A 60,105-nucleotide genomic window follows, 5' to 3' on the forward strand; every position below is an offset into this window, starting at 1 on the left:
GAACCTCTTAATTTAATTACTGTCTCTCAATATGCAGAAAGAGTTGTTTTGCATATTGAAACTACTGAACTTATTCCAGATGACTCAGAATTAACTTATTTACTAAATTAAAACAAATAATCAGAAATAGAAATTATCCTCTCTATAACACATATCAGATCTCATACAGGTCTACCAAGCCCTTTAGCACAAGGTAATGATGAAATTGATCAGCTATTGGTAGGAAATGTGCTAGAAGCCTAAGTATTTCATAAGAAGTACCATGTTAATAGTAAGGGTTTGAAGAAAGATTTTACTATCACTTGGCTTGAGGAAAGCATAAGAAAATATTCTATTTTATTTTCGTATAGCTAAATGCCATTATCTATAGGAAGTAACCCAAAGGATACTAAAAGAAATGAAATTTGGCAAATAGATGTGTTTCATTTTGTAGAGTTCAGAAAATTAAAGTATGTACACCATACCATAGATACATATTCAGAATTTTAATGGGCAACTGCTTTAAGTTCTGAAAGGCTGATCCTATGATTACATATATATTTGAAGTTATGGCCATCATGGGGATACCTGTACAAATTATAAATGACAATGCTCTAGCATATGTCTCTAATAAAATGAAACAGTTTTTTGCATATCACAACATAAAAACATCTTACAGATCCTACAGGACAAGTAGTTATAGAAAGATCTAAAAGATATGCTTTAAAAGATATGCTTAATAAACAGAAAAGGGTAATAAAGACTCCCAGAGATAGATTACACAGTGCTTTATAAACTTTAAATTTTTAAATGCTAATAAAAAAAATAACAACAGCTGTGGAGAGACATTGGATAGTAAAAACAAAACTGCTGAGTGAAATCACCATACAGATATTATATATAACATATAATACACACACACACACACACACACACACACACTTCTTTTTTACTTAAGCAATCTTTACTGAAAGCTGTGTAAACTTAGTCATAGCATTGAGCCCAGAGGCAAAACACAGAGAGACGGAGAGATTTTGGGGAGCACTTAAGAACCATCTTTCTAGACACAGCAGAGAGTTGTACATAAAAATTCACAAAAGCTATGACTACATGCACAAGACCTGTGCAAGTTCATGCCAGATAGAAATCCAGCATAGAAGGAGAAGGTATCCAGGAAGTCCCACCCTTGGCTGAGGAGTTATTGGCATTTGATAGCGGCAGGGAGAGACAGCCAGTTTTTTTCAAGGGTGCAGCTTCTGGTGAGTTGACTACTCTCCAGTGAAGGCAACATATCTGAGAGTACATGGGCAGCACAAACTGTACTTTATGCTTAAAATATCAAAAAAGAAAAAAATAGATACAAAGTTGAGTGAGTAGAAAAGGAGGGTTAAATCTAGAAGTGTGGAGAGGCGATAAGAATGATCAAAATACATTGTATGAAATTCTCAAAAAATTAAAAATTAATAAAGAAAAGCAAGCCTCTTCCTGATTATACTTTATTCTCTCATTATGTTTCTGTATAATTTATTGACTTATCTGTTCTTTATATACCTTTTAACAGATTTCATCCCTCTTGAAGTTAGTGAACCTAAGGCTGAGAAAAGTTACATTTAATAAATTCTCGCTTGTAAGTCAGCCATGGCACTCCACAGACATGGTAGCTACCTCCTTTGCATGGCATAGCTGTAAAGCAAAGCATTGCATCATTGATTTTTTTTTTTTGTTGTTGTTTTTTTTTTTTCAAGACAAGCTTTCTCTGTGTAGTTTTGGCTGTCCCGGAACTCAGTCTGTGGACCAAGGTGGCCTAGAACAGAGATATGCCTGCCTTTGCCTCCCAAGTGCTGGGATTAAAGGTATGCCCCACCACCACTCAGTACAGTATTGTTTATTATGGAAGGTATTAAAGAGGTTTGCTCAGATTTAAGGGAAGGAAACAGTGACCTCAGTGATAGAAGCACGTGGATGGGATAGGTTATGGATCAGCTTGACTGTGTTTGGAAAATACTCTTTTCTACATGTTTCAATGAAATATCAACACCCAACATTTGTCTTTGACCTCTGTGGGTGGGAATTTATGCTAAGGAAACATAGTGTCTCCATGCTCCAAATCATGCTGCTTGTTTTAATTCCATAGGTGGGGAACTTAATACTTGTTCAAGGCCATGTAGGTTTTAAGGAGCTGAAATGGGATGGACGGAAGGAAGGAAGGAAGGAAAGAAGGAAGGAAGGAAGGAAGGAAGGAAGGAAGGAAGGAAGGAAGGAAGGAAGGAAGGGTTTTATTTAAGGCCCTGTCTTCTCACCCTTAAGGTTGTCATTGTCTTTTCCATATGTAAATATTACTTGAGGTCCTTGTTATTGTATAGATTTCTAGATACTACCCTGTTGGAGGCCACTAAGTTTCCTAGTGGCTGTACCCAGCAGGACTACATAAGAGGTTGATTGGACCACTGGTCTGGGTACCAGGTAATTGTTACTAGCAAGGGGGAGGTCTTTTGCTCCACTCCTTGGCATTGTTATAAACAGACCTTTGGAATAAGGTTCTGGGCCAGTGGATAAGGATCGAGGCCCACCCTGTGTTTCTTTCTGTTTCTCTCTCTCCTTATCTCTAAGTCTCTTATCCCTCAATCCTCAAGAGTTCCTGGGGTAAATTAGTGTGGGGTCTGGTCTCCCACACTATCCCCCAGAGTTTCCAGTGAACTAAGTTTGAGAATGTACATGTCTAACAAGGGCTGCAGTGCTGCTGTTGTTGTAGAAGTGGGGACTCACTGTGAAAGTCACTGCTCTAGAATGTACCTCTAAAGCAACTATTCAAGAATCAAAATTAGATTTATCAATACAATCATATGAGTTATAACAGAATCTTCAACCTCATATGCCTGAAATCCAAGCCTACCCATAAACTTGTTTGTCTTAGTTCTTAGTTATGTGTCTTTTCTTAGGTTGTGTGTTTGGGCTGTGCTGGTGCTTGAAGAGCCTCTGCAGTTACTCTTGCTGCCACTAGATGAAGCTCCTGCTGCTTTTGCTTTCAAGAGAATTTGCCATTTGACTACTAGGTGACATTAGTGAGCTTGCTACACTAGGATTAATCAAAGTTGTTTTGGTCTGGTGTTAACTAGACTTATCTTGTTAACCTAGAAATCTAGGTTAAAGTATACAGTTGACTTTAAGGCAATGATCCATGACTTTTTTCTATTTGATAATTATTCACCAAAAAGTATACACCCCTGTGTCAGTGAGATAGATCAGCGGAAAAAGGTACTTATCACCAAGTCCAGGATCCACATGATGCAAGGAGTGAACCAACGTCCACAAGTTGTCTTCTGACTTCCATACATTAGCTGTGATACATACACCTCTCTCATATACACACACATAATAAATTAATAAATGTATTAAAATATTAAAAGTCCATGTGTATACATCCATCTCCCTTTGCCTTGCACTCACTCATATCATACTCAGTTTTGGCTTTTTCTAGGAGTTACAAACAATGGGGATTGGTGGAAAAAATAAAACCACTATCTCCTAGATAAAATTGGGAAGTAGTTTACTTAATATATTTCAGAAGCATAACCCTGAGCCTGATATATTTTATTTAACTAGCATATCTGTTAGAAGCTAACAAATGGACCCCCAATTTTCTTTTTTTGTGTGTGTGTACTGGAGATTGAACCCAGTACCTTATACATGCTAAGCAAATGCCCTAACCACTAAGCTATGTCCCCAGCTCTTTGGCCAATATTTCTAAGGGAAAGGTGGCAGGAGCAACAATATGGAAGAAATATCTGTCCAAGAAGGGGTGTTTAGTAGCAGCATATAAGTCAAAGCCACTATGAGATTGTTGGGTTAGGGAATTAAAACTATGTGTAGTGAAAGTTCTTAGTAACCCAAAGATCAATTTGGAAAGCTATTGCAAAGTGGTCAGACATCTGGTGCAAAGCGGTAGTTGGGACTGAGTCCCAAGGCAAGAAAAAGAAGACTTTTATTAGAGGTTTAGGGACTTTCAATGATGGTATAGGGGTCAGGTGGAGGAGGTTTTATCACTGTAATGATACCCTATACAATTGAGCCAGCCTTCCCATGAACACAAACTCTGAGCCCTGACAAAACATATTTTTTTCTTTAAGTCTCTGAGGTCTAAAGAGATAAAGAAGTATGGAATCAATTTCTAGACAAGATAGAAATCAAGTAGTAAGCTATGGATTCAGTACCCCTCAGGGATGTGTGAAACTGGAAGAAGAAACTGGGAAGCTGTCTAATCTTTTAGACATCCTAATAGAGAGTGCAAAATCTGAGTGTAAGATCAGCTGAGAGTACTAAAGAAAGCAATTCATGTTATCTAGGAGCATTCCATAGCTAGGCCTCAGGAGTCATGTAAACAATCTCATAAGCTATCAACATCAGATGAAATTACTCTTGTGACTTCAGTGAACAAACACAAGACAACCCTATAATTATGTCTGAATATGGACATAATAAACATTCTTCAAATCACATAAATGATTCATCGTCTCCCTATCCTGATGAATATGAGGGGCTACTGTTTTATTACTAATAACAACTTAGCATTAGTCTGAATAACCTCTATCCTTGGTAAAATTGTCCATTCTAGAGTCACCCCCACCACTTTCTGAGAATAGCTAAATGCAAATAAACCTTGTTTTATTACCCACTTCTCACTGTTGATCACCCATGTACATCCTATACATCACCACATAAGTTCTATAGGAAGCTCTTACTGAAACTTTCTGAGAGGTCCTATGGTTTCCCATGGTGTGTGTGTGTGTGTGTGTGTGTGTGTGTGTGTGTGTGTGTGTGCAGATTTCCTTGCCTTGAGTAACAAACCCAGTTCATTAAAAAACCACTACTCATTTTTGTAACCTAAGTAGATATGGATTTCTTTTCATCTCTTTAAATGTATTTGAACTTCAAGCAGTGACATAATTACTCATGAATAGTTTGATCTTTTGGGAACTTGATATTGATATTTCTTAGGGAGAACTAGTACAGAGTTTGATTTAGAGATGATTGCTCTCCTGATATACTGAGGCAAGATCCCTTGGAATAGCATTGCTTGCCTGGAGGCTTTCCAATCTATCTGGTGGATACAGCTTTAATTCTGTCTCTGTTGAGCACTAGCAAGGGTACTGTTAATCCTTGCCAGTCTCGGTAACTTTTGTACATGTATGTGTTGCTCATTGATCAACTGAACTCTCAAGGGGTCTCTGAAGATGCAAAGCCCATCCCATTCCTCTAACTCTTTTGTAGCTGTCTTTCCCCACCGGTTCTAGTTTGCTTGTTCTCAGCCTCTACTCCATCCCCTTAACTCAATGAATCTGCTGGCCTCTTCAGTTCTTTATCTCTAGAAACAACCTTGGGTCTTAAGGAAGAAAACTTGAAAAATGGAGGGTTTCTTTCTATCAGCAGTTACTGTATTTGATTACCTAGTATTTAATATTTTGCAAAAATGTGGGCTGTCTTCCTTTCATTTTATGTTTCTATTTATTTTGGATATTTCAAATATATGGATAAATCTGAGTTTTTGTCTTTGCTATATGGGGACTTCTTAAAGATTTTTTTTTTTTTTTTGGTTGAATGTCTAAGTAGTATGATGGCAACACAGGACTAACAAGATAGCTCTATCATGAAGTGGTCTCCTTGAAAGCATGAAGATATGAGTTTGATCCCCAGAACCAAAGCAAAAAAGCCTGGGATGATGAAATATACCTGTTTCACTGCTGAGGAGGCAGAGACAGGTGGATCTCTGGGACTCACTGGCTAGCCAGCTTGGCTTAATTGGTGAGTTTCAGATCAGTGAGAGACTGATATAAAAGGTGAAGGAGACTGGAGAGATGTATCAAGCAACATTCATACTAAATTGTGATGAACTAGCTGTCACTGTAATAAGGAAGTATGCCAGCCGTGGATAGTAAGAGAATAGAAAGTAAAAACAAAAATAGCGGTCCACCCCGGAACTCCCATCTGGACCAGAGGTGAATGCCTGGGTTATAGCCAGAGAGGCAACTGCGCCTGGGTCCCAACGCTGGACACAGGCCATCCCGGGAGGACCTGACCAACTTGGCCCCAGTTTCCTGCCAATCAGCGGGTCCTGCAGGAAGGCTCCCCTTTTCCAAGACTGCAGGCAGACCCTGCAGTCTCCACACCCTGCCCCCACACCCATCTGCCCCAGACCCCAGCCACTTCCTGAGAATCAGAGACCAGCCCAAGCTTCCATCCTGCCCTGGAACTCCCATCAGGACCAGAGACCAGAGGAACTCCCATCTGGACAAGAGGAGCTCCCATCTGGACGAAATAAGGAGACCCCAGGGACTTCCCAAGACTCAGAGTCCAGTCCCCCAGCTCCTATCCAGCCAGCACTCTCATCTGGACCAGCGCTCCCATCTGGCCCAGAGCTTCCATCTAGACCAGAGAGAGGCTCCCTAAATCTGTCAGCTCTCTCTGGACCAAGTACACTGATAAGACCAAGAACGAACCCAAGAGGAGACTGGCAGACATCAAGGCAGAAGTACATACAACAAAATAAAGAGCAATACAGCATCACCAGAACCTAGCCCTTCTCCAACAGCTAGACCTGAACATCACGGAATGGAAGAAGAAGAAGAAAACAACCTTATAAGTAACATCATGAAGAGGCTAGATCATCATATAGAAGAAATCAAAAATAGAGGAACAGACAAACAAAAAATGGGAAGAACGCTATTAAAAACTAGAGGAAAGGACAATTAAAGCAGAAGAAAACAATAAATCCTTGAAAGAAAACCATGAAAAAGCAAAGGAGACAATCCAAGACCTGAAGAGGGAAATAGAAAAAATGAAGACACTAGCAGAAGGAAGGTTCGAAATAGAAAATCTGAGTAAACAAACAGGAACTTCAGAGGGAAGTATAGCCAACTGAATGCAAGAGATGTAAGAGAGGATACCTGGTGTTGAAGATACGTTAGAAGAAATAGATTCATCAGTCAAAGAAAACACTAAAACCAACAAAGTCATGACCCAAAATGTCCAAGAAATTTGGGACACCATGAAAAGACCAAACCTATGATTGATAGGGATAGAGGAAGGAGAAGAATACCAACTCAAAGGCACAGAAATTATATTTAACAAGATAATAGAAGAAAACTTTCCCATCTTAAAGAAGGAAATGCCTATGAAGATACAAGAAGCCTATAGAACACCAAACAGACTAGACCCCCCAAAAAAGTCCCCTCGACACATAATAATTAAACAACTAAACGTACAGAATAAAGAAAGAATATTAAGGGCAGCAAAGGAAAAAGGCCAAGTGACTTATAAAGGCAAACCCATCAGAATAACACCCAATTTCTCAGTGGAGACTTTGAAAGCCAGAAAGTCCTGGACAGATATAATACAGACACTAAGAGACCATGGATGCCAGCCTAGACTAATATACCCAGCAAAACTTTCAATCATCAGTGATGGTGTGACCAAGACCTTCCAAGACAAAACCAGATTTAAACAATACTCATCCACAAACCCAGCCCTACAGAAAGCACTAGAAGGAAAATTCCAACCTAAAGAAGGCAGGTACACCCATGAAAACACAGGTAATAGATAACACCACAGCAGTAAACCCCAAAGAAGAGAAGTACACACACACTACCACCAAAAACTACAAATAATAACAGGAATGAACAATCACTGGTCATTAATGCCCCTTAATATCAATGGACTTAATTCACCTATAAAAAGACACAGACTAACAGAATGGATACAAAAACAGGACTCATCTTTCTGCAGCATACAAGAAACAAACCTCAAATTCAAAGACAGACACCTCCTAAGAATAAAAGGCTGGGAAAAGACTTTCCAATCAAATGGTCTTAAAAGAAGCAAGCTGGTGTAGCCATCCTAATATCCAGCAAAATAGACTTCAAACTAAAATCAATCAAAAGAGATGATGAAGGACATTACATACTCATCCCAGGAAAGACCCACCAAGATGAAGTCTCAACTCTGAACATTTATGCCCCAAACACAAGGGCACCCACATATGTAAAAGAAACATTACTAAAGCTTTAATCACATATAAAACCCCACACATTAATAGTGGGAGACTTCAACACCCTACTTTCACCTCTGGACAGATTGGCCAAATTGAAACTTAACAGAGCCATGATGGACTTAAGTGATGTTATGGCTCAAATGGACTTAATTGATATCTACAGAACATTCCACCCAAACAAAAAAGAATATACCTTCTTCTCAGCACCCCATGGAACCTTCTCTAAAATCGACCACATACTTGGCCACAAAGCAAATCTCAACAGGTACAAAACAATTGGAATAACCTCCTGTGTTCTATCAGACCACTATGGTTTAAAGTTAGATTTCAACAACAGAAAAAACTACAGAAATCCTACAATCTCATGGAAACTGAATAATGCTCAACTGAATCACCAATGGGTTAAGGAAGAAATAAAGAAAGAAATTAAAGACTTCCTAGAGATCAATGAAAATGAATACACCACATACCCAAACTTATGGGACACTATGAAAGCAGTGCTAAGAGGGAAATTCATAGCACTGAATGCCCACATAAAGAAGCTGGAGAAATCTCACGCTAGTGACTTGACAGCACACCTAAAAGCCCTTGAACAGGAAGAAGCAAAGTCTCCCAGGAGGAACAGACACCAGGAAATTATCAAATTGAGAGCTGAAATCAATAAAATAGAAATGAAGAGAACAATACAAAGGATTAATGAAACAAAGAGTTGGTTCTTTGAGAAGATCAACAAGATAGACAAGCCCTTATCCAAACTAACCAAAAGACAGAGAGAGAGCATCCAAATTAACAAAATCAGAAATGAAACAGGGGACATAACAACAGACAATGAGGAAATCCAGAGAATCATCAGGTCATACTTCAAAAACCTCTACTCCACAAAACTGGAAAATCTAAAAGAAATGGATAATTTTCTGGATAGGTACCACATACCTAAATAAAATCAAGACCAGATAAACAATTTAAATAGTCCAAGAACCCCTAAGGAAATAGAATCAGTCATTAAAAGTCTCCCAACTAAAAAAAGCCAAGGCCCAGATGGTTTCACTGCAGAATTCTACCAGATCTTTAAAGAAGACTTAATACCAATATTCTTTAAAGTGTTCCACACAATAGAAGCAGAAGGTATATTACCAAACTCCTTCTATGAGGCTACAATTACCCTGATTCCTAAACCAAACAAAGATGCAACGAAGAAAGAGAACTACAGACTGATCTCCCTCATGAACATTGATGCAAAAATACTCAATAAATTCAGGCAAACAGACTCCAAGAACACATCAAAATAATTATCCACCATGATCAAGTAGGCTTCATCCCAGGGATGCAAGGGTGGTTCAACATACGAAAGTCCGTCAGTGTAATACACCATATAAACAAACTCAAAGGGGAAAAAAACCACATGACCATCTCACTAGATGCAGAAAAGGCATTTGACGAAATCCAACACCCCTTCATGATAAAGGTCTTGGAGCGATCAGGAATACAGGGAACATACCTAAACATAATAAAGGCAATCTACAGCAAGCCAACAGCCAACATCAAATTAAATAGAGAGAAATTCAAAGCAATACCACTAAAATCAGGAACAAGGCAAGGCTGTCCCCTATCCCCCTACTTATTCAATATAGTACTTGAAGTTCTAGCCAGAGTTATAAGACAACACAAAGAGATTAAGGGGATACAAGTTGGAAAGGAAGAAGTCAAGTTCTCCCTATTTGCAGATGACATGATAGTATACATGAGTGACCCCAAAAATTCAACCAAGGAACTGATACAGCTAATAAAAACCTTCAGCAACATTGCAGGATACAAGATCAACTCAAAAAAAATCAGTAGCCCTCCTATATACAATAGACAAACAGGCTGAGAAGGAAATCAGAGATACATCACCCTTTACAATAGCCACAAATGATATAAAATACCTTGGGGTTACTCTAACTAAGCATGTGAAGGACCTATATGACAAGACCTTTAAGTCCCTGAAATAAGAAATTGAAGAAGATGTCAGAAAATGGAAAGATCTCCCATGCTCATGGATAGGCAGGATTAACATAGTAATAATGATGATCTGACCAAAAGCAATCTACAGATTCAATGCAATCCCCATCAAATTACCAACACAATTCTTCACAGATCTGGAAAGAATAATACTCAACTTCGTATGGAAAAACAAAAAACCCAGGATAGCCAAAAGAATCCTGTATAATAAAACCACCTCTGGAGGCATCACAATCCCCAACCTCAAGCTCTACTATAGAGCTACTGTAATAAAAACAGCTTGGTACTGGCAAAAAAACCGACATGTGGACCAATGGAATCGAATTGAAGACCCGGACATTAACCCGCACACCTATGAACATATAATTTTTGACAAAGAAGCCGAAAATGTACAATGGAAAAAAGAAAGCATCTACAACAAATGGTGCTGGCATAACTGGATGTCAGTGTGGAGAAGGCTGCAAATAGATCCATATCAGTCACCGTGCATAAAACTTAAGTCCAAGTGGATCAAAGACCTCAACATAAATTCAGCTACTCTGAACATGATAGAAGAGAAAGTAGGAAGTACTCTTGAACGCAGTGGCACCGGAGATCACTTTCTAAATATAACACCAGTAGCACAGACACTGAGAGAAACAATCAATCAATGGGACCTGTTGAAACTGAGAAGCTTTTGTAGAGCAAAGGACAAGATCAACAAGACAAAGCAACAACCTACAGAATGGGCAAAGGTCTTCACCAACCCCACATCTGACAGAGGGCTGATATCCAGAATATATAAAGAACTCAAGAAATTAGACATCAAAATGCTGAGCAGTCCAATTAAGAAATGGGCTATAGAACTAAACAGAGAATTCTCAACAGAGGAAGTTCAAATGGCTGAAAGACTTTTAAGGTATTGCTCAACTCCCCTAATTATCTGGGAAATGCAAATCAAAACGACTCTGAGATACCACCTTACCCCTGTCAGAGTCACTAAGATCAAAAACACAGAAGACAGCTTATGCTGGAGAGGATGTGGAGCAAGGGGAACTCTCCTCCACTGCTGGTGGGAATGCAAGCTTGTACAGCCACTTTGGAAATTAATATGGCGCTTCCTCAGAAAATTGGGAATCAATCTTCCCCAAGACCCAGATATAGCACTCTTGGGCATATACCCAAGGAATGCTCAATCATACCATAAGGGCATTTGCTCAGCTATGTTCATGTCAGCATTGTTTGTAATAGCCAGAACCTGGAAACAACCTAGATGCCCTTCAACTGAAAAATGGATAAAGAAAATATGGTACATATACACAATGGAGTACTACTCAGCAGAGAAAAACAATGACATTATGAGGTTTGCAGGCAAATGATTGGATCTAGAAAAAATCATCCTGAGTGAGGTAACCCAGACTCAGAATGACAAACATGGTATGTACTCACTCATAGGAGGATACTAGATGTAATACAAAGATGACTAGACTGCTACACAAATCCAGGGAGGCTACCTATAAAACGGGACCCTAGGAAAGACACAGGGATCACCCAATGACAGAGAAATGGATGAGATCTACATGAACAACCTGGACGACAGTGGGAGTAATGAAGGGCAAGATTTGAGGGAAAGAAAGCTTAGGGAAGCAGGAGATCCCAGCTGGATTAAGAACAGAAAGGGAGAACAAGGAATAACAGACCATGATAAATGAAGACCACATGAGAACAGGAATAGGCAGAGTGCTTGAGAGGTCCCCAGAAATCCACAATGATATATCCTCTGTAGACTGCTGGCAATGGTCGAGAGAAAGCCTGATCTGACCTAGTCTGCTGATCAGATGACTAAACACCCTAACAGTCGTCTTGGAACTCTCATCCAATAACTGATGGAAGTGGATGCAGAGATCCTCAGCCAGGCCCCAGGTGGAGCTCCAGGTGTCCAACTGTCAAGAAAGAGGAGGGACTGCAAGAGGGTGAATTGTTGAATCCAAGATTGCAAAAAAGCACAGGGACAAATAGCCAATCGAATGGAAGCCCATGAATTATGAACCAACGGCTGAGGAGCCCCTAGCTAGATCAGGCTCTCTGGATAAGTGAGACAATTGAATAGCTTGAACTGTTAGGGAGATTTCCAGGCTGTTTGACCTGGACCTGTCCTTAGTGCATGAGCTGTCTGTTTGGAACCTTGGGCTTACACAGGGACACTTTGCTCAGTCTGGAAGGAGGGGACAGGACCTGCCTGTACTGAATCCACCAGGTTTAAATGAATCCCCAGGGGTGTCTTGGTCCTGGAGGAGATGGGAATGGAGGGGAGGGGCTGAGGGGATGTTGGGGGTGGGGCTGGGAGCGGGGAGAACAGGGGAACCCATGGCTGATGTATAAAATTAAAACACATAATAATAAAACAACAACAAACAAAAAAAAAACAAAACAAAAACAAAAATAGCTTCCATTCAGCTCTTCAATGGCATGGAATATGGTAACAACATTTTCCTTGGGTTTATCTTTATTTCAGAACTTTATACTGAGAATAGTGACTAAAACCAAAGGTACAGTTGCTTTATGTTGAAGAAATTCAGTCTTCTCAGCTGAAAGAGAATGAGTCTGTAGGGCCTGGTCTCAGACTCTCTGATCAACTGACTCTCAATGTTTCCCATGTTTGTTATAATCTCTGCATCTCCATCCCCAAGGTGTTTGGTTGCTGTGGTGCTATTTAAGCTACAGGACAGCATACTGGGCAGTACCCTGCAACATGGTCTGGAGAGCTGTGATTCACTACAGAATCAGCTTTAAGTTTCTTGTGATATTTTTTGGGGGAGAGTCACTCACCTTGTTTCTTTATTGAACATTCATGACTTATACTAGCTAGCCTGTAAACACCTAACCAAACATAAAAAAGACAGTTTATGTTATTGGGGAGGACTTTCTCAGGACTCTTATCATTAAAACCCTGTGTGCTCTGGAATGTAGTAATGTATGTGTCCCCCAATAAAATTTATCTGAGGATCAGAGGAAAAATCCAGTCACTACAGTAAACATAGAAGTTAGGCAATGGTAGCACATACCTTTAATCCTACCATTTGGAAGACAGGGATTTGTCTGGATCTCTGTGAGTTCAAAGCCACACTGGGAACAGAGCCAGGCATGCTGACACATGCCTTTAATACCAGCACTAACCATAGAGGTCTGGAGGTGTCTGTACAGACAGACAGAAAGTGACAGAGCTGGGCAGAAAGAGGAAATAATGTAGCTGCACAGTGAGAGTAAATGATACAGCAGAACAGAAAGGCATATAGGTCTGGGTATACAGGAAGTAGGTGTTTTTGGAGACTGAGGTGTCAGTGAGGTGAGGTTAGCTTGTGGCTTTTCTTATTCCTCTGATTTCTCAGGTTTTCACCCCTATATCTGGATCCAGGCTTTTATTTAGTGAGTTCATTTAGCAATTCATCTACAATTGGTACTCCAACAATTGTGTCAAGAATTCACTAAAAAGCTATTTGTGGTCTTTCAGGTTCCCCAGCTCAGGCCTGAGGTGCATATGACCAAAGTCTCTTTGGCTTTTCTCTCCTGGTAAGTGGTGGGCTCTCTGTGGATTCCCGTCTTGGACTACTACCACACTAGGTAGCTTCTTTGAAATTCCCTTGGACTTCTACTGTTCTATACAGTCAACAGACTTGGTAAGTCAATTAAGATATCTTAAAGGGAGAAATTTTGGAAGATGTTTATTTGTAAGATTGAACACTATTTCTTATTCTTCTTTACTTCTGATTGTGTGTGTGTGTGTGTGTGTGTGTGTGTGTGTGTGTGTGTGTGAGAGAGAGAGAGAGAGAGAGAGAGAGAGAGAGAGAGAGAGAGAGAGACTTGTCTATGTTCCCTTTGTCTTTTGTCTATTGAGTAAAAATGTTGCTTTGAAATTTTGACATTGTCAATCTATGTAACAGCCAGATATAAATAAATATCACCACACGGACAAATGTTTTTTGGAGGAAGACTAGTTGAGAAGAAGGGAGCCAGCAATATGGAAGAGGAGGAATAGGAGGGAGTAAGGGGGCTGAACATATCAAATATTAAATTTTTAAAAATACTTTGGAGGCTAAAACAACACAGACTGGAAGTGAGGACAGGGAGAAGACAATGGTGTCTGCTGAATTTTTGATTTTCCTTCCTCACTGGAGTGTTCAGTGTTCACTGAAGCCTCCAGGACCATCCTTCCTCTTCTACTTGGTGGCACTTGTCATCACTTTAATTCAATTCAGAGCCTGGCTCTTGGGCCTAGCACAAGAGCTGAGAAAGATACTTATTATCTCCTTCACCAAAGTATTGTACAAACCAGTAGGTGATTTTTACTGGCTTCATTTTCTCAAGTGAAAAATGCTTAGCTAAAGGGCATACACCTTTAGAATATCATTTTTGGCTATATATTTGGGATAATAGCTGGCGGAAGTCAAGACTCTTTCTGCTTACAATGCCTAGTCAACCCTATCTCTACTTGCTCATCAGGTGTATTGTGCAGTTTAATATACTACAAAATGTCAAATGAAGGTAATAGGCATATCTCTGTGTGTTTCTGTCTCTTTCTCTTTCATAAATCAGGAAATAGTTTTATTAGTTTTTTGAGAGGCAGAAAGTCACACTTTGCAGGTAGTGGAGTTAACATTGTTTTAGAACAAAGGAAAAAAGTCAGTCTTGCTTTTGTGTATAGCTTAAAAGGACCCAAATTGCACATTAGCAATTATTTTCCCCCAGAAACTTGGAATTCCTCTACATTTACAGTACCTGCTACCAAATGAAATGAAAGCCTGAGGCTCCATGATTTACAAATCTTTACAGCCAATCATTGATAGCTCTAGCCTGATTTCCCTAGTCTCCATCAGAAAAACACAGTAGGCAGGTCTTGACAGCTCCTCTGGCCTCTGCCTTACCGACTCCCACTTACCTGACACTTGACATGTTTTACTATCAGCACTTTCTCCAGCCAATTTGCTCCCTTTTTAAAGATTAAACCCCAAGAATATGTTTGTAATTATCTAAGTACAGAAAGTGTTGGTGTGGTAGGATATAGATTGTTAGTGTATATATCCAAAGACTGCATTCCAAAGCCTGGGTAACTTTGCTGAAAGCAGAAAGAATTAGAAATTCCTGTGGAATAGTTCCAAATGGAGATCCTTAGTCAATAACCGCTCATGAATATGAAGCCTAGCTTCTTACCTTTCATAGACCATCCTAAAGGTCCCATTTCATGGCTCCTAGGGTATAGAACCTAAGTTAGGGTTTTATTTTAATGTCGCTCTTCCCACATGCTGGTAGCATGTTTTTAATATCACTCATATATAGTTACTCAAAGGTCTTGAGATTTAGAGGTCCTTTTGAACTAACAAGTTTCTAGTCAATTTTGAGGTCACATTACTGGTATGGTCACTCAAATTATCTTAGCTGCAATTTGTTTATCACAACAGCATGAACATGAAGGAAACAGTGTAGAGTGTCTGCCCAGTGTGGTACATTACTGTTGATCAATATCTCTGAGTAAGTTTTAGTTTCATTTCTTTTCAAAATCTAGGTCTGAATTGACTAAAATGGTAGCTTGATAAATATACTATCTCTAGACTTGATATGCTTGTGGAAGCTACAAGTTCATTTACTGGTTTTAGTTTTATTCTTACTGAAACTGTAGGTTTTCACAAAATAATTGTAGTAACAGATTTCAAAACAACACATATAAGAATAGCTTTCCCCTGCTGTGATGAACCAGTATTTCAAAGGCAACTTTTCAATCGGTATAAGAAAGAGAAGACACATTGTACTATCTAACATACAAGAACTCTGTGTATTGTTCTCAAGTTATGCATCTGTTCCATATTTTCTTTCCAGACTTAAGTTATTCGTATTTTTAAAATTTTCCATACATTTTGATCATATTCTTTTCCCTTCTCCAAATCTTCCAGATCCTCCTCCTCCCTAACTAACCAACTTCATGTTCTTTCTGTCTCTTAAGAAACTAAAACAAAACCATAATAACAGCAAAAGATCACACACACACACACAAACACACACACACACACACACACACACACACACACACACACACACCAAAACAAAACGAAAACTCATGTAGTCCGTTTGTATTGGCCAACTACTTCTGATCACGAGGCTTACCCTAGAGGAGTGTGGTTGTTAATACTCAGTGATATTCCATAGAAGAAAACTGATTTTCCCTCTCCTAGCAGCTATCTATTAAAAATAGCTTCTTGGTTAGGGGTGGGATTTGTGCTGGCTTCTCTTTCTCCATGCTAAGATTTGTTTGGCTTGAACTTATGCAGGATGCATACATGAATGGCATTAGCAAAACTCAATTAACTTCTTTTCCACTGACATATTATGCACATAACTATTCCAGTTCTTCTATGCTTAACATCACCAATGGTCTTAAGCGACCCCTGTGAAAAGGTTGTTCTACCTGCAAAAGAATCAAGTCCCAAAGGTAGAGAACTGCTGCTTTAAGAGTATACTGCTTAGAATGGAATGTACACTTGCTGCTGAATATTCCTAAGCAAGTAGAGTTCTGCTGGCATTGGGAAACATCTAAATCTTCACTGAGTAGTAAGTGTTTTATACTTGGTGTTTATGTATATGTTTATGAAGAACTCACACTAATACCCTACACATAGAGAGGTAAGGAAATGCTAATCTTCATGGATAAATTAATGCTGTGACCAAATACCAAGAAATCTGGTCATTTGGATAAGATTTTTAATACCTGTAGACTCAGATATTCTAATTCTAATCCCCAGTTGGTGGCCCTGTTTGGAGAGATTTAGGAAGCAGAAGCTTGCTGGAGGAAGGATGTTACTAGGTGCAGCCTGTGAGAATAGAAAAACCTCATGCCACTTCAAATTCTCTGTCTGTCTGTCTGTCTCTGTCTCTGTCTGTCTGTCTGTCTGTCTCTCTCTCTCTCTCTCTCTCTCTCGTGTGTGTGTGTGTGTGTGTGTGTGTGTGTGTGTGTGTGTGTGTGTATGTGTGTGCACATGTATTCTAACTTCTACCCTAAACCACAAGGGCATGTGTCATTAGGGCTGAAGTGCCTGGGAAAGAGGCTGTATACTTAGAAGAATGAGATATCTCCTTGTATTATGGAATGTCAACAGTCAGCAAAGCTGGTGATGGACAGCCTTTGTAAGTAGGCACAGCTGATCATAGGAAGGTACCAATTGTTTGTCTTAAGATAATGCTTCGGGTGGTGGTGGCACACACCTTTAATCCCAGCATTCAGGAGGCAGAGGCAGGCAGACCTCTGTGAGTTTGAGGCCAGCCTGGGCTACCAAGTGAGTTCCAGGAGAGGCTCCAAAGCTACATTGAGAAACCCTGTCTCAAAAAAAACCCAAAAAACAAACAAACAAAAGATAATGCTGAGCAACAACTATTAAATAAAAGAAAGCTGAATTAAAAACTGCATAAGATAATGTCATAATTGTTTTTTGTTTGTTTGTTTGTTTGTTTGTTTTTTGAGACAGGGTTTCTGTGTAGCTTTGCGTCTTTCCTGGAACTCACTTGGTAGCCCAGGCTGGCCTCATAATTTAATATTTCCTAGCTACAATCTGTTAAATTAAACCTTAGAGAAAACACGAGATGGTCTTCATATAATAAATACATGGCTTCATTACTCTAACCATGATTTTGGATTTTAATGTGAATATGTAGTCAATACCAAGAAACAGCAAATATGGAACAAAACATCATGAAATTGATGTCTACAGGATCCAGTACAACACAGCTAAGAAATCTCTCTTAAAACTATGATTCCCAGCATACTGTAGTGAAATCTTTACACAGAGGGTCTCTCTATCCTCTCCATGGATGAGCATCCCATTAGCTGTTTTTACTACAGGAATGTGGTAAATAACAGTAAACATAAAAGGTGAATAAACATTTACATCCTAATCTCTAATAGACTTGATTAATATACTACTTATCTTTGGGGAATTTAGAGGCAGCCCTCCCTTAGCTGAATTCTACTTTGTGTGAATTACTATCTCGTAAGCATTGGTAAGTCCTTTATAGCACCAAATCTACTCTTCTACATCACAGCTTATAGTGGAGTACTACCCAGCACATGAGATACCATTTATAACCTCCACAAATTAACTCCAAATGGATCTTACACATAATTGTCAAATGCAAACTGCAGAACTTCTAGAAGATACTTCAAACTAGGCTTCTCTGAGTTTGGCAACCTGCCTAAGCTTTGGGAGGTTTCTCAAACGCCCCCACAAACCCCAGCAAAAACAGAGCTCCATCTCTAATACCCAGAATATGCTTTGGAGAGTTGTCATGGTCTGGGGCTGGGGCCTTTGGGAAGATGTTGCTTCAGATCTTGAGAACCCAAACAGTTTCCACACAAGGGGTTGTGGTTATCAGTCCCAATGCCACTGTGGGTTTTGTTTATAATATTCTTGAGTTACCCCATGTTCCTCTTATGCAACATTGGCTGATTAGCCTCCTTCTGAATTTGTATTCTTCCTTTAAAACTGAACCCATTGATTTACATGAATAAGAGACTTGCAGTTGAATTTGGCACAAATCTCCAGCCAGTGTGGGGCACAGGTTTGTCCTTAGATTGGAAGCCGGGATTGGGAACCACTGTGCTGCGTTCCTTCTGCTCACCTGGTCCTGTCACTCAGGCCTCAGTAGCCAATCAGAGCCTCCAGAGAACCCGCCAGTCAGATGGGAGGGTTCTTCCGGGAGCCAGGTTTCTGGTTTAGCTCTTCTGAGGAAGTCGGAAATCGTTGCGTGTGCTGTGCCTTGGGTTCTGGGGAGGAGCACGGGTCAGCTCAGCAGCTGCACCATGGTGAGTGAGGCGTTGTTTTCCACAGACAGGGAGGAGCGTTGGGCCAAGGTGAGTGAGGGCCGCCGTCCCCAGGCGGGGAGGAGTGGCCGGCTTTGGTGAGAGAGAGTCCGCTGTCAGAAGACTAGGTGGAGCAGCCGGCTGAGGCTTGAAAGCCCTCGTGGTGCGTCCTCCCCTGGATGGTAGCCAGTGGCCAGAGTTCCTGTGTTCCGGCCTGGTCCTGCCTGGCCCAGCTTGGTCCTGTGTGGTCCCTGCATCTCCCTGGGCCAAGCTGGCAGCCTCTGAACAACTTCACTCCTTGGACTGTGTTTGCGCAGAGCTTTGTGAGCAGAACTGCTTAGAAATATCTTTGTTGAGATCACTGAAATGCTGGTGCTTGTAGTGCTTGTATTGTCACATGTGGAGAGACATCACCAAATTTGCCAAACTTGGAGAGTACTGGTCTCTCTAGTATCTTCCAGAAGTTCTGCACTTTCAACAGTTAACATTTAGGTTTAAGATCCATCTGGGGTTAATTTTGTGGAGTTGTAAATGGTATCTCCAGTGTAGAACAGTGTCCCACTGCTAAACTGTAATGTAGAAGGGTAGAATTGATGGTATAAGGATTTACCAATTCTTAGGAGACTTTAAGTCACACAAAGTAGAATTTAGGTAAGAGAGGGCTGCATCCCAAATACCCCAAAGATAAGATAAGTAGTAAGTTAACCACGGCTGTTAGAGATTAGTATAAGATACAAATGTTTGTTCACCAGGATTAATCAGCCATTAAGCTATATTCCCATAACAAATGAGATAACCCTGATTTACAACCAGCCAAAAGGCCTACCTTCCCATCAAAGGCCTCTAACATGCTGCTCATGGGGCCATTACAGCATCATAACCAACATTAAGTCTTGGTCTGCCATGAAGGTATAGTAATTCTAGAACAGCTGCATCTCCAGCCTTTTTGAAAAGTAGTTTAGAGTCAAGATCTTGGATGTTGATTGAAGTGGATTTGAACACTGTCTGGAGCCCCACAGGGCATTGCCCTTGCTGTCCTTCTGACTAGCCATCCTAAGTTCTTGGATTGCAGGTCTGTAGCACTACAGAGTTTTAAAATTACAGTGGGCAGTATTTTGAGGTAACAGGAAAATGATTTGTGTGTGGAGCATGGCTTCTCCTTTCAGACCAGAAGAGGAGGAACGGTTTACTGGGTATACTGCAGGGGGAAACAGACTAGATAATAGCTAGATCATAGACTGAAGTTTAAGGCAGAGAGTTACAGGGGTCTCCATTACAAAGAAGGACTTGGTGGAGCATTGTGAGTGACTTTCTGTGTAATTTCCTATCATGCATTAATTCCTGTGATGATATGTTGTGTACCCTAATAAACTTGCCTGAGGATCAGAGGACAGAGCCAGCCACTAGATTAGACATAGAGGTCAGGCAATGGTAGCACACACACACCCTTAATCCTATCACTCAGGAGGCAGAGATCTGTCTGGATCTCTGTGAGTTCAAGGCCACATAGGCTACATGAGATTAATCCAGTATAGGAGAGAAACAGAAACAGGCAGTGGTGGCACATGCCTTTAATATCAGCACTTGAGATTGCATGCCTTTGCTTGGGAAGCACACATGCATTTAACCCCAGGAAGTAAAATGGCAGGGTGGAGAAAGGTATATAAGGCAGTTCAGCTAAGACTCTTTTGGGTGAAGACTCAGGGTGAAATCTCAGGATTTCAGTCAGAGGTTTTGTGGAGTTGGTGAGGTAATAGGTGGTGGCTGTGGCTTGCTCTGCTTCTTAGATCTTTCAGCTCTCGGCCCAATATCTGGTTTTTTATTGTAAGACCTTTTAAGATTTGAACAACAAATTCTTTCCATGTGAATGAAAACAGACAGAATTGGTGAGTATACAGTATAGGGAGGATAGCTTGAACTACTACTAAGTAGACTCTTCTATGCAGATATGTGCAATCTGAGTTGACAAAGTTAAGTCAGCTGAGAGGTTTGAGATGAAGGCTTACAGCACTCAGTGGCTAACATTTTACATGGGACAAAGTCATACAGTCTCTTATTAATAGCATTCTCTCTACTAGGGAAGTGACTACTCTGTTTCAAAGTCAGTATAGCTAAGCGTTCTTCCAATTATTTTTATCATTTTAAAAAGTCAATTTTTGGTATCATTGTTTAAATTTCATTTTCTTTAAATGTGTTACTGTCCTAGTCTCTATTTGTTTCTATTTATCAATGTTTCCCAGTTTAAGATTTTTATTCCATTTTTTCTTAAGTGCTATTTGTTTGTTTGTTTATTTATTTATTTGTATCAGTTTAGTGCAGTGGTTCTCAACTTGGGGGTCACAGCTCCCTTTGGGGATCAAATGACCCTATCACAGAACTAGCTTAAGACCATGGGAAAACACAGATATTTCTATTACAATTCATAACAGCAAAATTATAGTTGTGAAGTAGCAGTGAAAAATAATTTTATGGATTGATGGAGTAACCACATCATGAGGAACTGTATTAAAGAGTCACAGCATTAGGAAGGGTGAGAACCACTGGGTTAGATCAGTGTTTCCTGTAGCTCATGCTTGCCTCACACTATGTAATTGAGAATTGCTTTGAACACTTAATCCTCCCTCTGCTGTCCAATACTGGAAAGACAGTCCTGCAACTCCTTCCAGGCTGGGCCTTGACTGGTCTATGGGAAGGAAAAATAGAACAGTGAGTGAGTATCCTCCAACTTCTCTAGATTTTATTGAGAATTTATAAATGAAGTGGGACCTGTGTAACTGACCAACTGTAAAACAGGTATAGTCATAGCACAGAAAGGGATAGGCAAAAAGGAGGGTGGAAGCTTTCATGCTTTGATAGTAGTAGACATTATCAATGAGTAGTGAGGGAATCAATTTTAGATGTTCCATAAATATCCTAACTGGCCATTGCTTTGGTCCACAGACCAGGCAATCAAGAATCTGGATAAAAAACTGAACTTACCATGAAACCAAATTACTGTAGTTACACCAGTTCAACCTAAATAGAAGAACTGGATAAAATGTCACCCTGCCTAATATAACTGTGTTTTCCAGGTTTAGGATGTACAGCCTGAGAAAATGGCATGGGCAGTGCTTGGTGTGCTCTAAGACAAATCCCTAGTCTCAGGAGGACATGGCCATAAAGCCTGTTTCAACTTTTTAACATAATTTTTGGGAGTTATAATTTTATCATTTCCATTTTCTCTCCTGCCTCCAAGCCCTCCTATAAACCCTTCATTGTGTTCTAATCCATGGCCTCTTTTTGTTTAACAACAACAGTTACTGTTTGAATGGGACCTGTGTTTGGTTGTAGAACCTCCCAGCTATGAGACAAAGGATTGGCTTCACTATACATTGAGTGTGTAATGGAATGTGCATACATAGGATCCTGTGCCTTGTAAGAGGAACAGGAAGTGCTCTGGGAGATTGGAGGATTTTACTAAACTACAAATTTCTTAGATTAGGGCCCTGTCTGACCATAGTGTGGAAGGGCAGAGCTGGAAGGGCTTGTGTGGTTTGAATCATTTTATCTCTGCTTACCCAGTAGGGAAACTGCTAATGCCTGAAGCCCAGCTGGATGGTCCAAGATAACTGAGGAACTTTGGGGAAGGTTTAGCAATCAGGAGCACCAGGGAGGTAGCTTACAGGTTCTTTCCAGGAGTTTCTACTTGTTCTGCTGTAGGGAGCTGAAAAGGAAAACCACAAGCCATGCCATGGTGAGTGTGGGGGCTACTGTCCCCAGACCAAGAAGAGCAAGTTGGCTGAGTTGTCAGAGCTGCTTAAACTGGGATGGACCATGAGCCAGACTGAGGTTCTCTTGGTCCCTGTGCTGACCTGGTCAGTAGCCCTTGACCTCTGAGCTTTGTTGAATGTAGATTACCTGGGGATGAAGAGGCTCTGCCACCCTAACATGGGAGAATATGAACTTGTAATATCACTATCTAGTGTGCACACATACTCATTGCTTTTGTTGTGCAGTGGGAAGAAAGATTGGAAAACTGAAGGTCTGGTTTCTAGAAGTTCTAAATGTTACATTCCATTTTTTGGATTGCCTTTCAAATGTTACAGATAGTTTAGAAACTGGTAGAGAGGGGGTGATGGGCATCATCCTTCAGCAATACATGGTTAGAATGGTTTCTACTTTCTGCTACTGCCAGCCACCATGGTGTAATTCAGTGAAATTGAATTCCAGGGCACAAAAGGAGTTTCTGAGCTGTAGAGGTATCTCAGGTTTGTGTGGTATTGAGCAGGTGAATAGGACAGATACATGTCTTATGACATAATCCATGTGACAAAAAGCAGACATTAAATTATTCTTCAGCATTGTTTTGTGATTGGGCATCATTGGTGCTGGGTTTGCTTGAAACCATAAGGCGACATGAGGGACTGTTGAGCCACAGTAGGCTCTGAAAGAGATCACCTCCATTTGCAGAAAGGGCTCTAGAGCATGTGGCCTTTCTGGAAGAAATATCAATAGCTGGAGGGTCATCAAGTTATCAGTTTAAGGGTCACTTTGAGTTAATTTTGTTGCAGTTGTGAGATCTGTGTTTATTTAATTTCTGTACACATTGAATCCTAGGTAATACTGGTCAAGATCACACTTTTCCTGACTGATTTTCCTTTTGTATTTTGATTAAAAGTTGACTCTATATTCCTGCTTTTGTTCTTGGCTTTTTCTCTCCATCCTCTTTACTCTTTCAACAAATATTGTACACATTCTTGATTATTGTTGCTTTTGCAGTAAATATAGAAGTCCCATTGTATCAATGTGTGTAATGATTTTCATAATCCCATTGAGTATTCTGAGTGTTTGTACTTTGCATATAGCTTTAGAATCAGCTTTCTTCTTATAAACTGTCTGGCATTGTCTTTGGATTCAATTGATGGTGCAAATTGACCATAAACAACATCTTAATATTAATGCATCATGTTCCCAAGTATGGTTTATATACTTTATTTAGGTTTTGTTGTTAATCCATTAAAGACTTTTAGATTATTGGTTAAAAAGTATTATGGGGCTTGGTAGGTCACTCAACATAAATTATTCTTGGGAATGACATGATTTCAGATCTCAGCACCCAAATCAGGAGGCTCATAACTATCTGCTACTCCAGGTTCAGGAGTTCTGATGGCCTCTTTTCTGGTGTGTCACCTGTACACATATGGAAAACATTCTCTCAAACATACACATAAAAAAAGGAGATAAATTTGTTTCCAAAAGTTCTTGTGACTTATAAAGAATTAGAGCCAAACAAGTTGCTTTAGGTGTATAATACATATCATACATTGTTTCTTTAAAAATCTGTTATCTTGCATTTGGTTTGGAAAAGTTTTCCTTTCTTCACTCTGATGCAGACTTACATCTAATCATCAATCATAGGAAAGTGATCCTAACTTTTGTGAGCAAGAAGGTAGATATGCATAGTTAATATAACAAAAGTTATATTTTATTATGTAGGTGGTTATTGTACATAGTTCACACTCTAAATTCCCAATTATAGTCCTAAACTTATCTCACCAATGCTGCTCACCTCTATCTTAGCTTAAGTTCAGGTTTCTTCTCTAACAGAAGTCTCTGATTCAAGGGTCAGGATCCTGATTGAGATACTCTAGTCCCAGGGCTGAGAAAGATGATGTCTCTCCACATGTGCAGAGTAGAGCATTGCTCTTGGTCTCTGTTTATGTATTATCCAGTAGGCATCATGTGGTTCTAGGACTGTGTCTGATTATCTGGAGTGAGTGATATCACTGGATTCTGGTTTTCAGGTACAGCCTTGGATGTAGTGGGGTTTGTGATTAAGCTCTTTTTACATGTCTAAAAGGCTTTTTTTTTTAGCATCTAGTGAGAAAACCATGTGTTTTTTTTTTTTTTTTTCCAGTTTATTTCTATGGTGGATTACATTGACAGATTTTCATATGTTGAACCATCCCTGCATCTCTGGGATGAAGCCCACTTGATCATGGTGGTTGATTTTTTTTTTTTTTCCCATGTGTTCTTGGTTTTGGTTTGCCAGTATTTTATTGAGTATTTTTGCATCAGTGTTCATGAAGGAGATTGGTCTGTAATTCTTTTTCTTTGTTGCATCTTGGTGTGGTTTGAGTATCAGGGTAACTGTAGCCTTATAAAGAGTTTGGAAATGTTCCTTCTGTTTCTATTGTGTGGAATAATTTAAGGAGTATTGGTATGAGCTCTTTGAAATTCTGGTAGAATTTTACACTGAAACCATCTGGTCCTGGTTTTTTTTGGGGGGGGGCAGGTAGAAGAGAGTTTTAATGACTTTTTTTATTTCCTTAGGGGTTATAGGTCTTTTTGAATTGTTTATCTATCTTGATTTAATTTTAGTATGTGGTACCTATCCAGGGAATTGTCAATTTCTTTTAGATTTTCCAATTTTATGGAGTACAGGTTTTTGAAGCATGATTCAAAGTGTGTCTGGATTTCCTCAGTGTCTGTTGTTTTTTCCCCCTTTTCATTGCTGATTTTGTTAATTTCCTTCCTTTTGGTTAGTTTGGATAAGGGTTTGTCTGTCTTGTTGATTTTCTCAAAGAAGCAACTCTTTGTTTCATTGATTCTTTGTATTGTTCTATTTGTTTCTATTTTATTGATTTCAGCCCAGAGTTTGATTATTTCCTGTCATCTACTCCTCCTGGGTGAGTTTTCTTTTTGTTCTAGAGCTTTTAGGTATTCTGTTAAGTTACAAGTGTGAGATTTCTCCAAATTCTTTTTGTAGGCAGTGCTCTGAACTTAGCACTGCTTTCAGTGTCCCTTAAGTTTGGATATGTTATGGATTCATTTTCATTGAATTCTAGACATCTTTATTTCTGTCTTTATTTTTTCCTTGACCTAGTGGTAATTCAGTTGAGAGTTGTTCAGTTTCCATGAGTTTGTAGGCTTTCTGTAGTGTGTGTGTTGTTGAACCCTAACTTTTATCCATGGTGATCTGATAACATACAGGGGGTTATTCAAATTTTATATATATATATATCTTTTGAGATTTGCTTTGTGACTGAGTATGTGGTCAATTTTAGAGAAGGTTCCATGAGGTGCTGAGAAGGTATATTCTTTTGTGTTTGGGTGAAATGTTCTGTAGATGTCTATTAAGTCCATTTGAGTCATAATATCTGTTAGTTCTTTGTTTCTCTGTTAAGTTTCTGTTTGGCAGATCTGTCCATTTGTGAGAGTAGGGTGTTGAAGTCTCCTACTATTAATGTGTGATTAAGTTTTAGTAATGTTTGATATGTGATTAAGTTTTAGTAATGTTCCTTTTAGAAATGTTGGGTGCCCTTGTATTTGGGCATAGATGTTGAGAATTTACACTTCATCTTGATGAATTTTTCCTTTGATTAATATGAAATGTCTTTCTCCATCTCTTTTGATTAATTTAGTTTGAAGTCTGTTTTGTTAGAAATTAGGGTAGCTACACTGGCTTGCTTCTTAGGTTCACTTGATTAAAAATCTCCTCAACCCTTTACTCTGAGGTAATGAATGTCGTTGATGTTTTTGATGTTGAGGTGTGTTTCTTGTATGCAGCAGAAGGATGTATCCTGTTTTCGTATCCATTTATGCACCTATGTCTTTTTAGTGGCAAATTGAGCCCACTGTTATTAAGAAATATTAATCCCCAGTGGTTGTTAATTTATGTTATTTTTTGTTTGTTTGTTTTGGTGGTAGTAGGGGTGTGTGTGTGTGTGTGTGTGTGTGTGTGTGTGTGTGTGTGTATTTCCTTTCTTTGGGTTTCCTGGTTTGAGATTATCTATTACCTGTGTTTTCATGGGTACAGCTAACTTCCTTGGGTTGGAATTTTCCTTCTAGTACTTTCTGTAGGGCTGGGTTTGTGGATAGGTATTGTTTAAAACTGGTTTTGTCATGAAATTTTTTGTTAGCTCCATCTCTGGTGACTGAAAGTTTTGCTAGGTATAGTAGAAGAGATCTCCTGCACAAACTGTGGGTATTGGGGAAGTAACAGGGGTGTGGGAAAATGAGGGATCATGTTAGGCAGGTTGGGGGTGAATGAAAGGAGATAGTAATGCAAGAGATATCTTGATGTGGGGGTCATTTGGGGATTAGGGAGGAAACTAGTGCCAGGAAACTTACAGGAATTCACAAGGATGACCCCAGCTAAGACTCCTAGCAATAGTGGAGAGGATGCCTGAACTGGCCTTCTCTTCTCCTGTAATCAGATTTGTGACTACCCTAATTGTCATCAGAGAGCATTCATCCAGTAACTGATGGAAGCAAATGCAGAGACCCACAGCTAAGCACTGGGTAGAGCTCCAGGAATCTGGTTGAAGACAGGAGGAGGAGCCTGGGGGATCAAGGTCCTCACAGGGGAACCCACAGAGACAGCTGACCTTGGCTCATGGGAGCTCACAGACTCTGAACTTATGCTAGGGAGCCTGCATGGGGCATTGCATTCCATCACCTGGTCCTTTGAGGCATACACAGTGCTGATGGGGACCACATATAAGAATTATTAACAATTTCACAGCAATTTTCAAATTCGGGCCACAAAAGGAAAAGGAGAAAGCATGCATTATATATTCAAATAACTCATAGACAAATAAATGTAGGAAAATAAATCTAAGGCACTAAAATATATAATTATTAAATGTAGAAACAGTATAAATCACAGGAAATTGTTATGATCCATCTGGCATATACATATTTTCCCAAATTTATATTTTCAACAGGTTTGATATGCACCAAATTGAAAACACATTTAGAAATAAAAAGAAATGTAATCACTTTCAAACAAAATGTTGTAAATGGGGATTATAGTAGGGTTGGAACTGTAAGACTTGAGCTAAGCCAATCATTGTATAGCATCACTCTAACCTGATCAGTGTCAAGTAGGAGAATGTGGTTCATGGCCATGGAAGAGGTATTTCTTCCTTTATTAATGAAAAAAGCAAGTAAGAGTCCAGTAATCTTCATAATTAGCTTTTAATGTTGTTTTTCAGATTTTGTATGTTAACATTATGAAAAAACAAATGATAAATATAAAGCATCAGGAAGTATGCTAGTCTTTAGAGCCATCCATCCCTTGGGTCTGACCAACGGATATAGACCCCTGTGTTTTGGCAGAGATGGCAATGACATTGTGGGGCTGAACCAAGAATCTGGAATACAATGTTCCTGGCCTGAGGTGTCATCATGGAGATGAAACAATTCCTGAAGAAGTTTCTTCAACACTTGGGCCTAGTGGTGGTTTAGTTGCTTATATTTTTGTAATTAAAATTTTTTTTATTTCCCTTCTTAAGTACTTGTTGGCTTTTGTTTCCTTTTCGTGTGTATCCTTGTTGATTACTTCCATTTGCAAGAAGTTTGTTAGTCATTTTTCAAACTTAGTCACTTTCTAAATTATTCCTCATTTTGTAATTCACTTCCACCATGTATCTGAGTAGCAGAATTGTTAGAAGTTCTTATTAATAAAATCAAACCCGAGGCCAGTTATTGGGGTGAATGCTGGAAGATAAGAGAAGCAGAACAAGCCACAGTTTCCTCACCTTGCCAGTTCCTCAGCTGGTCTTGTTTCCTCAGACTGAAAGCTTCTGAGTCCTCATCCAGAATGAATCTGAGCAGAACTGTGTTGCTCCGAAGCCTAAAAGCTTAACCAGCCAAAATGCTTAACCAGCCAAATGCTTCTAGTTTCTGGTCTTTACACCTTATATGTTTCTACTTTCTGCTGTCACTCCTTGGCATTAAAGGCTGGATTTCTAGGATTAAAGGCATGTGTCACCATGCCTGGCTGTTTCTAATGTGGCCTTGAACTCAGAGATCCAGAGGTATTTCTGTCTCTGGAATGCTAGGATTAAAGGCGTGTGTTACCACTGCCTATCCTCATGTTTAATATTGTGGCCGTCCTGTTCTCTGACCCCAGATAAGTTTATTAGCCTGCACAATATTTTTGGGAACACAATACCACATTTTCTGTCTTCTCCTGGAATATAACAGATACCAAAACTACATTATTTCATAGTTCTTTACAGCAGTAAAGAAACATACCATAAACTAATCTTTTTTTTGTTTGTTTGTTTGGTTTTTCGAGACAGGGTTTCTCTGTAGCTCTGGAGCCTGTCCTGGACTAGCTCTGTAGATCAGGCTGGCCTCGAACTCACAGAGATCCACCTGCCTCTGCCTCCCAAGTGCTGGGATTACAGGCGTGCGCCACCACTGCCCGGCGTCGGCGTCTTCTTCTTCTTCTTCTTCTTCTTCTTCTTCTTCTTCTTCTTCTTCTTCTTCTTCTTCTTCTTCTTCCTTCTTCTTCTTCCTTCTTCTTCTTCCTTCTTCTTCTTCTTCTTCTTCTTCTTCTTCTTCTTCTTCTTCTTCTTCTTCTTCTTCTTCTTCTTCTTCTTCCTTCTTCTTCCTTCTTCTTCTTCTTTTTTCTTCTTCTTCCTTCTTCTTCCTTCTTCTTCCTTCTTCTTCCTTCTTCTTCCTTCTTCTTCTTCTTCTTCTTCTTCTTCTTCTTCTTCTTCTTCTTCTTCTTCTTCTTCTTCTTCCTTCTTCTTCCTTCTTCCTTCTTCTTCTTCTTCTTCTTCTTCTTCTTCTTCTTCTTCTTCTTCTTCTTCTTCTTCTTCTTCTTCAATTCAGAATTTGGTTCTTAGTATAGAATTGGCTGGAATGGATGTTGATACTATAGACCCAAACCCACAGAGACCCATCTAATTCTCATAAAATCATTCTTTATTCTAGAACTCAGTATATCTTTGACGTTCATTATACATGTACATGTAGTGTCTACTTTTTCTTTGTCTTTCTTTGGGACAGGGCCTTACTATGTGATTACTCCACTGCCTCAGTCTCCTGAGTTACAGGATTAGAGGAATGATCCACAGTTTTTGGATCTGTTTTTATTTTCATTTTGTTCAAAAACAAAATAAAAGAAAGTTTTGAGAGGATTCTTACAATTTTAGAAAACTTAAACAAGAAACTTAAGAATGGTACAAATAGCATAGGAAAGAAAGCTGTGGTGTCTTTGTAGGGATTCCATGAATCTATTCATAGAACTTCAGTCTTGGAATAGCAATTCCTATCCTCCAGGATTTAGAGTGAATAAGTATTTTTGGAGTATGTGGTAGATGTCATTTTTATGTTGAGCAATGTTTCTGTTTAATATTTACTAGTTCCTGAATTTCAGTAAATTATATATTCCATTACTTAAAATTGTTTTCAGGAGACAGGAAAACTGCATGCTTTAGAGAGTAAGTATTGTTTCTAAAGATTTTCAAGTTTCTAGCTATATGATGTTTTTTATCTCATCCATTCTGGAAATCTGTTCTCATCTTTTCATATATTCAATATGTTGAGCATGCCTCATGAGAAAATCTGTAAACTTGTCATAATGTTGAAAAGTCTTATGGATGATACAAGCTTAGCTGGTAAAGTCTAAAGAGACACCCCAAACATGAAAAGGTACTGAAAACTTTTGTTTTGGAGAATTACTCATTACTGATCATTGGAAATAATTTAAATTTTCTAGATATAATTTAATAATGTCTAGGTCTTTTTATAATAGATAGTATTCAGTATGGCCTTAGGCTCTTTGAGGTACATTTAAACAGTATTTTGAGCTAACAGTAGAAACCACTTGAGATACACTTGGCTCTCATGTTGACATTGGAAAGTAGCATAAATAGTATCTCTATTATTACAATGATATAAAGAAGGAAATAAAATGGAAAACTATTGATAGAGGAGTCTGGAAATTCTCTCTATGCTGGCAAGTTCTAAACTGAGAAGTGAGACAAATTAACACATGTTTCATAACGTTTACTATGGGATGAATTAGTTTATAACTTGCCTTTGATCCTCTTAATACCTTCATTAAACTTTCCTAAGTGGTTAGTTTTTACCCAACTAATTTGTAATTCAAATTTAGGACTGTGGACATTTTAGTATGGTGTACATGTATTGTTCTAGGCCAAGTTGTTACATGCTGGTGTTTTCTATTTAAAGAGATGTTTCAACCCTCCCTCTTCTTAGGATAAAGCTTCTTTATTATATTTTAACAAAAGGAGTTGAAAATTTGGTACAGAATTTAATATACTAATAATTGTATTTCAATAGTTTGATTGACTAATATGTATTTTTAGTCTAGTGAAAACAGAAATACCTTTCTTTCTTTAAAAAATCATGTGTTAAAACAACACAGTGTTGCATTCATTAAATCTTCTAATTTGAGTTAAAAAAAAACCCACAGGAACTATTTTTTTTGTCAACAGAGTGAGGCTGAAATATATGTCTGATTTTTTTGTTTTTGTTTTGGTTAACACAGGGTTTTATTGTAGTAGCCTTACCTAGTCTTGATCCTCCTGCCTCAGTGTCCTAGTTCTTTACTTTTTTAAAAATTGCTGTTGGATATTTGTGTGTAGGGGGCATGTGTCAAAGTCAGGAGTTATCCCTCGCTCATATCGTGTGGTGCCTGGGAGTCAAGTCAGGGCAGGCTTGACAACAAGCCTCCACCCTCTGAGCTTTCTTACCGGTTGCTCAGTAGTGCTTTTATTTTTTCATCTTTTTGAGACAGTGACCCATGCTGGTCTTGAGTTTTGATCCTCCTGCCTACAGTTTTAAAGTATGGGAACCATATCCACAATCTACATTCTTAGTGTCTTAATGTTTCAACTCTGGTACTTTTTCTCAATTTTAGAAAACACATAGCCACATGCATGGTCAAAATATGTGTGCTTGTCAATTTTAATATTTGAACAATTATAACAAGTCATTTGTCCTATAGATTTTTGTCAAGTCATTATTTTTACAATTCTGCTTTATATTTAGAGAAATTGCTATTAAGTATAATTTTATTGAATTTCCATTCTATAATACTAATGTTTGGATGGTCCACTTTGACTGTTTAAGACAGTCTGAAACTAATTTCTATTTAACTAGACTAAAAAAAATAGTGTAATATACTTAAGGGCTTCTGCTATATAAGTCACAAAAAAGTTATGATTGTTATATTTGCTAAAAATGTAACTCTTCTTGTGTGTGTATGCAGTGTGATTTTTGGGTAGAGTACCATTTGACTGATGCTAGAGTGAGGATGACACTAAGCTAGTACCTTTGAGAACCTATAACAAGTGGTGTGACACTAATTGTCCATCATTCCAGGCCTGGTAGTTCAGGTTTATTTCCATTTATTCATAGTGTACTGAATTCAGCTCAGTTATTAGCCTTTTTACCAATTAGGACACTTTACAGTTCAGAATAGGGTCATAGAAATGGCAGAAACTCACTATAACTTTCCCTTACATTCTTTTTCCCTTTTAAATCTTAAGATAGATCCTAAGATTTACATTGGACCCTTTTTGGTGTAGAGTGTTCACCCAAATGCAACTTCATCCTGAAATTGGCTGGGTCTGAGAAGGGAGGATGACTATAGTGACCCAGGGACTGAGGGCAGGGATCCATTACTACAGGATTGTGGGGTTCTTCTTTCCATCCCCACACCCTTGGCACACACTGTAAAGCAGCCTGGTTTGGCTTTAGTGGCCTTAAAACACAGCTTTCATCTTTATGGCTGGAATTGGTTATTTGTTTCTTTAGGTAACTTTGAGTAACAACTCATGTAATGCAGCTTTTGTATAATTAGGCTATACAAGTGGTGGCAGAGCAGGGTAGATCCATCGCATAGATGTTCTTGTTTTAGTCTAGAGTCCTTGGAAGCAATCTGCTGCATGAACACTCGTGAAAAGGCTTCTCTCATTTATCTTTTTTCTTAATTTTTTTTTCATTTATTTTATATCCTAATTGCAGTTTCCCCTCCCTTCTCTTCTCCCTTTCCTACCTCTGCCTCCCCTCCACATATCTGTTCCTTCTCAGTTTCTGTTCAGAAAGGGGCAGACCTCCAATGGGTGTCAACAAAGCATGGCCTATCAAGTTGAGGTAGGACTATACTCCTCCCTCTGCATTAAGGCTTGGCCAGGCAACCAGTATAGGGAACAAGTTTCCAAAAGCCAGCTCGTATATTAGGGACAGGCTCTGATCCTTCTGTTAGGAATCCCACAAATAGACCATGCTACACAACTGTCACACAGAGTAGAGGGCCTAGGTAGATCCTAAGCAGGCTCCCTAGCTGTAGGTCCAGAGATATGAGCTCCTATGAACCCAGGTTAGTTGTTTCTCTGGATTCTCTTGTGATGACCTTTACACACTCCCATCCCACTCCACCTCCAGCTCATACAATCCTTCCTCCTTCTCTTCAGCAGGATTCCTGGAGCTCAGCCCAGTGCTTGGCTATGGATCTCTGCATCTGCTTCCATCAGTTTCTGGATGAAGGCTTCTCATGACAATTAGGGTAGCCACCAATCTGATTACAGGAGATGGCCAGTTCAGGTACCCTCTCCACTATTGCTAGGAGTCCTAGCTGGGGTCATCCTTGTGGATTCCTGTGAGTTTCTCTGGCACCAGGTTTCTCCCTAATCCCCAAATGCCCTCCTATATCAAGACATCTGTTTCATTACCCTCCCTCACCTTCCCACCCCCCAGTCTTCCAAGCCTGATCCCTAATGTTCCCACCTTCTTCTCTCCCCCAGTTTATCCAAAAGATCTCTTCCATTTCCCCTTCTCAGGTAAATCTATGCATCCCCCTTTGTGCCCTCCTTGCTACCTAGCCTCTCTGGAGCTTTGAATTGAAGCCTGGTTATCCTTTACTTTATAGCTAATATCCATTAATAGGTGAATACATACCGTGTTCATCTTTTTGAGTCTGAGTTATCTCATTCAGGATGATTTTTTTTCTAGTTCTGTCCATTTGTTTAGAAATTTCATGATGTCATTGTTTTTTATAGCTGAGTAATACTCCATTGCATAAATGTACCACATATTCTTTATCAATTCTTTAGTTGAAGGGCATCTATGTTGTTTCTAGGTTCTGGCTATTACAAATAATGCTGCTATGAATGTAGTTTAGCAAGTGTCATTGTGGTATGATTAAGCATCCTTTGGGTATGTTCCCAAAATTGACATAGCTGGATCTTGAGGTAGATTGATTTTCAATTTTCTCAGAAACTGCCATATCAATTTCCAAAGTGGCTGTACAAGTTTGCACTACCACCAGGAATGGAGGAGTGTTTCCCTTACTCCACATTCTCTTCAACATAAGCTATCATTAGTGCTTTTTAAAAATATTTATTTATTTCTTTATTATGTATGTATACAGTATTCTGAAATGTATGCCCTACACACCAGAAGAGGGCACCAAATCTCATTTTAGATAGTTGAGAGCTACCATGTGGTTGCTGGGAATTGAACCCAGGACCTCTGGAAGAGCAGCCAGTGCTCTTAACCTCTGAGCCATCTCTCCAGCCCTCATTAGTGTTTTTATCTTAGCCATTCTGAGTCTCTTATCCCTCATTCCTCAAGAGTCCCTGGCATAAATAAGTGCGGGGACTGGTCTCCCACAGATGGTGCCCAAACAGGGACAAAGAAAATGGATAAAAAGAAAAAAAATAACCCTAGAACTTGGTGAAAGGATTGTGGGGGCATTGTGAGTGTAAGCACTCTGATAAGGAATTAAAAAATGAAGGCAATGGTATTTTATTCTCAGGTGTATAGGTAGGCAGTGAAATACTGCAAGGCTACAGCATTAGATCTCCCTCTCTCTCTCTCTCTCTCTCTCCTATCTATAAACAATAAGGAAGGTAGAGTGTAGCAATATAGTACAGGAAAAACTTAGAAGTGTAAGGTAGTGTAGAAAAATTTACTTAAGATAGGCAACTAGAGTCTTCAATTTTCTAATTTTAGGGGCTATGAATGCAAACTGGGAAAAAAATCTATCTTCTTTGAGCTTTACGGGCAGAGAAAAGCTCTTCTTTGAGCTTATCAGATAGAAAAAAGATTCCTGTGGAAGCTTTTGGCCTGGGCACACCGGAAATGCTAAAACAGCAGCAGAGGAAAGAGATTCCCTCTGCAGTGGGTGCGGATGGAAACAAAAATCCTCTGCTCTGTTAGCAGTGCGGCCCCTTACCTTCAGAATTAGTTCGCTCCTGGCCATGAAGCCAAAGAAGTTTAGAGAACAGAAGTCTTAGGAAAAACTTAATCTTTCTCTTTCAAACTAAAAGCTCTCTTAAAAAACGTAATCTCTCTCTGTAACATGAATCTTAAAAGAAAAGGTCTTATTAATAAAAACAAACCCAGGGCCAGGTATTGCAGTGACTATTGGAAGATCAGAGAGACAGAACAAAAAACACAGCTGACCTCACCTCGCCAACTTCTCAGCTGATCCTTTATCCTCAAACTGGAAGCCTCTGAGTCCTCATCTAAATGGATCTCACCTGAACTGCTGCTCAAAGCCTAAAAGCTTAACCAGGCTGTAGTTCCTGGTCTTCACACCTTATATACCGTTCTGCTTTCTGCCATCACTTCCTGGGATTAAAGGCATGTGTCACCATGCCTGGCTCTTTCCAGTGTGGTCGAGAACTCACAGAGACCCAGACGGATTTCTGCCTTTGGAATGCTAGGATTAAAGGTGTGTTTTTGACCATTTTCTGGCCTCTTTATCTAGTAGCTGTTCTGTTCTCTGACCCCAGATAAGTTTACTAGGGTTCACAATATATTGGGGAACAAAAATATCACCACATTTCCCCTCCTTTTTTGGTCTAAAATTAAAAAAGCTTATAACTAATACAAGAAAAAACTAAGCTGGGCAGTGGTGGTGTACATCTTTAATCCCAGTACTTGGGAGGCAGAGGCAGGCGGATCTCTGTGAGTTCCAGGCCAGCCTGGTCTACCAAGTGAGTTCCAGGAAAGGCACAAAGCTACACAGAGAAACCCTGTCTCGTAAAACAAAAACAAATAAACAAACAAACAAAAAAAAAACCTATATCCAATAAGTATATACACTGTATACAGTCAAGAATTACATTAACAATGTCTAGTCCGTTAACATTTGATAGAATCAGACAAAAAACTCCATAATATATATTAACAATGTCCAATCCATTAACATTTGACAAATTCAGATAAAAAATTTTCATTACTTATCATATTTAAAACAAGTAGTTCCTTTTTAAAGTAGATTCAATAATCTCCCTTTTTAATCTTATCATATCCATATTCTCTTTTTTTGAATAGATCCAAAAATCTACCTTTTATCTTATAATTTCTATAGCTTCCCTTTTTTCACAGTAGATTCAAGCTACCCTTTTCTATGTCTTCTTATTTCTTTTTCTTTTCTTTAAAACAAGAACCCTGTATCTAATCTCCTTTGTTTACTTTTAGCTTTTTGGGGGGTGGGCAGGTATATATTGTATATAGTTATTGTACTTATTGTATATAGTTTTTCTTATATTAGTTATAACTTTTTTCTTTTTATTAGAATAAAAAGGGGAAATGTGGTGATATTTTATTTGTATGTTAATAAATAAAGTTTGCCTGGAGATCAGAGGTCATAGCGAGCCATAAACAGAAGTCAGGTGGTGGTAGCCCATGCCCTTAATCTGATCACATGGCAGGCAGAGTCTCTGTGTGGTCAAGGACACAGCCAAGGGTGGCAACACATGCCTTTAATCCCAGTACCAACCATAGAGACCTGGAGGTCTGTAGGAGGAAGTCTTGTGTCTGGGCTTAGAGCCATTGAGAAGGCAGAACAGGAAGGCAATAAAAACACAGGTTCAACGGGAAGTTCTCTCTGGGGAAGCTACTGCATGGTGGTAAGATAAGGCTAGTCGTGGCTCTTCTCTGATCTCTTTGGCTATTACTTCTGTATTTGGCTCTGTGTTTCTTATTTAATAAGACTGTTTAGAAATTCATCAACAAAACCCTGTAAAGGGAACTGGAAAGTTTGCTATCATACCTGAAAAGTTTCTGGAAATGTAACATCAATGCAGGTTTTAAGCAGTACCTTATATGGTCTAATAGCTGCACAAGAAATTTTTGCTAAGAGCTTTATGGCTGCTCAATACAGGAATTTCACCCTCAGCCTAAGAGGGGGCTTTATGGTAGCTTTTCTGCTGTAACAGAAACATTTGTCTAAATTATGGCATAGGAGAGCTGTTATGAATATAGGTAAAGGGACAGCCTCTGGTTAAAAACCATTTATCACTGAGAGTACATCTCTACCAGTTCCAGAATGGCTGAGAGCGCTTGGCAGGTAAGATGACTTTGGGGAGTAGGGTTTGTTCCAAAAAAGTTACAGTTCCCTGGCATCAAGTGTTACAACTCCGTAGCAACAGAACTCACTAAATCCCAGCATTGAAAGAGCCATTGACAAATCTTACTTCAAACTCTCAAGAACTTTTAGAATAATATCAAAACTTTACTATGAACTCTGAACTTTACTAAATGATTTACATATTTCTGGTCTCCTTAATAGTTTATTTAAAAATTATTTTCTGAGTGTTAAGAAATATCTTATAGATGTTTGTTTTAGTGTTAAGTTAGTTCTGTTATATGTAAAGTGATGATAGTTAAGAGATCTCTTCTAGATGTTAAGGTTTATAAAGTAGACCTATAGAATGTAACTAAGACTTAGGCAAGGTTTAAGTGAGACCTGAGTAAGGTTTATAAATATAGGTTTTGGGTAGCCCTATAGAGAATTTGTTAAGAGATTCTTCCTAGTGTAAGTTAGTTAGGAGTAAGAAGTAATATATCTCTTTTAGGTATTTGCTAAGTTAGATATTTGAAAAAGTGTATGTAGGTTTAGAACATATAGGCTTTAGGTTTAAGGATATGGTGAAAAAAAGTAATTTAGAGTAGGTTTTCCCGACCTGGGATGTGGAGAGCAATGTCCATGACAGACTGTGAACCTGGCATTTCCAAAAACCACCAATAATAGCAAGAAGCAGTTCCAGAGACTGCTAACTTCAGAAAGTAGCAGCAGAAAGTAGTGTCCACTGCTGAGACCATGGACTGTCTGTCATAGCTTCTCAAGCAGCAGATGCCAAGAGCCAGCGGAAGCAGAGCCGGCACTAGTGGCAAGGGTCCACAGGCTTTCGGCCATGGAGAAGACACAGTGAGAAGTAGACACACTACGCCACGAGAAAGGCAAGCAGCAGTGGGCAGCAGCTTGGAAAGCCCAACAGTGATGCCACACTGTGGGAAAAGTGAACAGTGAGCAGAGCAGCAGTGAACAGCTGTAAATGAGGTCCTGGTCCTGCCCAGCTCCTGCAGCCCTGTGGCCGGTTGGACCCAAGTAAACACACAGAAGCTTATAGTAATTATAACTGCTCAGCCATTAGCTCAGGCTAACTATTGACTAGCTCTTATACTTAAATTAACCCATAATTCTTATTTATGTTTAGCCATGTGGCTTGGTACCTTTTCTCAGTTCTGCCTTCACATATTGCTTCTTCTATGTCTGGCTGGCAAATCCTCTGTTCTGCCTTTTTCCTTCTTCCTCTCTAATTAGAATGTTCTGCCTAACCCTATTCTACCTCACCATTGGCCAAATAGCTTTATTTATCAACCTGTTAGAGCAACATATTTTCACAGCATACAAAAAGACACTCCTATCATTTCCCCCTTTTGTTTCTATTCAAAAGGAAGGCTTTAACTTCAACATAGTAAAATTACATATAACAAAACAGTTATCAAGCAAGAATTATAGTTACAATATCTAGTCTATTTATATTTGGCAAAATTAAAGAAGTTATCCTATCCTATATTTGTGAGTCTAAAGTTCCATATCTAATTTATCTTTTATCATAACCAAGGAAAATTGTAACTATCTAGTCTTCAACTACATCAAAGACCTCAGAAGGATATAATATTACCTAAGTAGACAGGAAGTACATTATAAGCAAATTTAAAAAATCTAGAATGACAGCTAGCTGGCTGCCTGGACAGTCATCCAAAGTTCCTCTGTAAAGTTGGGGCATCTGTCTTCAGCCTATAGGCTTAGTGTATCTGACAGACTCATTTGTGAAGTAGGATGTATACAAGGCCTACAGTTCGACCTCCCATTGGGTGAGAGTAGTCCATATACCAGATAAAACTGAATTCCACCAGTGTTCTGTCATGATTCAGGATTTTAAGTTCTAGAAATTGCTGATGTTTTTAGAATTCGGCTGTCCATTCTTCTGGGCTTATGGGTAGCTTCATCTCAACATCCTATTCTTCTCTGCATCCCATTCTTCTCAGCTTGTGAGTGGCTTCATCTCTTTTATTAAATGCCAGTCTACCATTGAGAGGTTAGACTCTGTCAGCCTAGTTACTCTTTCAAGAAAACTGTTTCAGCTACTGCACACCAGAAACCATTGGTCTACTGCCTGTCCAGCTGCCTTCAAAGAAAGGGGCACTGTACCATTTTCTGGATTGCAAAGGTCACTTTAGTGATGGTGCCATATTGTCCTGGCCTCAGAGGATGCCTGTTGCTAAAGCCACAACCACACTTGTCTTGGCAAGGTTTGGTAGTACTTTAAAGACACTCCCATCAAACAGCAGAGGCCGCAGAGTTCAGACTGCTTCTGGAGGCCAAGAGCAGAATGGTGTCAATGCCGGACAAGCAGCTGAGATATGCTGGAAAGCAGGAAGCTGTGGAGGTGAGACTGTACTACAGGCTAAGTAGCCAGCCTGAGGTTCTATGGGAACTGCTAAGACTGACTACAGCCCAAGCTCCCAGCAGTGGGATGTGACTGCAATCATTGTGTTGCCCTGAGGCTACATTTGTTGATACAACAGGACAGCATACAACAGAACAGCATATGGAGGATTCTGGGACCTAGTTTTCTGGGCACTTGGACTGTTAGTGATGCAGGTAATTGGAGTTTCTTCCCAAAGTCAGGGTTGCTATGGGAAGGCCACAGTTTCAGCTCATGGCAGCAGAAAGAGCCTTGAGCCTGTATGGCTATGAGGTGATGCTCTCTAACCTGGTCTGGAAGTGGCATGGTTACACAAGGCTACAGACTGCAAAGCATAGTGGTAGCTGAAAGCGGAAGGTTCAGAGAAACTTGCTTGAACTGAAAAGCTTTGGTTGTGGAACTTTTTGTATTTAGAATTGTTTGCTTCAGAGTCATTACAACTCTGACAGCTACATACAGACTTAAGGGCAGCTGACAAGCCAGGCCCTGACTACGAATGCTCACAGAAGCTTTTAGGAATGGTACCAGAACTCCTTTTGAACTAGAAATGCAATGGACAGTAATGATTTCATTACAATGGGACAGTTTGAATTTACTTATGCATATGGACTCTATCAGCGGTGATGATGGAACTGTTTATGTAAAAATGGAACTGCTTATAGAGAAATTTAGGTTTTCTAACTAGGCTTGAGATTTAATCTAAAATATAAAGAAAAGAGAGGATTAATATTCCTCAGTATATTTAATTTCAAAAATGTTTTTGTGTTACTTAAGTGAATTAATGTTATGTTTTGTATAGTTCTATTAAGAAATTGTTTTTGAAAGTAGGTTTGTAGATTGAATGTAGGATTGTAGAAATTAACCTATTGATATTGGTGTACCATGGTTTGGTAAAGTTAAGTAAGTATTTAAGTTTAAGGTATATGCATCAGAAGTTTTTCCTGTTAGCAAGAAATTAAAATGGTTCTGTTAAGAGTTTGCTTTAAGATTAAAGATTGAGAAAATTGTAACTATGTATAGCAATATTTATGTTAACCTGTTAATATTAATGATGAAGCTAAGGGGTTCTTTAAGTTGGATATAATTGCATCAAGAGATTTTTGGTTTAGAAAGGGCTTGATGCAGTTAAGACTGATGTAGTCACCTTAGACACATTCCAAAAAAGAAATGCCATCTTTTATCATCCTCTACTCCCATACTAGGAGGTATGATAGCTATTGGAGATTGTTGTAAGCTGTTAATGTGGAGTTATTTTTTGTATATTAAGAAAGGGGGACCTGTGGAAGCCCATTTTCAGGTTTCCTAGTGGCTTTACACAGCAGGTCTGCATAGAGGATGATTGGACCATGGGTCTGAGTGTAGGTGTTTTGTAACTATCAAGGGAGAGGTCTTATGCTCCAACTCTTGGCATTATTATAGATAGACCTTTGGAATAAAGTTCTGGGCTAGTAGATCCAAGCCTCATTCAAACATTTTCCAAATGATTTTAGGTTATTGACAGCTAAAATTAACCAACAAATTCTACAATATGTAATTTAACACATAATCAGAAACATCCCTATCAAATAAGATACTATCCTCCATGGCCCCCGAAGTCTCATGTTAATAAAACACTTTCACCTTCTTAAATCCCATAGTCTTAAAATTTCCACCACTTAAAAATACTACAGTCTCCTACCTTTATACTATGTGGAAAGAAAAAATGAGTCTCATCCCACTGTTTTCAAAAAGGGAAGAATGGGAGCATAGCAAAAAGTCAATCACATTTAAAGAAATCAAACCTCAACAGCTTCCTGTATCATATTGTGCAAATTCTGAGACCTTTTATGATATTTTGGGTTTTCAGGAACTAGGGATGCTCATGAATGGCTCTGCCATCCCCAGCATACACAGCTTTCCTACTACCCAAGCTCTACTCCACACCTGCAGCTCTCCTTAGTCACCTTATGGTCCTAGAATCTACCACACCTCCAGGTGTCCTCTCAGGGCCTATCTGAAAGTGTTTCAAATCTGTTACATGGTCATCAGCTCTCCATGAGCCCTTCAATCTTGGATTGGCAGTCAAGGCACTGAGGCAGAAGAATTCAAAGAAATTCCACACCAGTCTGGGCTCTAGCCAGATAGCAAACAGGGGCGGTCTCCATTCCTTCAGCCTACTGTATGTTGATTCTGCTTTTGACCTGACAGCTTACTGAATTTGAGGAGATGCAAGGTGAAGGGGGAGAGGAGACCCAGGAGACAGGAGGACACCTAGAGGAAATGAGAAAGGACTAGAGGAGACAGGAGAGTACCTGAGCGATTCTGGGGCACTGGAGTTGCTGGCTGAACATGATAGAAGAGAAAGTGCAAGTAGCCCTGAACATATGGGCACAGGAGACAACTTCCAGAATATAACAGCAGTAGCACAGACACTGAGGTCGACAATTAATAACTGGAACCTCATGAAAATGAAAAGCTTCTGTAAGGTAAAGTACACTGTCAATAAGACAAAATGTCAGCCTACAGGATGGGAAAAGATCTTTACCAACCCCACATTCTGACAAAGGGCTGATCTCCAAAAAGAAACTAGACATCAAAATACAAAATAATCCAATTTTAAAAATAGGTACTGATCTAAACAGAAGACTCTCAAATGGCCCAAATAAACTTAAAGAATTGTGCAACATCCTTAGCCATCAGGGGAAAGTGGGGGGGGGGGACGACACACCAGCCCCATACTTATTTACCCCAGGGACTCTTGAGGAATGAAGGATAAGAGACTTAATTAGAAACAAGGAAGAGAGAAACAGAGAGAAAACACAGGATAGACTCAGGTAGCTTGTCTCACTTATGCAGAGGGCCTGGTCCAGTACCATGAGGGCTCCTCAGCTATTGGTCCACAGTCATGTGTTTCCACTAGTTTGGCTAGTCAGTCATGGTCTCAATAGAATCCTTCCCTTCTCCTCTTTCTCTCTCTCTCTCTCTCTCTCTCTCTCTCTCTCTCTCTCTCTCTCTCACACACACACACACACACACACACACACACACACACACACACACACACACACATCAATTGCACTCCTGGCACTCTGCCTGGGATCCCGCCATGGATCTCTGCATCTGCTTCCATCAGTCACTGGATGAGGGTTCTATGATGACAGGGTATTCAGCCATCCTATCACCAGAGTATGCCAGCCTTATATTTAAGGCATATCCGCGTTGTCCTTAAAATTTTATTTTCTTTAAATGCATTCCTGCTCTAATCTCTATTTGTTTCTATTGTCCAACATTTCCCAGTCATTAAGAACTTCATTCCATTTTTAAGTGCTCTTCCTTCCTTCCTCCCTCCCTCCCTCCCTCCCTCCCTCCCTCCCTTCCTTCCTTCCTTCCTTCCTTCCTCTATCAGTTTAGAGCAGTGTTTCTTAACTTGTGGTTCACAACTGTTGGGGTCAAAGACCCTAACACAAGGGGTGCCTAAGGTCATTAGAAAACACAGATATTTATAATTCATAAAAGTATCAAAATTATAGTTATGAAATAGCAATGAAAATAATTTTATAGTTGCTAGTCACCACAGGATTATAAACTGTATTAAAGATTGCAGCATTAGGAAGGTTGAGAACGAATAGTTTAGGGCAATGTTTCCTGTCCTTAAACTTGCCTCACAGAATATATTTGAGAATTGCTTTGAACAGCTAATCCTGACCCTGTTGCCCAGTGCTGGGAAGACAGTCTTACAACTCCTTTCAGGCTGGTTACATTTCCAGGATTCCTGCAGTTTGTGTTTTCTCTTTTCATTTTCATGTCTTAAATAGTTTCAGTTGTTTCTCTTAACTGTTTTTTCTTGGCTTTATTTTGAGAGTTTGTTGATGTCCTCCAAATGTTTGTGTTTTCCTATCTTTCTTTGAGGGTTTATTGATTTCCTCCAATTGTTTGTGTTTTCCTGAATTTATTTAAGGGACTTATTAATTTTCTATTTAAGGACCTCTGTTATCTTAATATAGTTGGTTTTAAGGTCTTTTTCTTGTATTTCAGCTATGTTGGCTTAGTCAGTAATTGAACTTTGGTTGTGACATATTTCCCTTGCTGTTATAGATTATGTTTCTATGCTGGTGTCTAGGCATCTGGGTTTGGGCAATTATAAGTCTAGATGCAATTTCTGGCTTCATTTTTGTTGGATAGGAGTTTTTTTCCCTGGGTTTCTGTTTGCTGTCTGGAGTTTCCGAGTGTTTGCTGAATGTTGCCTTTTTTGCTAGCCTTCTTAGCTGATGTGTTCAAGGGACAATGCTTGTTGGTGTTGGAGGCTAGGGGAATGAGAGGCCAGACAAGATTATCCTAGGGATCCACAGGAGGTGTGGAGGGGAGGGTAAGCTGCCTCTGGTACTCTATTCCAGTTCTAGAGGCAATTGTACAAATTGGGTTTGGGGTAATAGATAATGTAGATCTGTGGAGAGCCTACCTTGTCTTCTTGCAGATGTGGTAAGTTGTGGTAAGAGCAGGGCTTGTCTGCCTGAGTTGGGGGCTGGGATACAGAGATGAGGCAAGAAGGGAAGGGCAGGTGGGGATGATCTGTAGACTTGAACAGGGGGAGAGGAAGCTGCAGCTAGTGTTCTGTTACAGCCCTAGGGGCAACCCTGAGTATTGGGTCTTGAGTAACTGTGGGTGACCAGTCCCTACTTTTATGACCAGGGTACTCTTGAGCAGGGAGAAGTGAGAAATATTTAGATAGAAAGAGATACCTAGATGATGAGAGGAAAGACAGAAACACAGGATAGTCTCAGGAGGGCCTGGGTCAAAACCTACCAGCCCCTTCTGTCCCTTCTAAAGGGCTTTTAAAGGAATGCCAAGAGGTGGAGCAAAAGACCTCCCAACATGGCCAAGTGCAGAACATCTTAAACACCTGGTAACCATGCATGTGGTCAAGCCATGCCCTAATGCAGCCCTGCTGTATAAACAAGCTCAGATCTCACTAGGAAACCTTTGTGGGCTCTCACAGGTAACAGAGAATGGGGAAGGTCCATGGGCAACCTACCTGGCCCCCTACCCAACGTCTTAATACTGATTCATCAGATTCCCAGGGATCATTTATTTACTTACTTATTTAGACTTTTGTTGTTAATCTGTGAAAGACTTTTTGGATAAAAAGTACCATGGGGGCTGGGCATGTCACTCAGCTAGTATTCTTCAGGTTGACCTGAGTTCGTATACTAACACCCAAGTAGGGAGGCTCATACACACCTGCTATTCCAGATCCAGGGGATCTGACACCCTCTTCTTGGGTATGTCACCTATACACACATGGAAAACATTCTCTCACACACATACAAACAAACACATTAAATAGGGATAAACTTGTTTTCAAAAGTGCTTGTGACTTATAAAGCAATTAGAGCAAAACAGGTTGCTTTAGGTGCATAATACAAATCATACAATGTTTATTTACAAATCTGTTACCTTGTGTTTGGTTTGAAAATATTTTCATTTCCTTACTCTGATACAGAGTTATATCCAATCTTCAATCATAGGAAACAAAATGGTTTCTAAGTTATCCTAATAGACATCCTTTTCTTTATCAAAAAAGAATGGGATATTTTCTACAATGTAGAAACATCAGAAAGCTTCGAACAAATCTATCCAATTTTGGTAGAACATCCCTCCTCACCCACCCCATTTTCTGTTATTGCAAAGGAGAGAACTGGAGTGTACAGGGTGAGTTTGTGGTCAGTGATTTTTTTTTTTTAATTTTGAATTTGGCTAGAATCTTGTAGTTCTAGTTTAAGGGATCATGTTAAATTTGTAGATCTGTCTTTCTGTCTCCTTTTGTCAATGGTGCCATCTATGTTGTGTTATTTTATTAGTTGTAATCTAACTATATTGATGTTTCTCTGGAAAATGATGGGCCTTTAGCTATTTTTGTATTCTGAAAAATTGCTATGTTATCAGTTCCTTGAGTTTTTGTTGGTTTGGGGACTTTCTGTGGAGAAACAGATTTAATTTTCTCTTCTTGATCTTAGAGGCTTACCTCTCCTCATTTCTTGGCATATATTTGTTTTCCAGTTGTTACTATCATCGGTATTTGCATTTTTGCTATGTAAGTTATTTATGTGGCTAGTACATTGGTTTTTATCTTTTAAAACATTCTTACATATTATTGTCTCTGTGTCCTAGTTAGCTCCAGTTGACAACAGATCATATAGCCTGCCATCATCTGGTAGAACATCAATTGAGGATGTACCCCCATTAGAATGGCTGGTTGCTATGTCTTTGAGAGGTTGAATTGACTGATGATTGATATGTGAAGTCCCTTCCACTGAGGGTGGCCATATCCCTAAGAAAGTAGGCCTGGGCTGGATAAGAGAGCTATCACAGCATATTACAATGGCCAAGTAAGAGAGAAATCTAGGAAACAAAGTTTCCCCATGCTTTTTGCCTTCAGTTGTTAGCTTGAGTTTCTATCCTAAGCTCCCACAATGATAGATTGTGATCTAACAGAATCAGCCAAATAAACCCCTTCATTACCTGAGATGCTTTTGGTTAGAGTATTTAATCCTAGCACCAGAGAAGCAAGTTGAAACAAAATAGTACACAAAAAGTGATTTTGTTCCTGAGCAGAACCTGGGAATGTTACCTTCTAGAGGAATGTGGAGGATATCAGGACATTGGATGGTGAAAGCCATGGAAAGCTGTACATAGAGCTTAATCAGCTGTTCTTGTAGGACCTGGAAGATGGGAGTGTTGAGAGTAATGACAGTGGAGGTCCACGTCATAGAATTTCAGTGGGAAGTAGACTCAATGATAAGTTAAGCTAGAGGTCATTTGTGTGATTATTTTGCTCCCAAAACTTTTCTTATGCCCATGGCCTGAATAATTGTGTAAGGCAGAATTAAAAAATAATGGGCTGAGCTGGGTGTGGTGGTGCTGACTTTAATCCCAGCACTCACGAGGCAGAGGCAGGTGGATTCTTGTGAGTTTGAGGCCAGCCTGGTCTACAAAGTGAGTTCCAGGACAGCCAGGGCTGTTACATAGAAAAACCCTGTCTTGAAAAACAAGAAGAAAAAAATAATAATGGGCTGGTTTCTTATATGGAATATTGAAATCTCTTAGATGGCTATTACTGATGACTCACTGAGACCTATAGTGAAAAAAAGCAGCAAGTGGGGCAGAAATAAATGAAAATCTGTGAGGTGTAGGGAAAAGCAGCACTAGGTAGTTTCAGATGGCAGCCAAGTGCTGAAACAGGCAGGAATTTTCAGGGAGATTATCACAATTAAAGATATGAACTTGCTCTATGTTGGAAGCCTAGCAAGGTGCCTTAAGGGTAAGAATCCACCCTTCTATGCCCCCAATTAATGGAAGGATTATGCAAAGTGTTTCCTGGTCCCAGGAAGCAACTTCATACAAAACCTGCTGAAACTCAGGACCAAGCATGGCAGGGTCCATCACAACTTAGAAGCCAAATTGGAGGAATCATCAATGTTGTACTATTTCTGGAAACAAAAAAAGATGCAAAATTTCAGGACATGGATTCTTAGCCTGTGGTTTCAGTTCAGCACTGTGGTAGGCATCTGTATTTGGCAGAATCAGAGCCCCAGTGAAGAGATTATGAAAATTCATTGCATGGTGCTATTAAGATAAAGCCTGGGCTGTATTTTGAGACCATAAAATATTGAAATAGTCAAGCTATGAGACATCTGCCAGGGAGAGCTGCATACATAGAGTGGAAGTAACCAAAGAGAGAGATTTGTGAGAAGTTGCAGAGATAGGGCCATCTAAGCCTTTTAAAACTAAATCTCCATGTGTCTGAGACAGAGCTACAGGACTTGATTGTTGCCCTGCTGGATTTCAGTTTTGCCTTAGCCCAATCATCTCTCATTATGTACCTTTTCCTCTTTTTTTGGAATAGGAATGGGTATTTTGTATCATTGTTTATTGGAAAGATTTGACTTGTTTTCTAATTATACAAGATGTCACAGTTAAGAGCTTATCTTGAGTGTCAGATAAGACTTTGGACATTTGAACATCATAGGGGCTGGTGTAGACTCTGAGGATCATTAAAGTGACTAAATGCATTTTCTTCATAGATGACTATGAGCCTATAGTGATTTGGGTCAGGATCTATTTGATTGAATTAAGAACCTCCCAAATAGATGATGTATTTGAACATGTATCTCTTCGGTGGGTCTCTTTGGGGGAGATTGTGCAACCTTTAGTAGCAGGAACCTTTCTGGATGAAATTCTATTGTATTTGTTTTAAAAATTTTAAAATGAATATGAGTCTTTTGTCTGTATACATGGATATGTACCCCCTTGGTGCCTTATCCTCACAGTAGTCAAAAGATAGTCTTAGAACCCCTGAGCTTGGAATAATGGATAGTTGTGATCCCCCATGTAAGTATTGGCAATTGAGACCACCTATATACAAAACCAGCAAAAGCTCTTTACTGTTGAGTCATCTCTTCCTGCCCTATGTTGATTATTTATGATCAGCATTTACATTGCTCATGTTTTCAGCTGTCCATTTTTACCTGTTTAATTTTGCAGTACCTTTTAGGAAGATCTTATTAATGTCACAGTTTAGACAGGCACTTCAGGTTTCTAGAAAATGAATATAGAACTGGAGTGAATGCATAACTCTTTGTAGGAACTTCAGTTTAAAAAAAACCTTTAAGTTCTTTCTGTTATTTTTTGTTTATTTGATTTGTGCAGGGGAGACAGAGTCTTAATATGTATTTCTGACTGTGTGGAACTGATTGCATTCAACTTAGAGGTAGACATACCTGCCTCTGCTTTCTGAGTCCTGGGATTAAAGGCATTAACCAATACATCCAGCTTGCCCATCTTTTTTTTTTGTGTGTGTGTGGTTAGTGATTGTTCATAGAATTTCTTTCATGTATACTCAGTACTGTTGGTCTGTTTGCTTGTTTCTCTATGTCTGTTAATAGGCATTTCTCTTCGCAAGGCAATATCACATTCAAAGCATGCAGAAATGACAGAGGTGACCCTCCTATTCAGTTTCCTTCTAAAGTAATTTAATGATTACATTAGAGCTTCTGTGTCATAGAAACCATGAGAATTATTTGACTATATTTTCAAAGAAGTATACATTTACAGTGTTATCAGTATCACTTTCTTTTATATACATGTATGGGATGTTATAGAATGCAGTGACTTATGACGATGTGCATGTTGACTTCAATTGTGAAGAATGGGCTTTGCTGGATCCTTCCCAGAAGAGTCTCTACAGAGATGTGATGCTGGAGACCTACAGGAACCTCACTGCTATAGGTAAGACTAAATTTTCCTTCACATTTTAAAATAAGGGAGTGACTGTTTCTTGGTTATTAATGATCTTCTGTAATTATGACTAAAACTGAGAAAGGATGATGTGAGTAAATCTGGCATGGTTCTAAGGTTCACTGAAGATAATAACTTAAATTTTGCACAATTTCCAATAATATGCATTTTCTGTTACTATATTTTAGGGTACAAATGGGAAGATCATAATATTGAAGAACATTGTAAAAGTTCTAGAAGACATGGAAGGTAATTTTCATGTGCAAGCTAATACAAATATGTCTGTGAAAAAATTCTAATGTGTCTGGAAGTTTGAAAGAAATCCACCATGTAAATATACACAGCTTAAAGTGCATTGATGATTATTAAATTTTCGCAAACTACCTCAATGTGAAGTAGGTGAATTGTGTTTGCAATGATTTACTTTAATGAAGAAGACAAGGAAACACTGCCTTAATAGATATTACAATTTGAATCATAACCTCATGAGAACTATACTGTAGAACTGTCTGCCAATCCTTTTAGTTTCATACCACTCATATACAAAAGGTATGCACATTGAATAGGTGATAGTATATGTCCAAAACCTTCTAATAAGCAAATAGTCCACAGTAAAGCTTGGGTTACTCATACGCTTTTTGTGATCTTGCTTAATTTAGTGAGAGGAGGGACAGTTAGAATTAAGAGCCAATGGGGTTGTTGTGGAGAAACCTTAATCCCTATACCATATATCTATGAGGACCAGAAAGTCAAACTGTGTGAATGCAAGGTGGAAACCTTTTATTTGTTATTCTCACTTTAAAAAGTATATCATATGTCACTCTGAATACAAGCCATAGGAGCACAGGGATATCAAAAGAAGCCACATACACCTCTCCCTCTCAGAATAATTAGAAGATAGGTAGTAGTCCCCACTTTGAATAGACTTGTTAAATGTGATTCAAGTTTACAAGTAATTGCTTTTCCAGCTTCATTAGAAACACATCAACAAACTCACATTACAGAAAATCTCTATGAATACTAGGAATGTGTAAATACTTCTGTTTGTTCCGGTTCAGTTTGCAAATGTAGTATGACTCACATTCTGGGAAAATTTGTGAATGCAATATGTGTGGTAAATCTCTGAGTTTTTCTAGTTTCCTTCAAATATGTGAAAAATCTCATATAGGAAAAACATGCTATAAATGTGAACCATGTAGTAAAGGATCTTACTATTACATCTATATTCAAAGATGCAAAACAACCCTTAATGAAGGGAAACAACATGAGTGTAAACAAAGTGATAAAATGATAAGATGTGATTCTTCTTTACAATTAGACCAAATTGTAAAATTAATTCATAAAGATATATTTAAAAATGTAATGAATGTGGTATAGCTTTTACATGTGCCAATTATCATTGCAGGCATGAAAAAAGTCATAATGGAGAGAAACCTTCTGAATATATTCAAAGTGTTAAAGCCTATGCATATCATAATCATCTTCAAAGGCATGAAAGAATCCATACTGGAGAGAAACCCTATGCATATGGTAAAGCCTTTTCACGGGACAGTAGTCTCCAAACACATAAAAGAGCACACACTGGTGAGAAACCCTATGAATGTAAACAATGTGGGAAAGCCTTTGAACGTCATAGTCATCTTCTGCATAAAAGAACATTCACTGGAGAGAAAGGCTATGAATGTAATCAATGTGGTAAAGCATTTTCACGACAGAGTAATCTTCTAACCCATAAAAGAATACATACTGGAGAGAAACCCTGTGAATGTAATCAATGTGGTAAAGCCTTTTCACAACACTGGTATCTCCAAATACATAAAAGAATGCATACTGGAGAGAAACCCTATGAATGTAATCAGTGTGGTAAAGCTTTTTCACGACAGAGTAATCTTCTAACCCATAAAAGAACTCATACTGGAGAGAAACCCTATGTATGTAATCAATGTGGTAAAACCTTTGCATTTAGTGGTAGTCTCCAAAAACATAAAAGCACACATACTGGAGAGAAACCCTATGAATGTAATGAATGTGGGAAAGCCTTTTCACAAAAATGTCATCTCCAAACTCATAAAAGAACCCATACTGGAGAGAAACCCTATAAATGTAATCAGTGTGGAAAAGCCTTTGCATGCCACAGTCATCTTCTAACGCATAAAAGAATACATACTGGAGAGAAACCCTATGAATGTAATCAGTGTGGGAAAGCCTTTGCATGTGACAGTAGTCTTCGAGTACATAAAAGATCACATACTGGAGAGAAACCCTATGAATGTAATCAGTGTGGTAAAGCCTTTGGACGTTACAATCATCACCTAATGCATAAAAGAACACATACTGGAGAGAAACCCTATGAATGTAATCAATGTGGGAAAGCCTTTTCACAAAAGTGTCATCTCCAAATTCATAAAAGAACCCATACTGGAGAGAAACCCTATGAATGTAATCAATGTGGTAAAGCCTTTGGACATCACAGTCATCTTCTAAGGCATAAAAGAACACATACTGGAGAGAAACCCTATGAATGTAATCAATGTCAGAAAGCCTTTGCATGTAACAGTAATTTCCAAATACATGAAAGAACTTATACTGGAGGGAACCCTGTGAATGTAATCAATGTGTTAAAGCCTTTGGACATCGCTGCAATTTTTGAAATCATGAGAAAAAAACAAACTGCAGAGAAACCCTTTAAATGAAGTCAGTGTGGTAGGGTTTTATACTTCATGATAGTCTTTATACAGGAGTAGAAAAGTTTTACTCTAAAGCATTCTGTTAAATACAATCATTCTGTTAAAGCCTGTGCATATCACAATGGTCATAATGAAAGTAATCTGGCTATAAAGGATTTGGTAATATCTTTAGCCAACATATTTACATTATACAAGAGTATTCTGAAGAAAAAAAAATCTGACAATGTTAACAATCTGTTTAAGCACTGCAATGTCTCTTTATTATGTTTGTACCTGCAAACTCATGGACAAAGCCTTACAATTTAAATAATAAAGTAACCCTTTTAGATTTCATACATCTCTTCAATGACATGAAATAACTAATTGAGGAGTAAAACTTTACGGATGTGTATTTGTGCCTTTTTTGTTGGTGTGATAAAACATGCCTACTTCAACTAATGAAAGAGTTTAATTAGACTATTGGTTCCAGAGGGATACAGGAGCACTATGACAACAGGTATCAGACATGGCATCTATTGCAAGAGACATCTTACATCCTCAACTTGCAGCATGAACCAGAGAGTGGGAACTAGAAAAAGTGTACAGATGTAAATTATGAAAGCATACCCCCAGTTAAATATTATCTCTAGCAGGGCATTGTTGTATGATATTTTTTTGTGTTCTGACAAATAAAACTTTCCTGGAGATCAGAGGGCAGAGCTAGCCACATGTTAACCATAGAGGCCAGTCTGTGGTATGTCACACTTTTAATCCCAGCAATTTGGATGCCCATGCCTTTGATCCCAGCAATCAGGAGGTGGAGATAGGAGTATAAGGTAGGTGGAGACAGGATCTCAGCCCTCATTCTGTCTGAGGATCTGGATAGATAAGAAGTCACTAGTGGCTGCTCCTTTGCTTCTCTGATCTTTCAGGTTATTACCCCAATATTTGACTCCTGGTTGTTATTGATAAGATGAATTGGGGCCACACTTTATTTGGTGTCCAAATTTTGGGGCATGAGTTCATGAAAAAGCCACTTGCTTATAGCTTTGTAGCCACTGGCACACACCACAGCTACACATGGGGGTTCCCACCAGAGTCACAGCCTCAACAGGCTAGGTTTTCCTCCCCCACCCCCAAGCCCTCTCAGCAAGTTTGGGATTTTTCTTTTGCAGCCTCTCTGCAGCAAACTCCACAGGCACTTGGGCTCCAAATCCCACTGCTGTGGGATGCCATTCTGTATGCTGTGACTATGTGTTGCTATGATTGGTTAATAAAGAAGCTTCTCTGGCCTATGGTGAGTCAGATTATAGCCATGCAGGAAATCCAAGAGAGAGAGAGACAGGAAGAAGAAAGGCAGAGGCAGAGGAGACATGAGCCTGCTGTCCAAGGAGCAATAAGATGTCAGCAGACTGGTGTCAGCATGGCCACAGGCATGTGGCAAAACATAGATTAATAGGAATGGGTTAATTTAAGATGAAAGAGCTAGCCAGAAGCTTGAGCCATAGGCCATACAGTTTGTAATATAAGCCTCTGTGTTTTTACTTGGCACCAAGCAGCTGTGGGATGTGAATGGGAGAGATTCATCCTGACCGAAGGGCCAGGCAGGACCAGAGGAACTTACAGCTACACTTGGCACCCAGATGTGGTAGCAAGAATTTCCATATAAAACCTGAGAAAGCTTTTAAAAAAGGATCCTAAAATAGCTAAAAACACCTTCCTAGTTTTGTTCCTCAGGCAAGCTATGTTACAGAGACACTCAAGGGCTTGAGCTAGAGCATGGTGGATTTCTGCAGTGGTACACAGAGGTGTCTCCAAGCCACACAGTGCACTGCATGTGGATTTAGCTTTTGCTAGTACAGACAAAAAAGTTTCTGGGCTACATGTTCCTTGATGGAGGAATAGACCCACTGCTTCCCAGAGTTGGCAGTGAGCAGGGCTCCCAGAGCTGGTGGTAAACATACCACTGCCATGTTGGGATGCCGAAAGAGCTGGAGTCAGTAGTCAGGGCTGCAGCTTTTATCCTAACCACACAACAGTTGAAAAATCTCTCCTAGCCAGAAAAGGATTATAGGTTTCCAATAAAGGTAGATTCAGATGGAATAAAACTTTAAATGGTTTACAGTGTGTAAAAATATATGTAGACTTGGAAGAGAGAGGAAATGAATATAGACAGTTATATAAAGAAATAGTTTTTAAAAATATTAAAGAGACTATAAGAATAATACAAAGGTTATGTCGCACCCGCTTCGACCAGCAAGGATGACGTAACACCGGAGCTCTTCTTTAAGCAGTTTATTCAGGACCTTGTTACAAGCGATGTCTCTCTCCGGGCAAGCCTCTCCCAGCCCTTAAGTAGGCATGGCTGCCAACCCTGAGCAGCCACGTGGGCACTGTCCATTGGTCCATGTAAAAGCAAGCAACACTCGATTCCAGCCACAGCCAAATAAGGATTTGTTTACCACTTCGAGCACTTGCCGTTGGGAGGGCGGAGGGCGGAAGCCAGTGCCATCTTTAAGGTGCAGCTGCACGCAGCTCTCTACAAGGTTAAGCCATGTAAGGATAGAAATTACACAAAGAATCTGAATACTGCATATTATTATATTGTCTTTGGGGTTTTTAACTGGAGAGAGACATTTGATTGTAAAAGCTACTAAGTTAAACCAATATATATATTTTAAAGGTATCTTGATTTCAAAATCTGTGTCTAAGGATACATTGCTTTGGAAAAGAGTTTCTGCTTTTGTTTCCACAGAAGATGAGAACCTGTGGATTGCTTTGAGTCTAATATGGTTTGATCAACCAAGACCCCTTGCAAGGTCAGTATAGTCTCACAGACTACTACAGCCAAGATTTAACTATAATTCTTAATTTTCTCAGGATCCCCATAAGATTACCCCCAATCAGCAGGAAGTAGTATGAGAAGCTATGCCCAAATTCCCAAAATATTGTTTATAAATGTTAATTTTATCTAAAGGGGATTGATTGATAGTAAAACAGTGCTGGTGGGTGGCAATGGTTACCTGTGGAAGTCACAGGCTATGACCATGACTACCAGAGCTAGAAAGAGCTTTACTAGAAAGAGCGTGAATTGTTGAGCCCAAGATTGGAGAAAGCACAGGGACAAATAGCCAAATGAATGGAAGCACATGAATTATGAACCAAAGGCTGTGGAGCCCCCAGCTGGATCAGGCCCTTTGGGTAAGTGAGACAATTGAATAGCTTGAACTGTTTGGGAGGCATCCAGGCTGTGGGACAAGGACCTGTCCTTAGTGCATGAACTGGCTGTTTGGAACCTTGGGTTTACACAGGGACACATTGCTCAGCCTGGAAGGAGGGGACTGGACCTGCCTGTACTGAATCCACCAGGTTTAAATGAATCCCCAGGGGAGTCTTGGCCCTGGAGGAGATGGGAATGGAGAAAAAAAAAACCAAGTCATTTTGAAAGGAAAGAGAAAGGTAGGGTTACCCCTCTTGTTTCTGAGCCCATTGAGTAGTATATGGCATTGCAAGAGAAGTGCACCCTAATAGACATTCAGAGACACAAACAGAACAACAGTGTTGAGTGTACATCAAAGAAACAGTATCAACAATTACTAACTTCAAAAAAAAGGATAGACAAGTTGGCCTGATGGCTCACACCTTTAATCCAGAACTTAGGTAGCTCTGATCTCTTGGGCTTTTAACTCTGTATTTGGCTCTGTGTTTCTTATTTATAAGACCATTTAGAATTTCGTCTACAGTGCAGATGTTTTCATAGGCTAATTTTTTTTTTAATTGGCAGTCACATACTAAACAGAGGTAGTCACTTTGAAGGAATTTTAATTTTTGAAGTAATTTTAATTAAAGAAAAGACACCTGACCTTAATTGTAAGCATGGGAAAGGTGCCCCAGGACTAAGACACTCAGCTAAGACTTCAAGTTAGGGAAATAAAAGGCAAGCTGAATCCTAGCCACAGAAAGCAACTTCATATAGAACCTGCTGCTACTCTGTTCCAAGTGGGGCAGCGTCCATTCTTAGCCAGATCCCTATATGGTAATATCATCAGAATGCTGCTTTTTCTGGAAATAAAAGGCAAAATTTAATGATCACAATTTCCTTCTCTGTGGTTTCAATTCCCACTGTTGCTGGCATCTAGATTTGGCAGAGTTAAACCAGTTGACTAAACAGATTTTATTGCATGAAGCAGTAAGGATGAAACTTTGGTTAACATTCTCAGAGCAAAACATGTTAAGAGACTCAAGTTATAATACATCTGCCAGAGTGCTGCTTTTAAGGAGTAGAAGTTGTCTAAGAGGGAGGTATGTGGTAAGTTGCAAGGATAGAGCCATCTAAACCTTTTCTAACTGAAGCTCCAGGTGTCTGAAACAAAGCTTCAGGATTTGATGTTTGCCCTGCTGGATTTCAGTTTTGCTTTGATGCAGTCTTTACTCACTGTCTCCTGTCTTCTCCTTTGGAAAGAGAATGCATATTCTGTGCCATTGTATGTTGAAAAGACATGCTGCATTTGTTCATTACAGGAGACATCATAGTCAAGAGAGTGACATGCTAACCTAACTAGTGATAATATTCATACTAACCTTACCAAAGTGTCTTTTCAAAGAAAGGGTGTAAGAGTGAACATTTAACCTCTGAGAGATCTGGATCCCATGGGGAGAATGCCTGATAATGGATGGGATAACCTTACCAGGAAGGTGGGTTAACCTTGAGCAGAAGGCCACCATGTCATTTGCTGCCATCTTGACTTATGACCTTAGCATGAAGGAAGGACTTGGCTACCATCTGTTGTTAGTTGTTTCTGCTCTTTTGGTTCTTGTGAGGGCCTGACACCCAGATTCCAAATAAATCACACACAGAGGCATATTATTTCTTCCGAATGTCCAGCTTTAGTTTGGCCTGTTTCTAGCCAGCTTTTCTTAACTTTAAATTACCCCATCTATCTTTTGCCTCTGGGCTTTTACATCTCTCTATTTCTGTATACCTTTCTTTCCTTCGTATTCCATGTCTGGTTGTGTGTCTGGGTGGCTGGCCCCTAGCATTTCTAGATTTCTCCTTCTACTTATTCTCTCTGCCTGCCAGCCCCACCTATCCTTTCTCCTGCCTTGCTATTGGCCATTCAGCTCTTTATTAGACCATTTAGATAGGGAAAGTAACACAGCTTCACAGAGTTAAACAACATAAAATAATGCAAAACATCTTTGTATCATTAAACAAACGTTCCAGCATAAACAAAAGTAACATAAAATAATATTGTATATTTCTCCCTTTTGTCTAAATAAAAATAAAAGATTCTAACTTTAGCATAATAAAACTATACACAACAAAACAGATATCAAGTAAGAATTACATTTACAAAAATTCTGTCCATTTGTAGTTAGCATATTCAGAGAAAATAATGCATTACCAATCCTATCTTAGTTAATCCAAAGTTTTATACCTAATTTACTTTCTATCATAACTAAAAAAAACTGCAACTATAACTTCAACTCCATCAAAGACTTAGAAGTGTATTATATTATTATATCTAACAACAGAGACATTTGGCTGCCTGGATATTCACCCAGAGTTCCTTTGCATTGTTGGGGCATTCATCTTCAGCCTACAAGTCTAGATTATTTGGCATACTTTTCTGTGAAGCAGGGATTTTGAAGGACTATCCTACCTTGTTTTGGCAATTTCAACAGTCTTTTTCCTGTGTGTCCTGTATGTCCAGTCTGCACAGCACATTGTCAGAAGTCAAAGACAAGAGCAGTTTCTTTGTCCAGTGGCTAATGTTGCCACAATGAAAGCAAACTCCATAAGGAGTTTCTTCCATGCCCATCATCTCTGAAGTAAATTGGTGCTGCCAGGAGATGTGTCTCATTGTCATGAAAAATCTTAGGTTAACAAAAAATTTTAAATGCCCTATTCTGCAGGTCTTTGAAGTGTTTGAAAACCATTTATCTATCTGAAATATATCTTTATATGATCTTGAAAACATGCCTAACATATCTATAAATCTGATTATTATAGATGACTGACTACTGTCCAGTGTTTCTTGATTGTCCTAAATAGTTCATAATAATAGGTTTCAAAAGCTAAAATTTTACCTTACATTTTAAAATGAACTGCATATGTACAATATCTTAAACAAGAGTAGAAATATACATACATACATACATACACATACACACACATATATAATATGTTGTAACAAAAATAACCTTAAATTTGTATCAATATACAAAAATCCATTCCAGTGCAAAATATCTGAGATTAATAGTTGTCTTTTTATGTTATATTCCTATATTCCCCTAAATATGACAAATATCCATGACCCACCAATTAACCCAAAACCCCCACCCCCACCCCTCTTGGGAATGTGGGCATCCTGTTCTCCAAACTGCTTCCTGTTGTCTTTGGATGAAGGCATACCCAAGGGTCTCTGAGAAAATTTGAGATAATGGCCAAGTCCTGGGAAGGCCAGTGGTATCCTTTGTTGATATATATTATCTATCCAGATTCAGGAGGTCTCCCTTGATCAAACCTGATCCATATTATTCCTGAAGCAGTTTACAACCTCTCATCTCCTGTGGGAACAAAACTCCAAAACATTTTTCATTTGATAAACATATTTTGACTTCTTTTTTAAAGTTAATATAGCCCTAAAATATGTAGGTTTATTCCATTTTGCACTCCTAATCACAATTCCATGTTTCCCCCTGCAGCTATCTCTTGTCCATCAGCCATCAAAAAATTCAACACAATATACAGCATTTCAAACTCTCTGTGTATTTCCCATTTATGCACGGCTTATTCTTTTATGATTTTACTTTTCTCTTTAAAGACTTTATTATTTTAAAACTATTTCTATGACTGTCCATAACCTTTTTCTTTTTTCTTAAGACTATGCACATTGTAAAACACACTGGGTTTTGTTTATAGGTTTTCTTCTGTCTGGACTTCTTTTACTGTATATCTCTGTTCTTTTTTGACCTTGTGAGAAAACTTTAAACTGCTAAGCTACACCTGGATCCTCTGTGGCTCTCACCTGGTTCTGCCTGCTTCTAGCTTCATGAGAGCCAAGCCTAAAACTTGCATCCCTGTCAGAGGAGCATGACTAGGAACTGCATTTGACTGTCCTAGAGCTCTAGAATGCTGATTCTTGCACAGTGGCAGGTATTTTTAGGTTTTTTTTTTGTTTTTTGTTTTTTTGTTTTTTTTTGGTTACTACTTAACATAGTAGCTACACAAGGTTTCACTATCTGACAGAAATTGTCCAGGAGAAACTCTTGAAGGAGCAGTGTCTTTTTTTTTTTTTTTTTTTTAAACTTTCTCAGGCCCTACACAGAAATATGGGCCCCACCTTGGTGTGTCAAAATGTAGTTGTTTTTTTTTTCCCACTCTTTTGTCTTTGAGGGCCTTTTTCTCTTTTGAGGGGCCTGCCACCCAGCTCCCAAATAAATCTCATATGGAGGTTTATTCTTAACTATAAATGCCTGCCTTTAACTTGGCTTATTTCTAACCAGCTTTTATTAACTTTAAATTATCCCATATATCTTTTGCCCCTAGCCTTTACCTTCCTTTTCTTCCTTCTTATTCCATGTCTGGCTGGCTCCTAGCATCCTGCTTTCCTTGTTCTCTTGTTCTTTCTTCTTCCCAGATTTCCTCTTCTATTTATTCTCTCTGCCTGCCAGCCCCATCTATCCTTTCTCCTGCCTTGCTATTGGCCATTTAGCTTTTTATTAGACAATCAGATGTTTTACACAAAGTAGCACAGCTTTACAGAGTTAAATGCAACATAAAATAATGCAATGCATCTTTGCATCACTAAACAAATGTTTCACAGCATGAACAAAAGTAACATATCTTTTTTTTTTGGAGCTGAGGGAGGATCAAACCCAGGGCCTTGTGCTTGCTACACAAGTGCTCTACCACTGAGCTAAATGCCCAACCCAAAAGTAACCTATCTTAAAATAATAACCTACAACAACCTTCTTTGCTAATGATTTCATTAAAAAGATAAATGAAATGTGAATTCTTGGTTACTGTAACCACTTTACGTAAACTAAAATGGAGATACCCATAAACTTCTTGGTGCCATTGAACCCTCAGAATATTACCTCACTTATACTAAGGAGGTGACATCAGACTTCTATGGTGTGTATTTACTTTATTTTATTTTAATTTTTAAAAAAGATTTACTTATTATGTATACAATATTCTCTCTGCATGTTTGCCTGCACAACAGAAGAGAGTATTAGATCTTATTACAGATGATTGTGGGCTACCATGTGGCTTCTGGGATTTGAACTCAGGACTTCTGGAAGAGCAGCCAGTGCTTTTAAGCTCTGAACAATCTCTGCAGCCCCCCCCCCCTTTTTTAAACAAATTACTTTACATTTTATATTTTCTATCTTCCACAGAGGCTCAAGAATTTTGTTAGCCAGGCATTTCTACCACTAATTAACTATAAAAGGAAGCTGATACTTTAAAGTGTTTAGTCTTGGAAGACTCATGGGAACTTGCATCATTTAGAGCTGGTCTTGGGAAAGTCCATGTCCCAAGGAACCAAAGGAATAGATTGCTTGGTGCCAGACAACTAGCAGCTATGACAGCTATACGCAGGCTATGCTGAGTCTTAATGTAGTATCCAGGCCTACCATCCTCATGGGATTTTCTATCCTCTTTATTTCTAAGATATTCAGGACTCCTCTGATCCAGGTTTGCTGTCCACTTCTGTATCTGTCCCCAGAATGCCCTCTAAACTCATGCTTTTATTTTCATTTTCTAGTTGCTATGAC

At 39.1% G+C, this 60,105-nt stretch overlaps 1 protein-coding gene across 3 annotated transcripts; it reads left to right on the forward strand.

The window, feature by feature from the left end:
- The first annotated feature begins 18,741 nt into the window (after nt 1-18,741).
- LOC118570719 (zinc finger protein 431-like) lies at nt 18,742-52,029 on the forward strand. Of its 3 annotated transcripts, none has more exons than XM_036169383.1 (4): nt 18,742-18,896; nt 48,520-48,646; nt 48,844-48,904; nt 50,061-52,029. In XM_036169383.1, the coding sequence occupies exons 1-4, from the start codon at nt 18,846-18,848 to the stop codon at nt 51,346-51,348; spliced, it is 1,527 nt and encodes a 508-aa protein (XP_036025276.1). In that variant the 5' UTR covers nt 18,742-18,845; the 3' UTR covers nt 51,349-52,029. The 3 variants fall into 3 exon arrangements, with proteins under 3 accessions (XP_036025276.1, XP_036025278.1, XP_036025279.1); XM_036169385.1 differs by having other exon boundaries at nt 18,742-18,848; XM_036169386.1 differs by lacking the exon at nt 18,742-18,896 and adding an exon at nt 33,176-33,197.
- Nucleotides 52,030-60,105: the final 8,076 nt, after the last annotated feature.

The sequence above is a fragment of the Onychomys torridus genome, chromosome 19 (assembly GCF_903995425.1).
Source record: "Onychomys torridus chromosome 19, mOncTor1.1, whole genome shotgun sequence".
NCBI classification, from domain to species: domain Eukaryota; kingdom Metazoa; phylum Chordata; class Mammalia; order Rodentia; family Cricetidae; genus Onychomys; species Onychomys torridus.

Excerpts from the sequence above, each read along its gene's own strand:
- LOC118570719 (XM_036169383.1), top strand. The coding sequence starts at position 18,846 with ATGGTGAGTGAGGCGTTGTTTTCCACAGACAGGGAGGAGCGTTGGGCC. Across the intron at positions 18,897-48,519 it reads GGGAGGAGCGTTGGGCCAAG|AATGCAGTGACTTATGACGA; the intron begins GTGAGTGAGGGC and ends GGGATGTTATAG. Across the intron at positions 48,647-48,843 it reads CAGGAACCTCACTGCTATAG|GGTACAAATGGGAAGATCAT; the intron begins GTAAGACTAAAT and ends ACTATATTTTAG.